We start from the raw sequence: 72,089 nt of genomic DNA, 5'->3' as shown, positions 1-72,089 counted from the left end.
TGGCAACCATCTTTGGTAGCACTTATGTCTGTGAACAGACTTTTTCTAGAATGAAACATTTGAAATCTCCAACCAGATCGACTAACGGCTGTATACTTGCATCACTTCTTACGACTAGCAGTGACAAATATGGAACCAGACATTGACCATCTCATTAGCCAAAAGCAGGCCCATCATTGATTTATTACTTCATTTTAAATATTGTATTTGTTCCCATTTTGTTTCTTCACTTAAAAATAAGATATATGCAGCATGCATAGGAATTTGTTCATAGTTTTTGCTTTTACTATAGTCTGGCCCTCCAACAGTCTGAAGGACAGTGAACTGGCCCCTTATTTAAAAAGTATGAGGACCACTGCTCTATAGCATAAGTAGGAACTACAGAAACAAGAAGTGGAGTAAAGGTTACATTTCTAAATGCTAGATGAAGACAAAAGGATAGGGTTTGAGTGGATATATGAAATTCAATGTAATGTTTGAATGTTCCCAAAGCTAAAGAGCAGGTGAAAAAATACCAAATATTCCAGGAAATAGCATTTTCATAACCTCAAAAGTTACAAAGGGCCCCCAAAGTTTCAAGTATTCCAGCCTTGAGATATTACAAGGGGCCATACAGAGTTCAGTACTTCATGGCTTTTCTTGAAGTTTTGTCAGTCTATCTTGAGCTGGTGAGTGGTCTCATTCTGTTAGACTCTGTTCAGAGACTTGGTTTCATATGGTTTTCATCATTTCTTATACAACAATAATATTCCATTTCATTCATATACCATAACTTACTCATCTGTTCCCTAACTGATGGGCATCCACTCAATTTACAATTTTTAAAAAACATTTTCTTTTCTTTTTTTTTCTTTTTTCTTTTTTTATTAATTTTATAATTATAACTTTTTTTTGACAGTACATATGCATAGGTAGTTTTTTACAACATTATCCATTGCACTCACATCTATTCCAAATTTTCCCTCCTTCCCTCTATCCCCTCCCCTAGAAATGTGTTACAGTATATCCTAGATACAATATGTGTATGTAGAACCGAATTTCTTGTTGCACAGGAAGAAATGGATTCAGAAGGTAAAAAGAACCTGGGAAGAAAAACAAAAGTGCAAATAGTTTACACTCATTTCCCAGTTTCCTTCTCTGGGTATAGCTGAGTCTGTCCATCAGTTGGAACTGAATTAGATCTTCTCTTTGTTGAAGATATCCATTTCCACCAGAATACATCCTCATACACTCTTTGTTGAAGTGTATAATGATCTCCTGGTTCTGCTCATTTCACTCAGCATCAGTTCATGTAAGTCTCTCCAAGCCTCCCTCTAGTCATCCTGATGGTCATTTCTTACAGAACAATAATATTCCATAACATTCATATACCATAACTTACCCAACCATTCTTCAATTGATGGACATGCATTCATTTTCCAGTTCTAGCCACTACAAAAAAGGGCTGCCACAAACATTTTGGCACATACAGGTCCCTTTCTTTTCTTTAGTATTTCCTAGGGATATAAGCCTCTCCTACATTCATGTCTTAAGACAACTCTGAGATACCACTATACACCTGTCAGATTGGCTAAGATGACAGGAACAAATAATGATGAATGTTAGAAGGGATATTGGAAAACTGGGACACTGATGCATTGTTGATGGAGTTGTGAAAGAATCCAACCATTCTGGAGAGCAATCTGGAATTATGTCCAAAAAGTTATCAAACTGTGCACACCCTTTGATTCAGCAGTGCTACTACTGGGTTTATATCCCAAGGAAATACTAAAGAATAGAAAGGGACCTGTATGTGCCAAAATGTTTGTGGCAGCCCTTTTTGTAGTGGCTAGAAACTGGAAAATGAATGGATGACCATCAATTGGAGAATGGTTGGGTAAATTATGGTATATGAATGTTATGGAATATTATTGTTCTGTAAGAAATGACCAACAGAATGAATACAGAGAAGCTTGGAGAGACTTACATCAACTGATGCTGAGTGAAATGAGCAGAACTAGGACATCATTATACATGTCAACAACAGTACTATATGAGGATGTATTCTGATGGAAGTAGATATCTTCAACATAGAGAAGATCTAATCCAATTCCAATTGATCAATGATGGACAGAATCATCTACACCCAGTGAAGGAACACTGGGAAATGAGTGTAAACTGTTAGCATTTTTTTGTTTTTCTCCCCAGGTTATTTTTACCTTCCGAATCCAATTCTTCCTTTGCAACAACAACAACAACAAAAAATTCAGTTCTGCATATTGTACCTAGGATATACTATAACATATTTAATATGTTTGGGAATGCCTGCCATCTAGGAGAGGGGGTGGAGGGGAAAAATTTGGAACAGAAAGGAGTACAAGGGATAATGTTGTAAAAAATTACCTATGCATATGTACTGTAAAAAAATGTTATAATAATAAAATTAATTTAAAATTTTTTTAAAAAAATGTGCATTTCTCTGATCAATAGTGCTTTGGAACACTCTCATATGAGTGGAAATAGTTTCAATTTCATCATCTGAAAATTGTCTGTTCATATCCTTTGACCATTTATCAATTGGAGAATGGCTTGATTTCTTATAAATCAAAATCAGTTCTCTATATATTTTGGAAATGTCAGAACCTTTAACTGTAAAAATATTTTCCCAGTTTGTTACTTCCCTTCTAATCTTATTTGCATTAGTTTTGTTTGTACAAAAGCTTTTCAATTTGATGTAATCAAAATTTTCTATTTTGTGATCAATAATGATCTCTAGTTCTCCTTTGGTCTCAAATTCCTTCCTCTTCCACAAGTCTGAGAGGTAAACTATCCTATGTTCCTCTAATTTATTTATGATCTTGTTCTTTATACCTAAATCATGGACCCACTTTGATCTTATCTTGGTATGTAAGTGTGGGTCTATATCTAATTTCTGCCATACTAATTTCCAGTTTTCCCAGCAGTTTTTGTCAAATAATAAATTCTTATCCCAAAAGTTGGAATCTTTAGGTGTGTCAAACACTAAATTGCTATAGTTATTCCTTATTTTGTCCTGTGAACCTAACTTATTCCACTGATCAATTAGTCTATTTCTTAGCCAATACCAAATGGTTTTGGTGACTGCTGCTCTGTAATATAGTTTTAGATCAGGTACAGCTAGGCCACCTTCATTTTTTTTTTTTTCATTAATTCCATTGAAATTCTCAACCTTTTGTTCTTCTATATGAATTTTGTTGTTATTTTTTCTAGGTCATTAAAATAGTTTCTTGGGAATCTGATTGGTATAACACTAAATAAATAGATTAGTTTAGGGAGTATTGTCATCTTTATTATATTCACTCAGCCTATCCAAGAGCACTTAATGTCTTTGCAATTATTTAAATATGACTTTATTTTTGTGACAAGTGTTTTGTAATTTTGCTCATATACTTTCTGACTTTCCTTTGGTAGATAGATTCCAAAATATTTTATACTCTCGACATTTGTTTTGAATGGAATTTCTCTTTGTATTTCTTGTTGTTGGATTTTGTTGGTAATGTATAAAAATTCTGAGGATTTATGTGGATTTATTTTGTATCCTGCAACTTTGCTAAAGTTGTGGATTATTTCTGATAGCTTTTTGGTAGAATCTCTGGGGTTCTCTTTCTCATTACCTACTCTTATTCCTTTAACCTCTTTCTCGACTCTTATTGCCGAGGCTAGCGTTTCTAATACAATATTGAATAGTAATGGTGATAGTGGGCAACTTTGTTTCACTCCTGATCTTAATGGAAAAGGTTCCAGTTTATCTCTATAACATATTATGCTTACTGATGGTCTTAAATATGTGCTCCTGACTATTTTAAAGAATAGTCCATTTATTCCTACACTCTCAAGTGTTTTTAGTAAGAATGGATATTGGATTTTATCAAATGCTTTTTCTGTATCTATTGAGATGACCATATGTTTTTTGTTAATTTGATTATTAATATGGTCAATTATACTAATAGTTTTCCTAATATTAAACCAGCTCTGCATTCCTGGTATAAATCCTACTTGATCATGGTGTATTATCCTGGGCATGATTTTCTGTAATCTTTTTGCTAATATCATATTTAAGATTTTAGCATCAATATTCATTAAGGAGATTGGTCTATAGTTTTCTTTCTCAGTATAGGAATACCTGGTATAGGAATCAGTACCATGTCTGTGTCATAAAAGGAGTTTGGTAGGACTCCTTGATCCCCTATTTTTTCAAATAGTTTATATAACATTGAGGCTAATTGTTCTTTAAATGTTTGGTAGAATTCACATGTAAATCCATCTGGTCCTGGGGATTTTTTCCTGGGGAGGTGATTAATAGCTTGTTCTATTTCTTTTTTCTGAAATGGGACTATTTAAGCAGTTTACCTTCTCTTCTGTTAATCTAGGAAGCCTATATTTTTGGAGGTAGTCATCCATTTCACTTAGGTTATCAGATTTATTGGCATAAAGTTGGTCAAAGTAACTCATTATTTCTCTGATTTCCTTTTCATTGGTGGAAAGATCCTCCTTTTCATTTTTAAGGCTAACAATTTGATTTTCCTCTTTCCTTTTTCTGATCAGATTTACCAAAGGTTTATCTATTTTATTGGCTTTTTCATAAAACCAACTCTTAGTTTTATTTATTAATTCAATAGTTTTTTATTTTCAATATTATGAATTTCTCCTTTTAATTTTAGAATTTCAAGTTTAGTATTTGATTGGGGGTTTTCTTTTGGTCTTTTTCTAGCTTTTTAAGTTGTAAGCCCAATTCATTTATCTTCTCTTTCTCTATTTTCTTCAAGTAAGCCTCTAAAGATATAAAATTTCTCTTTATTACTGCTTTAGCTGCATCCCACAAATTTGGTATAATGTCTCATTGTTGTCATTACCTTGTGGTGAAATTATTAATTGTCTATAATTTGCTGTTTCACCCAATCATTCTTTAAGATGAGATTATTTAGTTTCCAATTACTTTTTGGTCTATTTACCCCTAACTTTTTGTTGAATGTTATTTTTATTGCATCAGATCTGAAAAGAAATCGTTTACTATTTCTGCCTTCCTACATTTAATTTTGAGATCTTTATGTCCTAATATATGGTCAATTTTTGTAAAGGTTCCATGAACTGCTGAGAAGAAAATATACTCCTTTCTGTCACCATTCAGTTTTCTCCAAAGATCTATCATATCTAATTTTTCTAATATTCTATTTTCCTCTTTAATTTTTTTTTATTTGTTTTGTGGTTTGATTTATGCTATTCTGAGAGTGCAAGGTTGAGATCTCCCACTATTATAGTTTTGCTCTCTATTTCTTCTTGCAACTCTCTTAACTTCTTCTTTTGGAAGTTAGATGCTATACCACTTGGTGCATATATGTTTAGTATTAACATTGCTTCATTGTCTATGCTGCCCTTTAGCAGGATAGAGTTTCCTTCCTTATCTCTTTTAATTAGATCAATTTTTGCTTTTGCTTGATCTGAGATAAGGATGGTTACCCTTGCTTTTTTGGCTTCACCTGAAGCATAATAGTTTCTGCTCCAGCCTTTTACCTTTACTCTGTATGTATCTCCCTGCTTTAAATGTGTTTCCTGTAAACAACATATTGTAGGGTTCTGACTTTTGATCCAGTCTACTATCTGCCTCTGCTTAACAGGAAAGATCATCCCATTCACATTTATAGTTAAAATTACCAATTCTGTATTTCTTGCCTTCATAATATCCCCGGATTATGCTTTTCACCCCTTGCCCCACCTGAATCCCTTCCCAAATATTAAACTTATGGGCCCCACTTGCATCATGCAGCCCTCCCTCTTTAATATCCCTCCCTCCTCCCTTTATATCCCTTCCCCTTTTTTGTACCTTTCCCTTATTACTCTTTTCCTTTTCCCTTTTTCTCTCCCACTTTTTAGTGAGGTGAGAAAGAATTCTCTGTAAAACAAATATGTCAATTATTTTCTCTTTGAGCCAATTCTGTTGAGAGTAAGATTCACACAATGTTCCTCCCCCTCTCTAATTTCCCTCAGATTTGATAGGTTTTTTTTTTTTTTGCTTTTTTGTAAGATGTAGTTTCCCTTTTTTTAATCTTCCTTTTTCCCTTGTTCTGATACTATCCCCCCCTTTTTTTTTTCTATTACCCTTTTTTATGTTATGTCAGTAAAATCAAATTATACATGTGGACTTATGTATATCCACATCAGAAATATAGTTCTCAAGAGATTCTTTTACCTTTTTCTGCTTCTCTTGGTTGGAGATCAAACTTTTTGTTTAGATCTGGTTTTTTCCTTAGAGACAAATGAAATTCAACTGTTTCATTAAATGTCAATCTTCTTCTATGGAAGAAAATGCTCAGTTTAACTGGGTAGTTTATTCCAAATTCTTTTGCCTTTCAGCATATCATATTCCAGGCCCTTCGATCCTTTAGTGAGGATGCAGCCAGATCTTGAGTGACCCTTATTGTGGCACCTCGGTATTTAAATTGTTTTTTCCTGGCTGCTTGTAATATTTTTTCCTTAGTCTGATAGTTCTGAAGTTTGGCCACAATATTCCATGGAATGGTTTTTTTAGGGTCTTTTTCACAAAATGTTTGATGAATTCTTTCGATACCTATTTTCCCTTCTGATTCTGTTACCTTTGGGCAGTTCACTTTGATGATTTCCTGTAAAATAGTATCTAGGCTCTTTTTTTTTAATCATAATTTTCTGGAAGTCCAAATAATCCTCAGATTATCTCTCCTACATCTATTTTCCAAGTCTGTTGTTTTTCCTAGTAGATATGTGATATTTCTTTCTATTTTTTCATTTATTTTGGTTTTGCTTGACTGATTCTTGATGTCTCAGGGAATCATTCATTTCTATTTGTTCAGTTCTGATTTTTAATGAGTTATTTTCTTCATTAGCTTTTTTTAAACTTCTTTTTGTATATTTCCAATTGAGTTTTTAAATGAGTTATTTTGCTCTATGGAATTTTTTCTATTTCACTAAATTTTTTTTGTGTGTGTGTGAGTTATTTTCTTTTTCTAATTCACAAATTCTACTTTCCTGGGAGTTCTTAATCTTTTCCAATTCACAAATTCTGTTTCCTTGCACTTCCCGTGATTTTTTTACCTTTTCCAGTTCACCTTTCAGGAAGTTGTTATTCTCTTGCATAGCTTCTCTTTGCTTTCCCCATTTTTCTTCTAGCTCCTTTTAAAGATTTTTAATAATCTCTTCTAGGAGAGCCTTTTGTTTTGAGGACCAACAATTGCTATTAGTCTCCTCGGGGTTGAAAACCTGCTCTTTTTCCGTATAGAAGCTATCAATCGTCCTTTTAATTTTTTTTTACTCATTTTTTAAAGCCTGTAGTGTCTGCCTTTAGGGCCAGGAGGTTACTTCTTCTGCAGAACAGAGATAGGTGTATGGGTGGCCTATGAACCAGCTACAAGGAGTAGCCAGGTTCGTAGTTCCCCAATGGAAGTGACTCAAGTCTGCCAGCCTTCCTGTGGGGGATGCCTTGCTAAGAACCCCACTGTGCAGATTAACAACTGCCTTGAGGCAAGTGTGTGAGCAGTGAAAGTGTCACTACCTCAATTTGAAGCCACTGTGGGGCTGTGGAGGTTCTGTTGCCCCAGGCTGAGCCCCGCACTGTGCAGATTAGAGGCTGCCCCAGGCAGCACCCTCCTTCTGTGTAGATTTGCTGCTGCCCTGGCTGTGCTTCAGCATGCAGGTGCATAGTTGCACTAGTGCAGGTGCAGGTGCACTAGTCTATGCTGAGTCACTTCTGGTTTTGGGGAGGTGTACAGTTCTGGCGTTTTTAGAGTACGCTGTACCTCCGGCTCTAATCTCTGTGATGGTCCCCTGCTTTACAATCAAGGCAAAGCAGTCAGCCTATGGCAGGGTCATTTCCACTGCTCTTCTAATCACAGAGGCTACCCCTGTCCCTGGTCCTCTCAGGAAGCCAAACTTTCCCATTTCCCTATCTGCCGCTGGTCTATTCTGGCCCCTCAGACAAACCTGTTGTGGCAGTCTTCCAGATTATCTTCAGCTGGTAAGTTGTTGCACCTTTAATCTTTATGAATTTCATCAGTCAAGCACCATTTTTGAGGCTAAATTCAAAGATTGGTAGTGAGGTCAAGAGAGAGGAGCTTAAAGAGCGTGTGCCTTCTCTGCCATCTTGGCTCTGCCTCTCTCCAATTTCTTGCTATTACAAAAAATTTATTTTGTATTTTGTAATATTCTATTACAAATATTTTTGCAATGCATCCTTTCCCCTTTTTTATGATCTCTTTGGGATACAGACAAAGTGGAAGTACTGGTGGCTCAAAGGATATACACATTGCTTTCCAGAATGGTTGAATCAGTTCATAGTTCCACCAACAATGTATTTATGTCACATTTTTCCTATGTTGCCTCCAACATTTGTCATTATCTTTTCTTATTATGTTAGTCAATTGATAGGTATGAATTGTTACCTCAGAGTTGTCTTAATTTGGAAATCTTTCATCAAAAGTGATTAAAAGCATTTTTCATATGACTAAAAATGACTATTTTTTCATTTGAAAATTATATATTCATATCCTTTAACCATTTATTATTGGGGAATGGCTTGTATTCTTATAAATTGAGTCAATTCTCTATATGTTTTAGAAATGAAGCTTTTATAAGAAAAACTGGATATGAAAAATTTCCCCCAGCTTTCTGCTTCCCTTCTAATCTTGTCTGCATTGATTTTGTTTATGCAAACCCTTTTTAATTGAATATAATCAAAATTATCCATTTTGCATTTCATAATGTTTTCTAGTTTTTAACCACAAATTGCTCCCTTCTCCATAGTAAAGATAGTATGTATAAATTATGAATTCATTTTGATTTTATCATGGTATAAGATGTTACATGTTAATCAATGGCCTAGTTTTTGCCATACTATCTTCCAGTTTTCCCAGCAATTTTATCAAAAGTGAGTTCTTATTGCATAAGCTAGAATCATTGGGCTTATTAAACACTACATTATTACAGTTATTGATTATTGTGTCTCATGAACCTAATCTATTGCACTGATCCATTACTCTATTTGGAAAGGTTGCCTATGGACTTCCATTATAAGAGTAATAGGATCCAAAGTTGCTTTAGTCTCAATGTAAATTAATGCAGGTCAGTATTTAGGTTTCTTCTAAGGCTAGGTAAAATTATTACAGGTAGAGTACATTTCCTTAGGAATAAATACAACTGCCCAGACAGCTAAAATATCTTGCAGTTTTTGAGGGCATTTCTTGGACTGATTGGATTCCATTGTCAAAATTCATCAAGATTAATAAGGTTCCAGTAGTTCTTTTTTGTTTGAAATAGGTTTTCTTTTCAGGAGAGATTCTGCCAGAGCAGATCCATTCTGCAAATTTAGGGAAAGAGAAAAGTCTCAAGAGCACCTCTAAGTTCAAGAAAATTCAGTCTCTCACTACTCAGTCCAATGAAAGAAACTAAAGAAAACCATCCTTTCCACACTAATTTTTCTTCTTAGAAAATAGTTCCTCTCATTGAAAAAAAGGTGATTGACATTGATTGGCCTCCTGAAATAGACAATGGAATGAAAGTTCACACTAGTTTGGAACATTAAGTCCTTGTTGATCACTTTCATGGTTATGCACCATTGAATTCAATATCATTTCTTTGATTCTACTTTGAATTTACTTTTCCTTTGAAAGAATATGCTCTTCACCCAAACTTAATAATAGGATTTGCAGGAAAATCCCTTTGTGCAAGAATATTCCAAAGCATTAGAGGCATTCCTTCATCCAAGTAAATGAAATGGGGGGGGGGGTCTGCTTGAAGCAGATTGTTTCCTTATGAATAAATGCAACTGCATAGAAAGGTTGAACTTCTTGTAGTTTTTTTATGACACTTTTTTGACTTCATAAATCCTGACTATCCTGTTTATTGGAACAGATAAGAGTATGTTTTCAATAGATCTTTTTTGTTCCAAATGAGTTTTCTCTTTCTGTGTCTGACACAAGCAAATCCTTTCTGCCAGTGCAAAAGAAAAAAAAAAATCTTAAGTTTAATTAAATAATTAACAGTCAATTAATTAATTTAATAATTAATATAATTCATATTAATATATTTAATATAGCAACATAATTAATAATAATTTAATTAATCTTAATTTTTAATAATCGAAATGTGAGAAACTCCAAAGTCTCTAACTACTTGAAATGCATTGAATCCAATGAAACAAACCAAGTCCTGAAGTAAAAACAACTTTTCCATTTTTCGTTTTTGCTACTGAGAAAATTATTCCTTTTGTAACAATAAGAAATAAACATTTCTTGGCCATCAAAAATAAGAAACAAACTGATATACACTTTGTGCTTTATATCATTTTGCACTAGTTTTGAACATCAACTTTTGTTTCTGAGTTTTATGCCTATGCACTATTGAATTTAATGTCTTTTCCTTGATTTAACTTTGAATATTTTTTTTTTGATAGAATATGTTCCTCATTCAACCTGAACCATGGGGATTACAGCAAAAATATTTTATGAAAAAGCATTCAAAGGTGCTGAACAGGATCAGGAGATCATTATATACTTCAACAACAATACTATATGATGATCAATTCTGAGGGACATGGCCCTCTTCAACAATGAGATGAACCAAATCAGTTCCAATAGAGCAGTAATGAACTGAACCAGTTATACCCGCTCTGGGAGATGACTATGAACCACTACATAGAGTTCCCAATACCCCTATTTTTGTCTGCCTGCATTTTTGATTTCCTTCACAGGCTAATTGTACACTATTTCAAAGTCCGATTCTTTTTTTCTAGCAAAATAACTGTTTGGACATGTATACATATATTGTATTTAATTTATACTTTAACATATGTAACATGTATTGGTCAACTTGCCATCTGGGGGAGAGATTGAGGGGAAGGAGGGGAAAAAATTGGAACAAAAAGCTTGGCAATTGTCAGTGCTGTAAAATTACCCATGCATAGATGTTGTAAATAAAAAGCTATAATTTAAAAAAAAAAAAAAAAAAAAAAAAAGGGCTAAAGACATTGCTTCATTCCCACTGATCAGATAGAGGTTTTGAAAGTTTTCCAGTAGCTGCAAAGCAACTACGGCTCAGCCTTTATGGCTGAGGCATCTAAAATTAGCTTGCTTTATTTCTTGTTATTTATGTGAGCTTTTCTCTTAGTATTTATTATCTCTTCAGCTCTCTTGGAACTGCCAGTTTTTAGTCAGGCTAAGGAACTCCATGAGGGTATTTAGGATTGTTGGATTGCCCTCAGTACCCGCAAAGCAGCCCACATATGGGATCTGAAGCATTATTTGCAAAGGCCCCATTCCCAAATGTTACCATCCTGTCTGCCACTCCATTTGTATTAGCAACCCCCCAGGGGAATAACTTTAACCTGACTATTCTTCATCTTCTTGCCAGAAAGATAAATAATTGTAGGATATCTATTCCAAAATTATTCTGGCAAACTCGCTCATAATGCTTCTACACCACCTTCCTTGAAGCTTCTTTATACTCACTTGAAAAAAAAAAAATTCTCCAATCCTTGTGAAACCTATTTTCATTAGTCTCAAGCTAGAAGAAACAAATAGATTTGTCAATTATGTCCAGTTTGTGAAAGGGCTGCTAAATTCTCCATTTTGAAGCCTGTCTGGAGGAGAGATACATACTTTGGGAAGGACTGGCAGATAGATTCTACACATATGTCCCCTCTCAGGGGCTTCAGACTGCTTTTTTGGTTTTTGTTATCACCTTTACTAATTGGGTAAAAGCCATCTTTGAAGGCTCAGTTTTTGCTAAAGGTCAAATCCATTTAATTATTATCCTCTCTACCCAATGCTTAACACCTTTGTAAACATTATGGTTCTTGTACCCTACATCATCTGAGTGCTCCTTTCACTCTATAAGGCCACTGCTTCAGACATTGACAACACTCCTTGAGGGAGACAAAATCGGGGATTGGAGGGAAAGCATTCTTTGCTATTTATCATAGGAAAAGCTGTCTTGGACAAGAGGCAGCTTTCTAGGGGAAACACAACTATATCATTCTAACAATTTTTCTGTCAATGATTTTAAAGTCTTCTGGTTTTAGGATAGTTCCACAAACATTCCTGACTGTCAGATAGATAATCTGCTGATCAGGGTTTACCAAGTTCCTGAGAACAATAGTGAATAGACCACCCCTCAAACCTTAAGCCATAAAATTAGCAAATAAGTAACATGAACCATTGATCTCTCTAACTTTTCCCCCAAATTTGTCTTCTTTGCTAAATTCTTTTTGAACTTAGCCCGTTTCAATTGATATTAAAATTACAATAAACTTTGCCCCTTGATGGGTTTAAGCCTGCAAATTCTTTTGAGATAACTTGCAACACCAGTCTATGACCCCAACCTCTTGGAATCTCCTTTTGAACTTCAACACACCTTGTTTTGTTGTTTAGTTTATTCTGTTTCCAAGAGGTTGCAGTTTTGGAAGATCTCAGGCAGGGTTTCTTTTCGCTTAAATGTTTCCCCTTTTGTTTTAGCTAATTAAAATTATAGAATTGTGAAAATAGCATCCTAACAGATTCTCAAAAGTTTTGAGAACAATGATTAAGGAGTTTGGCAATTAGCCATTTTAAAATTGTAAGAAAAAAATCCCTGAGACATTGGGGATAATATCAGGAATTTATCCCATTCTGAAAGAAGGGAATGGCAAAAAACAAAAACAAACAAACAAACAAACAAAAACCCTAGGTAAATAGCAATTTTTTACTAATCCTTTCTTAACTCTATCTTGTCCAGAGTTTCCTTCAGATTGGTTTTTGCATGCATCTTTTCTCTTTGATAAATGCCTGTCTGATTATGGACTGTGGGGTTTATTTTCTTCATGTGGCAAATCTTATTTATGTAAGAATTACTTACATGGTTGGTTTTGTGTGAGATTGGAACTGGTTGAAATTAATAGTTTAATTGTGCATTTAGAGTTGTGAAATATTTATTCTTGTAGTTTAAATGATTTCCTCGCACAGTATGGATTATTTGTATTTGGGTATTTATATTGTCATATTCCTTTACAATGTGCTTGCATTTTTGTATTGTGTGTGCTTGTTAGTTAAGTAGTGTTATTATCTTTTGAGTGATAACCTTTGGTACAGATGTGTGGTAAAGGCAAAAGGGACCTTGAAGCAGTTCCCATCAATTCACCCTCATTCTTATTGCTAACCCTAGTTTCCAGCAAGAACTTCTTGTTAATGCCTATACACCATTCAAATTAATGTCTTTTTCTTGATTTGGCTTTGAATATGCTTTTCCTTTTTTTTTTTTTTTTTTTTTTTTTTGCTGCTACAATTGGGGTTAAGTGACTTACCCAAGGTCACACATCTAAGAAGTTTTAAATGTCTGAGACCAGATTTGAACTCAGGTCCTCCTGATTTTAGGGTTGGTGCTTTAGGGTTGGATACACTATGCCACCTAACTGACCCTATGCCACTTAGCTGCCCCAATATGCTTTTCCTTTTGAAAGAATGTCTTTTTCATTCAACTTAAACCATGGGCATTACGCAAAAGTCCCTTTGTGAAAGAATAAAGTGGGTTATGGTCCTTGTTCCTTTCTGATTCCCAACCCCTCCTAGCTGATGCATTATCAATTCAGGAATCCTGGTCAAAAGCATCCCTTTGAATTCCAATAAGAGATTGGGGCTTGTTCCTAGCCCCCAACAGATCTGAGCCAACTTGGGCTGTCCCAGCCCCTATTTTAATGATCTGCTCAGGTTTCCCAACCCCCACCAAGCAAATTCTAGCCCTTGATGAAACCCAATGAGGAGCCAACTTGGGACTCCACCCATGGGCCCCTTTAGCTAAATCTCTCATTATAAAAGGAGCCAGACTAAAATCCTCTCTTTGCAGAGGTTCCAAACATGCCAGCTATGATATGCTTGGCATCGCAAGGAGCATCTGCCCACTAGAACACTGTTTCCGGTGCCCTCTTCTCTTTACCTAACACCTTTTACTAACTAGACTTGAACCTTACTTCCAATCCCTATAATAAACCTCTTTTATCAATCTAGGTTTTCAGGTCTGTAAATTCCTTTACAGGGGACTCTTGCACTGCCACTAGATCTCATTTAACTCCCTACCGTGGCGCCAAATCTTGAGGGGTTGCATGGGTCTCCATTTGACTCCTATTACCCCAATCCTGCCATTAGACCTCAATTTCATTTGGGTACCCCAAATCTAAACCTCATCATTTTGGTTCCCTCTATACCTCGTCAAGAATATTCCAAAATGTTGAAAACATTGCTTCATTAAAATAGATTATATAAGGGTCTTTTGGAAAACTTTCCACTACTATTTATAAATGTGCCTTCTTGACATCCAGTGTAATATCTTACACTGATGCAAAGTTCCTTTGGTCTTAGTGTAAACCAATGAAGTTCTGGATCTTACTTTCCTTTTATACTAGGCAAAAGCTTTACAAGAAGAGAATGTTTCCTTTTAAATAAACACAAATGCAGAGAAAGCTAGAACCTTTTTTGCAGTCTTTTAAAAATAGTATTTCCCTCCCAGTTAAATGTCAGGAAAAAAAATTAACTCTATTTTTTACTAAATTAAATTACTAACTAACCTCCTGGGATAAAAATGCCATTCTTCATATAACTTCTTTCATTACTAAGGGGGAAGGCCTAACAAATTGTTGTATTTACCACCCTCACTCCCAAACTCACCAACCTAAGCCTATAGTTGTCCCTCACCTCAACATTTCTTAGTCCAACTAGCTTCTCATGGAATCTTATTTTATTGCTACTTCTCTTTTCTTGGCCAGAATGGGAGGAGTCTTTTTAGATCCCCTCCCTTTGGCCAAAAGGGGGATATCTCAACTATTTGCATCTCTGTCTAATTATCCAAGATCTGGGGTTTAATCATTTACATCTCAGTAGATCTTGTTTGTTAGAGAAAACTATAGGAACTTCAAAGAGTGTACTTTGTATCAAGTCTATATATGTGTGTGTGTGTGTGTGTGTGTGTGTGTGTGTGTGTGTGTGTGTGTGTGTGTGTGTTTCTCTGATCAATAAACTTTGAAGAGGCCATAATCCTGACTTCTCCACCTGGCCCCAGTATGTTTCCACCTTTAATTCACTAAAGGAGCTGGACTCCAACATGTCAGGATCCCCATTTCAAAACTGCTCTTCTCTTTTCACTTCTCTGTTTTTGCTATTAGGAAAGACTTAATTTTCCAGAGTTTAGGCCCAGCAAGCAAGCTGTGCTTTGAGCTTGGTGTAACAACAATACTTTGCACTTACCCTCTGGATGAACTCTGTTGCAATAAAATCACAGAATTGGTTCACATTAGCCCCAAGTAGTCCCTGATCTTGGATAAGTTTATGCAAGAACTATGTTCATGAAGCCCCTTTATGAATCAGATTTGCTTCATTGTCACTATAACTCCCATTCCCTACTCTCCTTGAAATAACCATGGCTTCAGCTCAATGTATGTTTCCTATGCATCAAGATTTAGCTTCTCTGTTGTGCATCTCCTAGAGGAGATATATGCATGTCTAGTTTCCCTCTTCCAAACAAAGAATGTTTTTTGCCTATATCCTCTGTAAGTTTTTTGAGTTTAACAGGTTCTAATTGTTGCTTCTTGACTCACATGACTTCACAAGTCAAGTAAGATGATTTGGTATTCCTGTATCTTTGAGGACTTCCTACATTTTGTTTTGAATAGTAAATGAGGCAGTAGATATTTTTCTGGAACTCACTTGCTTTCTCCATAATCCAAGAGAATGATAGCGTGTTCTCTGTGACCAAATTGCTTCCTCTGTGTCTTCAAAAAAACATCCTGCTCTTCTTAGTTTACATATTGCTAAACCTAATTTGCAGAATCCTAATCATGACCTTGCTGGCGTGTGAAATGAGTGTCATTTTTTGAATAATTTGTACATTCCTTGACATTGCCTTACTTTTAGGGATGGAACATAAACTGGTATTTTCCAATCTAATGTGCATTGTTGAACTATCCAAATTTGCTGGTATTTTTAATGTGGCACTTTAAAAAACATAATTTTTTAAGCTCGATGTAATTCCATCCCTTTCATTAACCTTGTTATTAACAAGGCTTCCTAAGGCATTAAAGGTATGCTTTTTACTTGCATGCTATGTATACTTATTCTTTCCATTGACATTTTTTGTATTTATGTGAGGATATGCCCATGCATATAGGAAATGAGTATTTTCTTTATGATATAGTTCAAGCTGTTCCATGCCAGTAAATGTAATTGCTTTGAGCTAATTATTTCCTCTGGCAAAGGTTATCAGAGAGGATTGATGAGCCAGTGCAGTAGAGTATTCATAGAGTACCTTGAACTTGAAGTAGTTTTTCCTCATTAAGGGGCAGTTTAGTGACACAGTGGATAGAGCACAGAGTCTGGAGTCAGGAGTTAAAATTTGACCTCAGACAAATTAGTTGTATGACCTTAGGCAAGTCATTTAACCTCCTTTTGCCCCAGCTTCCTGGTGTGAAGTGGAGATAACAATACCACCTGCCTCTCAGAATTGTTGTCTTAAATGAGACTAAGTTAACAAAGTAATAAAGAAGAGGCTGAGATTTTTCGCCTGGAGTAGAACAATAAACTACAATCGGTCTTTCTCACATTTTAATCCCTACAACCACTTTTTCTCTTCTCTTCATAGTACATTTGCAGAAAGCTATTAAGATTCAGTACAACAGTGGCTATATCCCGCCAGTAAACAGACTCTATGTGAGGGAGAATCACCACGCAGGCGCCCCAGTCTTGCGCATAGATACGAGGCTGGTCGCTTCCCTTGAGTATTTGGTGAAGTCATGCGCAGTGAGCGGCGGGTCCTACGGGTGGAGGCGTGGACACTAACTGTTGCTCTTGGTGGGGTGCACATTAGCGAAAATGGCGCCGTCCAGGAGTTCCTTGCTAACGTTAATAGTATTGCTGCTGTTGTTATGTGGGACTCCGAGAATCCAGGGACTGTGGAGACAAGTGAGAATCATCACGGACAAGAACTGGAAGGATCTACTGGAAGGAGAATGGATGATTGAGTTGTAAGTGTCGGAGTAGTAAACCCCAGACTCCTCTGCCCACTGGGACAGTTCTTTATCCTCGCTCTCTTTGACTTCCTGGAGCTCCCCCTCTCCCACCTCCATCCCCATTCCCGCGAGACTTCTGAGGATAGTCTTTGACTCGCTACCTTGCCTACAGATTCTCCCTACCCCTAATGCTCAAAACTTCTTTCGACTGGGGAGCCTGCTTTGTTTTCGATTTCCCATCACTTTGTATTAGAGGAATCTCACATTTCTCTGGAGCCATGTCCTTACGCTTCTCTCCGCTATTGCTCTCCCGTTTCTTAGTTTTGTTTCAAGTGCTGTACTGTTTCTGATGCACATTTGGGCATCTTGAGTTTTGATGAAGTTTTTTAAAAAATAATTTCCTCACATGTATCTTTATGAGGTATTTTATTAGGTACATAGCCACACTTTCCAACAGAGGTGAACCTGAGGTATATTGTTCCACCCTGATAACAGTTGCTGCCAGTTCCCTCCACTTTCCTTCTATTTTTTTTCTTCCATACAACCCATTTTTAACTATGGATAAAAAGTGTTGTTATTTGTCACTGTAAAAATTGATATTTTCAGCATATTTTATTTTGTGTTCGTTATTGTAATGAGCAAATTCAACAATGTCCACAATATTTAATAAAATAAGAATATTTCTCTCTATTAATCTTTGCACAGAAGAATAGATTGTAGTAGGTGGAAGAGGCCTTAGAGATGTCTAGTTCATTTTACAGTTGAGAAACTGAGGTTCACTTAGGTGAGCTCTCTAATTCAGGGAAATGTACCTAGTTGTGTTTTCTGGACTTGAAGTACTATTAGAAAGTCAAGTTGAATACAATATTTTTGTAAATTCCTAAAAGAGGTTATGGACCTATTTTCTAAAAACCCTAAAATATCCATAATGTTTCTGGAAACCCCAATAATATAGACATATGCGTTTTGAGCTACAAGTCTTCAAACTCCCCTCCCTTTCTTTATTCATGTAGAAGCATATAATAAAGTCTTAGATTTTATGAAATTAATTTAACTATCGAATTAGAGTTAAAAGTTATTAGTGACTATTTATCCAGCTCTTTGTAACCCAATATAGGGCTTGGTTTTCTTGGAAAAGATTCTGAAGGATTTCTTTGGAAATGAAGGTGACAGAAAAATAAGTTCTTTTCTTCTATCATCCCCAGAGTGCCATTTATCCTATAACCAAAAAAATCAGAAAACAAACCCAACAACAACAAATAGGTGGGGGAAAAAACAAACACAAAACAGCAAATCTAACCAGCACATCAACTGAAACTGGAAGTATATTCATTGTCACTCATAGGCCTTTCTTTTGAGTCCAGTCTTGTTTATTATACAAAATGTTCTTTGGGGGTTTTTATTGTTATTTTTCTTTCCATCTATATTGTTGTATAGTTAGATATATTGTTTTCCTGAATAGTTTAAGTTGTTAGTTTTTGGTTTTATTTTTACTAATATCAACCCTAAATTTGCCTCTACATATTACCTATATTGTTCGTAGCTCTGGTTCTGGAATAAAATTTAGCTTTTAGTGAAATATGAAATTCAGTATTTTGAATGTCCTTGAACATGATCAAATAATACTATATATGCAAAATATTAATTTTAAAGCTTTTATTTATAGTACTTTTTTTTAAACTGATGAGACTTATTGTCTTACAAGCATACTAATTCTTATGTATTCAGACTACTCTGATACTTTTAAAAGAAATCAATGTGGGAAACTACATTCTCATTCCATCAAGGCTGCCAATAGTTAAAATGTTTTGGATCTTTTACTTTAGAATTTTACAGATTTGAGCCTGGCATCCCTCCATTGATAAACTCCAGTTATTCCTAATATGTCTAGGATAAACTAGCTTTTTTTAAATATTAAAGTATATGTTAAACACAATATATGTATACATATCCATACAGTTATTTTGCGGCACAAAAAAAATCGGACTTAGAAATAAGGTAAAAATAACCTGAGAAAGAAATAAAAATGCAAGTGGACAAACCAGAAGGAATGGAAATGCTCTATTGTGGTCCACACTCATTTCCCATAGTTCTTTCATTGGGTATAGCTGATTCTCTTCATTATTGAACAGTTAGAACTGATTTGGTTCATCTCATTGTTGAAGAGAGCCAAGCCCATTAGAATTGATCATCATATAGTTGTTGAAGTGTATAATAACTCCTGGTTCTGCTCATTTCACTCACATCAGTTCATGTAAGTCTCTCCAGGCCTTTCTGAAATCATCCTGCTTTTCTTACAGAACAACAATATTCCATAACATTCATGTACCACAACTTATTCAGCCATTCTCCAGTTGATGGGCATCCATTCAATTTCCAGTTTCTAGCCACTACAAAAAGAGCTGCTACAAACATTTTTGCACATAGAGGTCCCTTTCCCTTCTTTAAGATCTCTTTGGGATATAAGCCCAATAGTAACATTGCTGGATCAAAGGGTATGCCCATTCCAAATTACTTTCCAGAATGGTTGGATGCATTCACAATTCCACCAGCAATGTATCAATGTCCCAGTTTTCCCACATCCCCTCCAACATTCATCATTATCTTTTCCTGTCATCCTAGACAATCTGAGAGGTGTGTAGACCACAACTCTCAACTCTCAAAGTTGTCTTAATTTTCATTTCTCTGATCAATAATGATTTGGAGCATCTTTTCATATGGCTAGAAATAATAAACTAGCTTTTTAAAAAACATTTTATTAAAGCTTTTTATTTTCAAAACATGGATGGATAATTTTTCAATATTGACCCTTGCATAGCCTTTTGTTCCAAATTTCTCCCTCCTTCCCACCCCCTCCCCTAAATGGCAAGCAATCCAATATGTTAAAATCTATGTTAAATCCAATATATGTAAACATATTTATACAATTATATTACTACATAAGAAAAATCAGATCAAAAAGGAAAGAAAATGAGTAAGAAAACAAAATGCAAGTGAACAACTACAACAAAAGGAGTGAGAATGTTGTGACACACATTCAGTTCCCACAGTCCTCTCTCTGGATGTAAATGGCTCTCTTCCTCACAAGATCATTGGAACTGGCCTCAGTCATTTCATTGTTAGAGTCACATCCATCAGAAGTGATCATCATATAATATTGTTGTTACCATTTCACTTAGGGATAAACTAGGTTTTAATTATTTTTGCAACCTCAACTCAATCTCTTGTCTTTCCAGCCTCATTACACTTATTTCATTCTACTATCTTTTCAACACAGTCTCTATTTCTTGTTTCCAACCTTCTGCAGTGGCTGTATCTCATACTTAGAATATATTTTCTCCTCACTTAGGGTATATTGAAGCCTTCACTATTTTCAAAGTACAGCTGTAGCACCACATTATAAGTCCCAGTTCTAGTATTCTCCCTCCTTGAATGCACTGAATTTAAGTAACTTTTGTTTTTATAGCTAGAGCTATTTTGCTTTTTGTCCTCACATTCCCAGCAAAATTACCTAGCTCATTGCCTGGAATATAGTAGTGAATAATAAATACTTGTTGAAATTTATTATCACAAAAACAGAATAAAAGGAGAGTTAATATAGAGTCCACTATAACACTGTAACAAGAGCTAGGAGGGTAAAAGTCAGCAAAGTATACTAGAAATGTGTTTGGTTCTTTTGGAATTTCACAATCCAATGGGGACAAGAATCAGCCATGGGCCAGAGTCAGGAGACTATCCAGAATACCAAATAGCCCAAACGTTTTGAATTATTCCAAAAAGTATACTTCCCAAATTAAGTCACGTAGCTAATTTTAAGGTATCCAATTGAATCTGTCTGTCATAGTTGACCATCACATAGTTTTGCCATCATTGTGTATCATATTCTCTTGGTTCTGCTTACTTCACTTAGATGCATGTAAGTCTTTCCTGAAATCAGCAAGCTCATCACTTCTTTATTTATTTATTTATTTTTATTAAAACTGTTTATTTTCAAAACATATGCATGAATCATTTTTCAACATTTAACCCTTACAAAACTTTGTGTTCCAATTTTCCCTCCCCTAGATGACAAGTAGTCCAACATATGTTAAACATGGTAGAAATATATGTTAAATCCAATATATACATACATATTTATACAATTATCTTTCTGTACAGGAAAAATCAAATCAAATAGGAAAAAAATTCTGCTCATCACTTCTTGTAGAACAGCAATATTCCATTACATTCATATGACATAAATTATTCAGCCATTTTCCAGTTCAGTCCATTCAATATCTAATTTCTTTGCCACTAAAAAAAGCTACAAACATTTTTGCACAAATGGATCCTTTTCCCTCTTTTATGATCTCTTTGGGATATAGAGCCAATGATGATACTGCTGTATCAAAGGGAATGCACAATTTTATAGCCCTTTGGGCAGTTCTAAATTGTTCTCCAGAATGATTGGATAATTTTGTAACTCCAACAATTTATTAGTGTCCTGGTTTTTCCACATCTCTTCCAAGATTTATCATTATCTTTTTCTGTCATCTTAGCCAATTTTAAATAGGTATGAAGTAAGTACTTTAAAATTGTCTTAATTTAGCACTTTATGTATTTAAGACATGAGAGTTCATGAAACAGGGAATACTATAATCCTTTATCTTTTCTTTGTGGTGCCACTTCTTTGTTAGTTTTATTTTTTTCCTTAGTTTATTTATTTTTAATACACATTGTTTTATGCGTTGGGAGAGAAAAATCAGAGCAAACAAGAAAAAAGCCTGGAGATATAGAAAAAAGAAATGAACGTCTTGATTTACATTCAATTTCCTTAGTTCTTTCTCTGGTTACAGATAGCATTTTCTGTCCAGGCTGTTGGGATTAGAATGAAACCTTTCATAGTTGATCATCACTTATTCTTGCTGTTATTATGTACAATATATTCCTGGTTTTGCTTGTTTTGCTCAGCATCAATTCATGTAAATCTTCCCAGGCCTTTCTATAATCAGCTTGTTCGTCATTTTTTTATAGAACAGTAATATTCCATTACTTTCATGTATCACAGCATGTTCAGTCAATTGATGGGCATCTACCAATCTTTTGCCACCACAAAAAGAGCTGCTACAACAGTTTTGCACATGTGGGTCCTTTTCCCTCCTTTATGATTTCCTTGGTATACAGACCTATATGCACAGTTTTATAGTCCTTTGGGCATAGTTCTACATTGCTCTTCAGAATGATTGGATTATTTTACAATTCTATCAACAATGCATTAGCATCCCAATTTTCTCACATCCCTTCCAACATTTATTTTCCATCTTAGGGGTGTGAGGTGGTACCTCAGAGTTGTTTTTAATTTGTTTCTTTAATCAGCTGTTAGTTTGATTTTTAAATTCATTTGATTTCGCTCAGTACTCTTTTGTACTATTTGTTGAGCATGCCTATGAACAGAATTTTTAATATAAGGAAAAAGATAATATTTTAACTCAAGATTAGAGGGATCATGTAAATATAACTGATAAAAGTTATACTGTGATACACTGTGAATCAGATACATTGATGTGAAAAGCAAGAAAAAAAATAATAAACAGATGCTTGGTTACTCTTTTATAAAAGAGTGGTAAGCCTTTTATGATACTCTGCATAAGAATAAGGAAAACATTGTACACAGCAACAGCAATATTGTGCAGTGATCAACTAAAATAGACTTGGTTCATAGCAAGACAAGGCCAATAAATTTTGGATGGAAATTGCCATCTGCATCCAAAGAGAGAACTATGGAGACTGAATGCAAATCTGCAAATCAACACATTCTATGTTCACTTTTTTTCTCATTTTTTTTCTTGTGTTTTTTGACTTTTTTTCTGATTTTTTTCTTCCCAATATGGCTCATATGTAAAAAAGAATGTACATGTGTAACCAAATTTTTTTTTTGTTTTAAATGTAACTGGGGAAAATAAAAATGAAAAAAAAATCCAATTCTTAAAAAAAATACTGCATGAATAATTTTTGTATTTCATATTTAGTGGTTTTGGTTTTGACTTTTGCCCAAAGATACCTTATAAACTGTGTCCTGATCTCAAGTTTTGTTTTTTTTTTCTCTTTATCACATTGCCTCACTTAATGTCTGCATATAGATATGAGAGCAGTTAAACTGTGTATATACATATATGTGCTTATATGTATGTGTGAGTGTATGTATTTCTGTCTCATCTGTTGATCTGGATACATACAATATAAATCATATGTTATTGTGGCCATACCTTACTACTCGTCTCATGGTAAGGTGTACTTAGAGATCTAGCAAAAGACATTGGTCTTCTTGATATTCTTCATATAAGAAGAACTAACTCTGGATATTTTTGCTGGCTTTCTTTCATTACTTTGCCAAAAAAGGGGTGATTGTACGTGTATAAACTATATCAGATTGCTTGTTGTCTTGAAGTAGGGAGACATAAGCTAGGAAGGAAGAAAAATTTGATAACTTTTAATCCTGTTCCTCTTTTAATATTGTTTTGCTTCTTACTGCTGCTTTCTTTTATCTGCCTTTCTTTTGTCACCTCCCATCTGCCTTCCTTTATTTTCTTTCCCTTCAGTATCTTTATCTGTATTTATTTTCCTTTTTGTTAAATGTGAGTGAGATTCAAGTGTTGCTTGCCTTCCCTTTTGCCCCTGTCATTTTCCCCTCCAGTATAAAAATTCCTCCTTGGGTAGATCTTTTCAATGGAATATTTTTTCTTTCAGAGCATCTCTTTTTCTTACCTGTCTTTTTGTTGTTGTGATGGTTTGTTTGTTTTTTACATCATCCCAACATAAGGAATTCATTCCTTCTTTCCCTGTATATTCCCTTTAACTTCTATAATAATTCTATAGTTCTTAGAAGATTAACATATCAATCTTCTCATATAGATAGGTAATCATTTTAACATTATTGACCTTTTTATGAATCCCTGTTGTTAGGTTCTTACTAAGTGCTAATGAGATAATGATATATTAGGTTCTTACTAAGTGCTAAGTCAGTACTTGACAATTCTCTAGTTCCGACCTTTACTGAGAGTTTTACGTGTGAATTCCTGGGGAAGAGCTTGCATGCTTAGGAGAAGCAAGTTCATTGGTTGAAGTAATTTTTCCCAGAAGCCCTTGCATTATCCCATCCCCATTCTCTGGGAGGATAAAAGAGGGCAGCTCTGGAGGAAAGAAAGAGTTTTGTTTGGACGAGACTTGAGGCTGCTCTCTGCAGGAAGGGAAGTCGGCTCTCTACAGGAAGAAGAATCTGTCCGAGAGATTTGAGTTGACACAGCAGATCTCCTCCCAGAGAGGGATCTGCAGTCTCTGGAGACCACAGCACTTTACACCTGTTATCAGGGTTTTGTTTTGTTTTGTTGACTTATGTTTTTATGTTAAATTTTCTATTCATCCCTGCTCTTTTCATTAAGGAAAGCTTTAAGTTCTATTTCATTAAATATGTTTTTTTTTCCCCCTTGAGGGTTATACTCAGTTTTGCTGCTTATGTTATTCTTGGTTGTGATCCCAGTTCTTTTGCTTTTTGGAATATCATACCCCTGCTCCTTTAAAGTGATAGTTGCTAAATCTTGTGTGACTATGAGTTACTCTGCTGTATTTGAATTTAAGTTTTATTTCTGCCTGCTTGAAGTAATTTCTCTTTGACTTAAGAGTTCTGGATTTAGCTATAATATTCCTGGGAGTTTATTTTGGGGATTCATTCTTTCAATTTCTATTTTATCCTCTGGTTCAAGAATATCAGAGCAGTTTTCTTTCTTGAAAGATGATGTTTAGGATCATGTTCCAATAATTCTTAAATAATCTCTCCTTGATCTATTTCTTTGTCTGTTTTTTGGGGTTGTTTTTGGTAGAATTATTGTTTAGGAGGGCTTTTTTGCTTGTTTTTATTGTTTATTGTTTGTTTATTTATTTGACCTTGAAGCTCTAAATTTTGTCTCTGCTATTTCCAAGAGTTTTTTTGAAGACATGACCATTGGATTTTTTTTTTCCCTTAAATTTTCACTTTGCCCTGAGAGCTCTTTCTGAGACATTTGTACAGTTTTATTTAGTGATTTCTTGAGATGTAGTATGTTGGTTGTTTTTTTTTTTTTTTTCTTTCTCTTTTGGGCTTTTTTTTTTTTTTTTTTCTTTTTTCTTTTTCTCTTGTCATGGCATTCAGTGATTCTAAATCATTTCTCTCTTTTGGGTTTTCAAGTCATTTGTTTTTACTACTTCACATTTCTTTTTTTTTTTCCTTACTTTGTTTTGGAATAGCTTCTCTCATGGAGTCATTTAGTCTATTCTACCTCTTCTGTCATACTGTTAATTCTCCGGTAATAATCTGGTAAGATCATTTTTTTTCCCCTGATTATCCCTGCTCTTTCATTCAAAAGTCATTTTAAGCTTTTTTTTTTAAGCTTTTGCTTCATTTCTTCCAGGAATTGTAGTTGAATGTGGGCCTAAGGGTGATGGGATATGCATAGGTGTGTTTTTTAAAGGTTTGTTTTGAAGATAATTTGGAGTCATTGTTTTCTGAATTTGTGCCTTTAGTAAGTCCTTTTCTCCATAATAGCTCTTTACTGTGGGATTTTTTTTCTAACTCATTTTTTTCAGCCTACTTTTTTTTAAAAATAGTTTTTATTTACCAGATATATGCATGGGTAATTTTACAACATTGACAATTGCCAAACCTTTTGTTCTAATTTTTCCTCTCTCCCCCCCCCCCCCAGATGGCAGGTTGACCAATACATGTTAAATATGTTAAAGTATAAATTAAATACAATATATGTATACATGACCAAACAGTTGATATGCTGTCCAAAAAGAATCAGACTTTGAAATAGTGTACAATTAGCCTGTGAAGGAAATCCAAAATGCAGGCAGACAAAATTAGAGGGATTGGGAATTCTATGTAGTGGTTCATAGATAACCCAGAGTTCTTTTGCTGGGTGTAGCTGGTTCAGTTCATTACTGCTCTATTGGAACTGATTTGGTTCATCTCATTGTTGAAAATGGCCACATCCATCAGAATTGATCATCATATAGTATTGTTGTTGAAGTATACAATGATCTCCTGGTCCTACTCATTTCACTCAACATCAGTTCATGTAAGTCTCTCCAGGCCTTTCTGAAATCATCTGTTGGTCATTTCTTACAGAACAATAAAATTCCATAATATTCATATACCACAATTTATTCAGCCATTCTCCAATTGATGGGCATCCACGTAGTTGTCAGTTTCTGGCCACTACAAAGAGGGCTGCCACAAACATTCTTGCACATACAGGTTCCTTTCCCTTCTTTAAAATCTCTTTGGGATATAAGCCCAGTAGCAACACTGCTGGGTCAAAGGGTATGTATGCACAGTTTGATAACTTTTTGAGCATAGTTCCAAATTGCTCTTCAGAATGTCAGCCTACTTTTAAATTTTAGATTTTGTATTAGGACTGAGCTCTGTGCATTTCTCAGAGAACTTCAAGGCTTAGCTTGTGTTTGATTGAGTCCTGCTGTTTCTTTCTTGAGATGTTGACTATTAGTACTAAGATCTCAGGAACAGCTCAGACTGGGAATTTATCTGTAACCTTTCAATCCTCCCCAAGTGGATCCATGATGAAGTCTGAGTTCCATTTTGAGCAACACACCTAGATACTTACTTGCCTCTCCTTGAAGTTTTAGTTCTCTACTGCTGGACTCTGCCCACTATCAGCTAACTTAAAAGGTATGTGGGTTCAGAATGACAAAATTAAAGATTCTTTTTCATATCTTACTCCTGTCCTGATTTTTTTCACTCTGCAGTATTTTATGCTGTCAGTCACCCTCTTTTTAATATTCTATTTTTCTACATCTCTTTGACACCATTCTGTATGTACATTTTCCTCTCTGGAAGACCACTTCTCGGTTTCTTTTGATGGACTTTTCAATAATAACTTGATATTGAAAGTCCATGTGACATTTCACATTTGTAGTACTTCTCTTTTTTTACATGAACAAAAATTTGTTTTCCTTAACCTTGCATCCCAGGGGAAAAAGAGGAAAAATTTCTTGTAACAAATACAAAGCAAAGAAAATTCAAAGCTCAACACAAATTTATCTATCTTATTTTTTTGCCTTAAATCTTTTCTACCTTTGGAGTTATGAATGGTCTTTGTATTGATTTTTAGTTTTTATAAGTGAGAATCATCAGGTGAGACTGAAACCATGGAAAGAGATGAGATCATCAAGTGAAATAGAATAGAAAAAGATGATGACTGAGAACAGAGCCCTGGGGACCACCTGTGGTCCACTTGAATTTCCAGCAAAAGAAACTGAGAAGTGACCATTCATGGAGAAAAATGTAGCTATAGAATGGTGTCAAAGAGATGTAAAGAGAATGTCAAAGAGAATATTAAAAAGAGGGTGATTGACAGCATAAAATACTGCAGAGAGTGAAAAAAAATCATATAGATTGAGAAAAGGGCTGTTAGATTGGCACTTGAGGAATTATTGGTAATTTTGGAGAGAGTAGTTCCGGGTGAATGATTAGGTCAGAGGGTGGATTATATTATATAAACATCCTTCCAGTGTTTAAAAGAAAAGAGGAGGGTATTAATTGGGGACAGATGGATCAAAATGAGATTTTTTTGAGGATACGGAAAACATGAATGAGCATGTTTGTAGTCAGTAAAGAAAGTAAGTGATAGAATAGGCAAAGGGCCAGTCTCTTAGATAAAAAGGAATGTAGAGGGCTTTGTGAAGAGAGCTCTCAGTAAATGGCCTCATTTTTTTTTGTAAAATACAGGGCAAGATACTCAGCTGGGAGGGTGAAGGGAGGGAAAACCAGACAGGTTTGTTGAAGGATTGAGAAGGTTTAGAAGAGCAAGGAGGCTGGTGAGTTAATTAAGAAACATGTAAAAGTGTTATAGTGAGGGCACAATTGAGGTGACATATAAAGTAACAGTATAATATTTAACATAAACTTATAGTGGTTGCAGTTGGTACAATTTCATCATTTTCTCCAGTTTCATTCAGTAGCACTTTATCAAAGACATCAGATGATGGTAGTGATCCAACATCTTGGCAGTCACTGTACACCAGTTCATTCAAATCTTGATATGTCTCTTTGAAACCATTTTCTCTTTTCTTAACAGTACAATTATATTTTATTACATTTATAAATATAATTTGGTGAAGCCATTTGTCAATTTTATGGGCATCTCTTTAGTTTCCAGGGTTTTTGTTTTTGGGTTTTTTTTTTTTTTTTTGGCCACCATAAAAACATTTTTTATACCTATAATATCTTTTTCTCTTTCATTTGAAGTATAGGCTATTTTGAACTCTTCCAAGTATCTCTTTTCACATTCCATAGTTTTTGCTTTAAGGAAGAGAACTATAGAAGATATTAAGAAAATTCCTTCTTATTCTTTTTATTAAAGTTGCCATGAGTAGTCGCCATGACTTCTGTAAAAGGTTTTTCTATGTCTGTTTATACTTTTCTGTTTACTTTATTAAATTTGTAATTTCTTGTAGAGAGCCAGAACCCTGGAGAAGTTTACATGAAAGAAATAAAATTGAAACAAGTATATTGATGAGACAATGGTTATCTAGTCATGGAGATGTAATGGTTCTTTTAAGTTCACACATGCATAGTGTGCTGTAATGATATAATTGTAATAGAGTATATAAGAACCAACAAGGACTGGAAGAGAGACATTCCATCTCCCACCATCCTAGTGGCTCTCCTGCCTTCTGCATTCCTCCACTAAGACCAAGGCCCCCAGAAAGCTAGTCTAGCCCCAGGCGAAGGAGACAGACTGTGGAGGAGATAATAAAGACTTTGAATTTTATTCCTGACTATTCTTGTGATTAATCTTTTTTTTAAATTAATTTTATAATTATAAAATTATAAAAAAAATTTTGACAGTACATATGCATGAGTAATTTTTTTTTAAATAACATTATCCCTTGTATTCATTTTTCCAAATTTTCCCCTCCTTCCCTCTACTCCCTCCCCTAGATGACAGGCAATCTCATACATATTACATGTGTTACAGTATAACCTAGATACAATATATGTGTATAAATCTAATTTTCTTGTTGCACGTTAAGAATTGGATTTCGAAGGTATAAGTAACCTGGGTAGAGAGACAGTAGGGCTAACAGTTTACATTCACTTCCCAGTGTTCCTTCTCTGGGTGTAATTGTTTCTGTCCATCATTGATCAACTCGAAGTGAGTTGGATCTTCTTTATGTTGAAGATATTTGTGGTGATTATTCTGCTGAAACCAAGGCCCATTCAGAGCACCTCCAGAAAGCCAGCCAGAACATTACATTTCCAGAAAGCTAACCAGAACATTACAGTTTCTCAGATATTGAACCTAGAATGAATTCTACTTAGCTGTGATAAACAATTTTTAAAAAAGCATTATTAGTTGTTTAACATATGTTGGATTATTTACCATCTAGGGGAGGGAGTCGGGGAAGGGTGAGAAAATTTGAAACAAAAGTTTTTGCAAGGGTCAGTTTTGTATGTAGTGTTCCAGTTGGTTTTCTGGAGGTCTCTGGACCAGCTTCAGTAGATTAGTCACCACAAGAATAATAGCCAGGTGTTAAAGTCCAAATCCTTTATTACTCCTTCACAATCTAGTTTCCTTGCCTAGAGCCGGGACTAGCTTTCTTGGCATCCTTATGGAGTCTTGGTTTCAGTGGGAGAAACAGGAGGACAGCTTGTGTGAGATGGTTGTGTGAGATGGAATGAATCTCTCTGAGTTTGAGGGCTTGTGCTCCAGCCTTCAGCCACCACAAAGGTGGACAATGGAATGAATGTGTCTTTGAGACCAACCCTGGTTGAGTTTGTCCCAGCTTATATGCTCTATTCTAATTACATTAGCATAGATGTTAATGTTGTAGAACTATGTTAAGTACTAAGTTCATGTACTGAACTAGAGAACTATTAATTACCATGCTAAACCAGATAACCATTCCACTGAGTTAGCACTTTGTAAGAATCCTTGTTTTAAGTACAGAGTTCTGGCTCATAACACAAATGTTGAAAAATTATCTATGCATATTTTTTGAAAATAAAAAGCTTTAATTAAAGAAAAAAAAAGCATCATTAGCTAATATTTTGTCACTTTCATTTAGTTTCTAATTCATTTATAGAAACTATTAGCATGATCAGTCCAAAGATATCTCCTTTAGAGATTTGTATGCTATAATTACATTTGTTAACACTTAGCTATTTTTGTCATGAACTTTATTAAAAGAATTTCTTTATATAGATAAGTTGAATTTTCCCCAGAGTTTAGATTTTTAAATCTTAGATTATGTAGTTTCAAAATCTGCAAAATTTGAAGGAATTAGCAAGTTTGTCATCATTTTCAAAATAACCTTTATTGTGTGTCTTTTAGAAGAGAAATGGAAAATTATTGCTGTGAATCAGATTTTTTTAAAATAACCACATAAGATCTAAATAGCATTTTCTGAATCAAGAAAAATGCCCAACTTAAAAAAAATGTTGTTTCCTTTTTTCTTGGCCATCTGTATTTTTAGTGTTTTACCTTTTTTTTTTTTCTTTTAGTTATGCTCCATGGTGTCCTGCTTGTCAGAACCTTCAGCCAGAGTGGGAAGATTTTGCAAAATGGGGGAAAGATCTTGGGGTTAATATTGCAAAAGTGGATGTCACAGAACAGCCAGGTATGATTATTCCATTTTTATTTGTAAAGAGTTTTTCAACATTATAAACATTTTACTGAACTGCTACATGGTTGAATGGTTTAATGAAATACTATTTGTTACATTATTAAAGTATTCATACATTATAGTTTGTCCACATTTATTAAATAGTATTTGGAATGATAAAATTCAGAATTGGAAGGTACCTCAGAAATCATCCAGTCAAATAATTAATTTTTTAAAACTGAAGTTCTACTTTATTAATAAATAATTGAAAAATAAGGCCCATAGGCAACTAAATGATGAAAGCATTTATTATAATAACTAACTTTCCCCCCAAAAGGAATAATGTAGAATAATTACAACTAAATCTGAAGGAGAAAGAAAATCCCACAAGGTTCCTCATGATTATATTAATACCAGAGGACTCTAGTCCTTAACAGATTCAGCATTTTTTACCCACCAGCTTCCATGTGGTGTAGCAGGAGGATAAAATAATATCCACTTTTATGCAGAAATCCATCTTTGAATCTTTCTCTGAATGTATAGAGACTTTTCCAAAACATACTCCTCTCCCTACATCCTTAAAAAAGACACATATTCAGCTACATGGAGCTGAAATGGAAAGGAGTAGGGAGACTGCAAATTTTCTGTCTTTTGACCAGAGATTTGGGACTCTGTCTGAAACACTGTCCCTCTCTGCTCCCAAAGTATCAAATGCCATATCAAGAAGAATGGGAATTGAAGGAGTATTCAGGGCAGAGTACCAGCTGGGTCTTATCCTCTTTCCTCAGCAGATTCTCTACATAGGGACCATACCTGCAGACCAGATGTCCTTTAATACAAGGAGACTGAGCCAGTCTTGCAACCTAGGCTTGGAATGGTACCCACCAGCAAAGGGAAAGGGATCATAATGTGAGTTGTTAAAAAAAAGTGTCAGAAAGAAAAAACTGAAACAGTAAAGATTTCAAGAGCATAAGTAGATTGATAAATCAACAGTTGGAATTCTAAAGAGTAGGTAGAATAATTAGGTAACTTTATTGTTTATTTTAAATTTTTTATTTAATTTAATTTTTTTCATTTTTTAATTAATTTTATAATTATAACTTTTTTTTTTTTGACAGTACATATGCATGGGTAATTTTCTACAACATTATCCCTTGCACTCACTTCTATTCTGAATTTTCTCTCCACCCCCTTCCCTACATGGCAGGCAGTCCCATATATGTTAAATGTGTTATAGTATATGCTAGATATAATATATGTGTGCAGAACCAAATTTCTTGTTGCACAGGAAGAATTGGATTCAGAAGGTAAAAATAACCAGGGAAGAAAAACAAAAATGCAAACAGTTTACACTCATTTCCCAGTGTTCCTTCTCTGTGTGTAGCTGATTCTGTCCATCAATTGGAAATGAATTAGATCTTCTCTTTGTTGAAGATATCCACTAATTAGGTAACTTTAGAAAATACAAAATGTTCTTAGAGATATACAAAGAGAAGTGAACTAAATATCTGATGAAATATAGAATCTTGTGGTTTCTTAGCAGAATATGCAAGAAGAAACATTCCAGTGGTTAAAAAGAGAAATGAAATACATAAAAGAAGAATGAATGTTGGGAATGAATATTGTGTGAACTTAGAGCTCTCAATTGAAAATGAAAAAGATAAAAAACAATTCCACCCATGTTATAGAAATAAGCAAGGAAAGAAAGATTAACAAATTTGAAACACAAAAATATTGAAATGGAAAATATATCAAAAGAGAAGCAAAAGGCAAAAATGTTCAAAGAATACTTGAATTCCATGCAAGTCATGGATACATATTTTTGAAAGCAATAAGTACAGAGATAATGTAGAGATCTCATATCTCCAAGAAGAATGTGACCAACAAATCATTCTGAATACTACAGTTCAGGAAAAAATACAAAAAAACAAAACAAACAAACAAAAAAAAAAACTGCTTGTGACTTCTCCATACAGACAGCAAAGCATCGTTCTAGAGCAGGGGTTCTCAAACTACGGCCCGCGGGCCATATGCAGCCAGCTGAGGACGTTTATGCAGCCCACCAGGTTATGGCAAATGGGCTGGGAGCAGAGACAAGAGTGTGAGCTTTTGTTTTTACTATAGTCCAGCCCTCCAACAGTGAACTGGCCCCCTATTTAAAAAGTTTGAGGACCACTGATCTAGAGAATCCACAGGTTGCTTTGAGAAAGCACACACACACACAGATACCACATACACTTCAAAACCCAAGCTATAAGTCATTAAATCTAATCGTTTTGATGTTAACACTTTTTAAAAATCATCAGGACAAAAATTTTCAGATAGGAAAGTAAGGAGTTTTTAATTCAAGATCATTTTGTAGTCATGACAAGCTGCAAGAAAATAGGACAATACATTCTCCATAAAAAGAATTCAAGCTTGCAACTCAGAATGTCATATGCCTTGCAAATATGAGTCTAATGATTAATGAGGGTTGGGGGGAAAGGATATTTACAAGGGAAGAATTTGAAGCCTTCTTAGAAAAAAAAAAGGGGACAGCTAGGTAGCACAGTGGATAGAGCACAAGCCCTGAAATCAGGAGGAGAAAGAAAAAATAAGTAAGCAGAATATTAGATTTGTAAGTACTCTAAACAATAGAAACCTTTAATAGGTAAATAAAAGTGTTTAAACAGTAAATAATAAAAATACAATCACCCCATGTTTAGAAGTATGTTTTTCTTTTAGTTAAAAGGAAGAGACTGTTCAAGGAATAAAAATATGAGTATGAGAATTCAAGGTATCCGTGAAATAGATGAAGATGGAAGAGCAGAATTGAAGCACTATGCTGATTTTATTTTTTCTTTGTGCTTGGCACATAATAAACATTTTGTATATTTTTATTGATTGATTGGGGTCCCTTCAGTAACCAGTGTGTTTTGAGGTATAGAATCACAAAATAGGAGGATGCATAAAGGGGGAGAGAGAGAGAGTATGGAATTGTGTAGTACATCCCTACTGAATTCATAGGAGAATATTGAAGGAATGATGATTTCCTCTAGGAAAAGAGGAGGAATTCAAGAAGTATGTAGTAGAAGGGTCCCAGGGTGTATGTGTGTCTTACATTGGAAGTTCTGCTTTAAAAAAAAAAATTCATGGAATAAAAGTTATATAACTATTATAGAAGAAGTATATATACTTCATGATTGGTTTAATTTGAAGAAAGCTAGTACATTGAGAGATTATCGACATGCTAGCATCCTGATTGAGAAGTAGGAATGTATGATCTCCTAGGACATATAGCACCAATCATGATTTTGGTAACAGAGGGAGTATGCATGAAACCCAGAGATAAGATCATATTAGCCTTTGTGAAGACCTTATAGTAAAGTGTGCCAATAAAAAAGATTCAAGAAGCAAAAGTTTCTGGGTACTTTAATCACTTTATTAATAAAACTAGCAATTACTATTAAAAGGATGGTCATTTAGCAATTATGGCCATTTATATAATTTTCAGAAAGTAGGTATACCTAAGGGATGGTAGTCAACTCTGATTGGATAGCCCAATAGGAAGTAAATGTACGCATGATGTATAATAAATTTTGTTCCAGCTTCTTATTTTGATTCTGCATGGTTCTTAAATATTTATACAGAAAACTGAATGTATTTTTTTCCATTTATATAAAGGGTTAGGCTTAATATTTTCCTTAATTTCTTTCTGTTTTAAATATGTTAAAAATTGAATATTTCTAAATTATATGTAATAATCATAAAATACACTGTGCATGATAGTATGTTCTAAGTATAGTAGTTTAATATGACACATAAATATACATACATGTATACATACATGCATGTGCACACACACAATATATATTCCCTAAAGAAAGAAATTGAGAAAATAACTAAGGCAAACATTAAGATATTTCTTTTATTACTTGAGTGTAGCCTTCCCCTCCCTCAATCTGCTATATAAACTAAATGTCCAAAAAATATGCAAAATCAAAATGAAAAGCTGGAATAAAATATATCATGTAAAATTTCTTAAAAAGCAAGAGTAATCATATGTATGTTGTCAGACAAAATTAGAAATTCATAATATTTATAGAAAAAGGAAAATCACATTATGTTTAAAAAAAAACCATAGATAATTTACCATTAGCTTTATTCATCTAATTATATAGCTGTGGATATAAATTTAAGTTTTAATAGTTTAAAACTACAGGTAAGATTTTTGAAACATTTGTATATTTTAAATGACATTTTAAATGAAATGACAGATTTCAGAATTTAAATTCATAAAGATAAATTAACTGAATTGCAAAAAATTTGATAGTAACACTAGTAGGGTACTATAATTTTCTTTTCTTTTTTTTTTTTTAAACTGTACAGATTCAGCAGAAATATAAACAAAAGAGAAATAACTGAATAATGTGTTAGAATTTAGAGCTGAAAGACTTTGGTGTCCTAGGAATATGGATATAAAATAATAATATTTCACATACACATGTACATATGTTCATTTATCCTCAGTACCATATAACAGTATATTATGGCAGAGAGATATTTTAAAACATAAATATTAACCGTATTCTTTATAAAGATCATAATTAAATGAAAAAGTATAATACAGGTAAGGAAAAACAAAAGACAAAAAAATTTTTCATTTTTGATGACCTTATTGTGAACAAGAAATAGGTCAAAGAAAGGAATCATAAAATAACACCTATGTGAATGACAATCATAATGAAAAAGTGTACGAAATTTCTGTAATTTAACTAAAGTAGCTCTCAAAATAAAAAGTTTATTCCTCAGAACATATATTAACAAAACAGAAAGTGTTTAATTAATTGAATGTGCAATTAAAAATTGGAAAAACAGTAGATATATCCAAAATAATCATAAAAGAAGAAATCTTGGAAATTAGGGAAAAGATTATAAAACTAATAAACAAGAAAGCAGTTTCTTTGCCAACCAGCTTAAAGAGAGAGGAAAATTAACAGAATTTAAAATGAGCAGAGTGAAATTCAGTAATTAGAGAATTAATAGAATCTGCTATATAGATACTAGATAATACTAATAGAACTCATAAAGAATTTTTTGAAGAAATATAAAATATACATTAGGAAGAGGGGAGGGTTTTTGGGGAAAATATTGGCTTCTATTGTTTAGACATGTTGAATTTGAGATCTGTAGGGTGATTGGTGAAGATGTTTGAAGCTGACTGTTGAAAAAACAAGACCTGAAGTCACAAGAGAGATTAGCTAGACAAGTAGATCTGACAGTTTCTGCATTTTGGAAACTTGGGAACAGATCTTAGAATGATAAAGTATAGAGGAAGAATATTGCAGGATTGAACTTTGTGGGACCTCCATGCAAGTGTGACATGAATTAATATCCATAATAGAAAACTGAGAAGTAATAGTTATAAAGAAGAATCCAGGTAAAATAGTATTATGCAAACTTAGATAATGAGAGTATTAAATAAGGATCAGAGGGTAATTGACAAAGGCTGTAGAGATATAATAAAAAATAAGGATTGAGAAAAGGTCCATTTTGGTTGGATGATGAGTTCAGGAGCCAGATTTAATGAGCAAGTGAAGGGAAAGGAAGTGGAGGCACTTATTATAGATTGTCTTCTAAAGAAATTTAGATGAAAGAGAAGAAAGATATTATTAGCTAGGTGGGGATGTATGAATGAAGTGAGGTTTTTTTTTATTTTTGTTTTGGATTTTCTTGGTGTTAGAGATATGAGTGATTTCAGGCAGTAAGGAAGCAGACAGTAAATGGTGAGTGATTGAAAATTAGTGAGAGTAGGGAATATAGAAGAGGTAATCTTCTGTAGAAAAAAGGATGGCATGTAATGACTTGTATTTGGTAAGATTTGCTTTCATATCCATCAATTTCATAAAAAAAATAAAATAAAATTACAGATGGGAGTAGTCAATGTTAGGGTAATGTGAAGCAGTGAATAGAATGCTGGGCCTGGAGTCAGGAGTTAGGATTGATGAGTTTTAGAATTGGGGTGCCTAAATGAAATTAGGGTTTAATTGAGGTCTAGTGGCAGGTTCGGGGTACAGGGAGTCAAATAGAATTTGGATTCGGTACAAGGATAGAGAGTTAAATGAGGTCTAATGGCAGCACAGAGTCCCCTGTAAAGGAATTTACAGACCTGACAACCTAGATTGAAAAAAGAGGTTTATTATGGGGTTTGGAAGTAAAGTTAAAGTCTAATTAGTAAAAGGTGATGGTAGAGATAAAAGGGCACCGGAAGCAGGGTTGCAGTGGATAGGAGTCTTTGGTGCCAGGCATGGTGATAGCATGTTTAGACCCTCTGCAAAGAGAGTGCTCCAGTCTGGCTCTTTTGGGTTTTGGCTACAAGCTGAAGGGGCTTGTGGGTGGAGGCCCAGATTGGCTCCTGGTTGGGTTTCAGCCAGGGTTAGAATTTGAATTGAATTCCATGGGTTTTGGTTCTGAGCAGACCCACTCAGATAACAAAGATGAAACTGTGCTTGGGTTGGAGTCCCTTCCCTGAAGCAGAGTAAAAGGAGATTTTCTCCTTTAAAGAGTTTTCAGAGTTTTGGGGTTTCCTCGTCAGCATGACTCATCTTCCTGAGTTCAAATATGGACTCAGACATTTACTAGCTAATGTGACTCTGAGCAAGTTATTTCACTCTTTGCCTTAGTTTTCTCATCTGTAAAATGAATTAGAGAAGAAATGGTTAACTTCAGTGGAAATACTCCAGTATCTTTTTCAAGAAAACCCCAAATTGGGTATATATGAACAAGTCAGTTTTGGAAGGCCTGTGGAAATAGAGAACATTAATGCACTCCTAATAGAACTATGTTTCGGTTCAAATCTTCTGGAAAGGAATTTGGAATTAAGCTAAGAAAGTGTCTTAAATCACCAATATCCAGTGATCCTATTGCTAGCCATATAAGCCTCAAGAAGGCTGAGTAATAAAAAAGGTCTCATATATAGCAGAATATTTTAGCTTTAACTTTTTGTAGTGGCAAAGAATTGGAAACAAAACTGATACCCATCATTTGGGGACTGGATAAACTCATTGTGGTACATGAATATAATGGAGTATTGTTTTGCTTTAAAAAACAATAAATAGGATGAATAAAGATAAGCTCTAAAAGACTTAGATAAATTAATTCAAAGTGTGGAGTAAGCAGAATCACAAAAACAGTTACAACATAAATGGAAAGAACCAAAAAAAATCAAAATTTAATACATAGAAATTGTGCCAAACTTGGGTGCAAAGAAGAGCTATGAGAAGATATCTCATTTTTTGCAAAAGTGAAGAACTATGGGAGTGGAACACTGCATCTACTATAAGACTTTATTAGCTAAGCCTTGTTAAATAAATAAATAATAACAAATAATATATTAAATAATATAAAAAATAATTAATAAATAATAAATAAATTTTTTAAAAAATTGTTTGATTTTTTTTCCCCTAAAGGAAGGGAAACAACATAATTGGAAATGTAGATAATATAACAGGTATAAGAATTATTTAAAATTTAAGAAAAGCACTTGCAAATAAAAATGTTATATATTTAGCCTGAGAAAGTCTATTGATGTATCTCTGACAGAATTTTTTATTACATTTTTCAAGCCTAAGTATTTATTTACAGGTCTCAGTGGTCGATTTATCATAACTGCACTTCCTACTATTTACCAGTAAGTACTTGAAGATGGTTTTTTGCTTTTTTTGTTTTGTTTTGATTATATTGGTGGGATAAACTCCAAGTATAGAATCTCATTATCAAAACATGTGAACATTTATTTTACTTCCACTATAGTCTTAGTTTCCTGGAACACTGAAAGCTTCAATTATCTTATCATGTCTATAGAACATGCCTAGAACAAATATAAGAGGCTTGAATAAAATTCTTCCTGCTTCTAGAGCTGACTATCTACTAGATCACATTGAAATTTAGACCTTCAAATTTAGTTTTTGATTCATGTAATAATAGAGAAAATCTAGGAATCTAAATTAAGTAAAGCACGGTTTTATCTTGGGACCTACTGGTAATTTGGTTTTCTCGTAAAAAAAGTCAAATTAAAAAGTGATTTTTTTTTCCATAAAACTAAGCTCCTAGTTTTGTTTATTGTTTTAATTTTACTTTCAATTTTATTAATCTCCTGTTTGATTTTCAGAAATTCTTTTTTGGTGTTTAATTGGGGATTTTTAATTTCTTTTATTTTAGGTTTTTATTTTTAATATGCTCAGTTCATTAGTCTGTTCTTTTCTCTCTTTTATTGATGTATGTGTTTAGAGGTATAAATTTTCCCCTAAGTACTGATTTGGCTGTAACCCACAAATTGGTATGGTTTCTCATTTTTGTCATTATCTATATTTATAATCTTACCAACTATTGTGGTTTCATCTATCACCTGTGTGTAGATGACTCCCATATTTATAAAACTATCTTTGGGGTTGTTGTTTGTTTGTTTGTTTGTTTGTTTGTTTTTATTTGTTTTTTGAGCGTTAGTCCTACATCATAAACTGTCTAGTGAATATTTCCAACTGGATGTCTTGTAAGCATCCCGACTCGTTATGTTCTTTTTCTTTCTAGTAAATTTGTTTTTAATACACATTACTTTATGAATCACATTGGGAGAGAAAATTCAGAACAAAAGGGAATAACCATGGGAAAGATTTAAAAACAAATCAAAACAGAAAAAATAAGTGAACATAGCATGTGTTGGTTTACATTCAGTCTCCTTAATTCTTTTTCTGGATCAGATGACATTTTCTGTTCAAAGTCTATGTTACTGCCTTGGATCACTGAACCACTAAGAACCAAATCTTTTATAAGTTGATCATTGCACATTTTTGCTGTAATTGTGTACAATCTATTTCTGGTTCTGTTTTGTTTCGTTCAGCATCAGTTCATGTAAATCTTTCCAGGTCTTTTCTAAAATCAGCTTGTTCATCTTTTTTTATAGCACAATAATATTCCATTATCTTCATATACCATGGCTTGTTCAGCCATTCCCAATTGATGAGCACCTATTTATTTTCCAATTCTTTGCAACCATGTTTTTGCACATGTGGGTCCTTTCCTTCCTTTAAGCTTTCCTTAGGATACACCCAGTAATGGCACTGCTGGGTCAAAGAATATGCACAGTTTTATAACCAATCTGCAGGCCCAGTACATTCAAAGCAGGACTCATATTTTCCCAGAAATCCATTTCTCTTCATACTTTTCCTATTTCTGGAGAGGGTTTCATTATCCAGTCATCCTTGACTCCTCACATCTCATATCCAGTTAGTTGTCAAGTTTTGTTATATTTTTTCTCCATCTTTTCCCCTTTGCTCACTCATGGCACTATCAGAATTCAGGTCTTTATCACTATTAGCTGATTTGTTGCAAAAACTGCCTAATTTGTATCCCACTTCTAGTCTCTCCCCAATAATCCATTTTTAATATAGCTGCTGGTTTGTCACAGCCATGCTTAAGAATCTTTAATAGCTAGCTCTTTGTTGTTTTAGAAAAAATGTAGACCTCTCTGTTTTGTAGTTAAAACCCTTCTTGATATAATCTTTTTTCCAGGCTTATTGTATATTATTTCCCTTCATTCTAGGCTAGTCTGCTTGCTGTTCCCATACATGATGTGTTCTGTCTTCTGTCTCTATAATTTTGTATAGGATATTCTCTCTTTCTGGAATATACTTCCTTTTCACTATCGCAGAATTTCTAGCTTCCCTCATTTAAAAATCTACTCAAATGCCACTTCTTTTTTTTCTTCAATAATATTTTATTTTCCCAAAACATGTAAAAATAGATTTCAACATTCATTTTTTGTAAGAGTTTGAATTCCAGATGTTTTCTCCTCCTTTCCCAAGACAGTAAACAATCTGATATAGAGTAGATAGTCATTTTAAACATGTTTCTGTATTTGTCATGTGAAAGAAAACAGAAACAAAAAGTGAAAATAATATCACATTCAGTTTCCATATTTCTCTCTCTGAATTGTCTTAGGTCACTGCATTGCTGAGAAGAGCTAAATCTATCATAGTTCATCACATAACTTGCTGTTCCTGTGTACAGTATTCTGGTTCTGCTCACTTCACTCAGCAACACTTCAGTGTCTTTCCAGGCTTTTCTGAAATCAGCCTGCTTATCATCAAATGCCACACCTTAAAACCTATCCTAATTGATCTTGAAATGATTACTTGATAAAATAAGTGATATAATAAATCCAATGGATATTTTATGAGAAGGAAGAGATCATTATGAGCTAGAGTGATTTATGAAACTCAAAAGGTTGAAGTGTTGGTTGGTATGACAAACATGCTAGATTAGTTTGAGCAATGGCACTGTTGACATATATATATATATATGTTTTTTTTTTTTTTTTTTTTTTTTTTTTTTTTTTTTTTTTAGTGAGGCAATTGGGATTAAGTGACTTGCCCAGGTACACAGCTAGGAAGTGTTAAGTGTCTGAGGCCACATTTGAACTCAGGTCCTCCTGACTTAAGGGCTGGTGCTGTATCCACTGCACCGCCTAGCTGCCCTCTGATGTCATTGTTTTGAGCTCAATATATATCTGGCATTAGTAGGAATTTATGTAGGAAAGGAGTGAAAAAGATATTGAATAGGGCATCAGGCCTTGAACATCAGAATGAGTTTAGACTTTGCCCTGTAGGCCATAACCAGCCTTGAATCAGTAGATCTGATCTGGTTCCTCTAACTTAATTTCAATTTATCAGCCAGGTATGTATTATCTTTTTGTGATTGTAATTGTGAAAACATAATAAACTATTCTTTAGTGACATCATTGTAAAATATTTATGTTTTTTCATGAAAATGTCTATTTGTCACACTCATGTATATTCTCTTTGTATTCTTATCTGTTCCTTTTACTGTGTTTCCTAACCCTTTTCCCCACTTTGAATTTATTTCAGTCTCTTGTGTATATTATGACAAATCTTTCCCAAAATCTATCTTGGATGGAACTTCACAGATCATTTACTGCAATATGTACCTAAATAGGAATCTCCTATATCCCTTTTAGATCAGAAAATAAAGTTAGTCTGGCATAGCCTGTATTTGTTGAAAGTTTACATTCTTTATGATCCCCAAATTTTTTTAATGTTAGTAACTTTGTTATTTTGCCATGTTTGCTAATATTAAAGAGACTTTTTAAAAGATTATTTTCTTGGAACAAAAGAAGCATTTCCATAATAAGTACAATAAAAAAGATGATTGCATATGATACTGTAAATCTGCCATGTACAACTTGCTATTCCCACAAATTTACAACAAAGTTATTATGCAAATTTTTCCCCTTTTTTCTTTCTCAGCTACTCACTTCTCCTTTCCCCCATCTCCCCAAGATGACTACTATTAGATACAAATAGATAAGTATATGTATAAAATTATGCTATATATACTAATATTTATCAGTTCTTACTATGGACGCAGATAATATCTTTCTTCATGTTTCCTTTATTTTTAATTTGTATATTTATAATTTTCAAAATGACTTAGTTGTTTTGTTCAAAGTTGTTTTTAAAACAGTATTGCTGTTTTACCAGTGCTTCAATTTTTTCTACCTAGGGCCCCTTTTCATCCAAGATTACTTGATCCTGGGTATATAGATATATAAAATAGATATACAAGTCAAACATTTACTGATAACAAATCATGAAGAAATTTTTTTATAATTTATTAATTTTATTATTATAATTTTTTTGACAGTACATATGCATGAGTAATTTTTTTATAACATTATCCCTTGTATTCACTTTTCCAAATTTTCCCCTCCCTCCCTCTACTCCCTCTCCTAGATGACAAGCAATCCCATATACATTAAATGTGTTACAGTATAACCTAGACACAATATATGTATGTAAAACCAAATTTCTTGTTGCATGGTAAGAATTGGACCCGAAAGTATAAGTAACCTGGGTAGAAAGACAATAGTGCAAACATTTTACACTCCTTTCCCAGTGTTCCTTCTCTGGGTGTAGCTGTTTCTGTCCATCATTAATCAACTGCAACTGAATTAGATCTTTATGTTGAAGATATCCACTTCAATCAGAATATATCTTCATACAGTATCATTGTTGAAGTGTATATTGACCTCCTGGTTCTGTTCATTTCACTCAGCATCACTTCATGTAAGTCTCTCCAGGCCTCTCTGTATTCATCCTGCTGGTCATTTCTTACTGAGCAATAATATTCCATAACATTCATATATCATAATTTACCCAATCATTCTCCAATTGATGGGTATCCATTCATTTTCTAGTTTCTAGTCACTACAAAAAGAGCTGCCACAAACATTTTGGCACATACAGGCCCCTTTCCCATCTTTAGTATTTCTTTGGGATATAAGCCCGGTACTAGCACTGTTGGATCAAAGGGTATGCACAGTTTGATAACTTTTTGGGCATAGTTTCAAATTGCTCTCCAGAATGGCTGGATTCTTTCACAACTCCACCAACAATGCATCAGTGTCCCAGTTTTCCCACATCCCCTCCAACATTCATCATTATCTTTTCCTGTCATCTTAGCCAATCTGACAGGTGTGTAGTGGTATCTCAGAGTTGTCTTAATTTGCATTTCTCTGATCAGTAGTGATTTGGAACACTCTTTCATATGAGTGGATATAGTTTCAATTTCATCATCTGAAAATTGTCTGTTCATATCCTTTGACCATTTATCAATTGGAGAATGGTTTGATGTCTTATAAATTAAAGTCAGTTCTCTATATATTTTGGAAATGAGGCCTTTATCAGAACCTTTAACTGTAAAAATATTTTCCCAATTTGTTACTTCCCTTCTAATCTTGTTTGCATTAGTTTTGTTCGTACAAAAGCTTTTTAATTTGATGTAATCAAAATCTTCTATTTTGTGATCAATAATGATCTCTAGTTCTCTTTTGGTCATAAATTCTTTCCTCCTCCACAGGTCTGAGAGGTAGACTATTCTCTTTTCCTCTAATCTATTTATGATCTCATTCTTTATGCCTAAATCATGGACCCACTTTGATCTTATCTTGGTATATGGTGTTAAGTGTGGGTCCATATCTAATTTCTGCCATACTAATTTCCAGTTTTCCCAACAGTTTTTTTAAATAATGAATTCTTTTCCCTAAAGTTGGTATCTTTGGGTTTGTCAAACACTAGATTGCTATAGTTGCACCCTATTTTGTCCTGTGTACCTAATCTGTTCCACTGATCAACTAATCTATTTCTTAGCCAATACCAAATGGTTTTGGTGACTGCTGCTTTATAATATAGCTTTACATCAGGTACAGCTAGACTACCTTCATCTCACTTTTTTTTTTTTCATTAATTCTCTTGAAATTCTCGACCTTTTGTTCTTCCATATGAATTTTGTTGTTATTTTTTCTAGGTCATTAAAATAGTTTCTTGGGAGTCTGATTGGTATAGCACTAAATAAATAGATTAGTTTGGGGAGTATTGTCATCTTTATTATATTTGCTCAGCCTATCCAAGAGCACTTAATGTCTTTCCAAATATCTAAATCTGACTTTATTTTTGTGGCAAGTGTTTTGTAATTTTGCTCATATAATTCCTGACTTTTCTTTGGTAGATGGATTCCAAAATATTTTATACTCTCGACATTTGTTTTGAATGGAATTTCTCTTTGTATCTCTTGATGTTGCATTTTGTTGGTGATGTGTAAAAATGCTGAGGATTTATGTGGATTTATTTTGTATCCAGCAACTTTGCTAAAGTTGTGAATTATTTCTAATAACTTTTTATTAGAATCTCTGGGGTTCTCTAAGTACACCATCATATCATCTGCAAAGAGTGATAATTTGATTTCCTCATTTCCTACTCTAATTCCTTGAATCTCTTTCTTGGCTCCTATTGCCGAGGCTAGCGTTTCTAATACAATACTGAATAGTAATGGTGATAGTGGGCAACCTTGTTTCACTCCTGATCTTAATGGAAAAGGTTCCAGTTTATCTCTATAACATATTATGCTTACTGATGGTCTTAAATATGTGCTCCTGACTATTTTAAGGAATAGTTCATTTATTCCTGTACTCTCAAGTGTTTTGAGTAGGAATGGATGTTGGATTTTATCAAATGCTTTTTCTGCATGTATTGAGGTGATCATATGGTTTTTATTAATTTGATTATTAATATGGTCAATTATACTAATAGTTTTCCTAATATTAAACCAGCTCTGCATTCCTGGTATAAATCCTACTTGATCATGGTGTATTATCCTGGGCATGATTTTCTGTAATCTTTTTGCTAATATCATATTTAAGATTTTAGCATCAATATTCATTAAGGAGATTGGTCTATAGTTTTCTTTCTCAGTATAGGAATACCTGGTATAGGAATCAGTACCATGTCTGTGTCATAAAAGGAGTTTGGTAGGACTCCTTGATCCCCTATTTTTTCAAATAGTTTATATAACATTGAGGCTAATTGTTCTTTAAATGTTTGGTAGAATTCACATGTAAATTCTTCTGGTCCTGGGGATTTTTTCCTGGGGAGGTGATTAATAGCTTGTTCTATTTCTTTTTCTGAAATGGGACTATTTAAGCAGTTTACCTTCTCCTCTGTTAATCTAGGAAGCCTATATTTTTGGAGGTAGTCATCCATTTCACTTAGGTTATCAAATTTATTGGCATAAAGTTGGTCAAAGTAACTCATTATTTCTCTGATTTCCTCTTTATTGGTGGAAAGATCCTCCTTTTCATTTTTAAGGATAACAATTTGATTTTCCTCTTTCCTTTTTCTGATCAGATTTACCAAAGGTTTATCTATTTTATTGGCTTTTTCATAAAACCAACTCTTAGTTTTATTTATTAATTCAATACTTTTTTTACTTTCAATATTATTGATTTCTCCTTTTAATTTTAGAATTTCAAGTTTAGTTTTTGGTTGGGAGTTTTTAATTTGGTCTTTTTGCTAGCTTTTTAAGTTGCAGGCCCAATTCATTGATCTTCTTTTTCTCTATTTTATTCAAATAAGCTTCTAAAGATAGAAAATTTCCCCTTATTAGTGCTTTAGCTGCATCCCACAAGTTTTGGTATGATGTTTCATCGTTGTCATTATCTTGGGTGAAATTATTAATTGTTTCTATAATTTGCTGTTTCACCCAGTCATTCTTTAAGATGAGATTACTTAGTTTCCAATTACTTTTTGGTCTATTTACCCCTAACTTCTTGTTGAATGTAGTTTTTATCGCATTGTGATCTGAGAAGAAAGCATTTACTCTTTCTGCCTTCCTGCATTTAATTTTGAGATCTTTATGTCCTAATATATGGTCAATTTTTGTATAGGTTCCATGAACTGCTGAGAAGAAAGTATACTCCTTTCTATCACCATTCAGTTTTCTCCAAAGATCTATCATACCTAACTTTTCTAATGTTCTATTTACCTCTTTAATTTCTTTCTTATTTGTTTTGTGGTTTGATTTATCTAATTCTGAGAGTACAAGGTTGCGATCTGCCTCTATTATAGTTTTGTTGTCTATTTCTTCTTGCAACTCTCTTAACTTCTCCTTTAGGAAGTTTGATGCTATATCGCTTGGTGCATATATGTTTAGTATTGATATGACTTCATTGTCTATGCTACCTTTTTAGCAGGATATAGTTTCCTTCTTTATCTTTTAATTAGATCATGTTTTGCTTTTGCTTGATCTTAGATAAGGATGGCTACCCCTGCTTTTTTGGCTTCACCTGAAGCATAATAGATTCTGCTCCAGCCTTTTACCTTTACTCTGTATGTATCTCCCTGCTTTAAATGTGTTTCCTGTAAACAACATATTGTAGGATTCTGACTTTTGATCCAGTTTGCTATCTGCCTCCGCTTAATGGGAGAGTTCATCCCATTCACATTTACAGTTAAAATTACTAATTCTGTATTTCCTGCCATCATATTATCCCCTGATTATGCTTTTTTCCCCCCTTATCCCCCCTGAACCCTTTCCCCAGTATTGAATTTATAGGCCCCACTTGTGACATGCAGCCCTCCCTTTTTAGTATCCCTCTCTCCTCATTTTAAGTCCCTTCCCCTTTCTTGTACCCTTCCCTTATTCCTCTTTTCCTTTTCCCTTTTCCTCTCCCTCCTTTTAATGAGGTGAGAGAATTCTCTGAAAAACAAATATGTCAATTATTTCCTCTTTGAGCCTACTCTGAGGAGAGTAAGATTCACACAATGTTTCTCCCCCTCACTAAATTCCCTCAGATGTGGTAAATTTTCTTTGCCTCTTTCTAGGATGTAGTTTCCCTCTTTTTATCTCTCCTTTCCCGTTCTGATACTATCCCCTTCCCTTTACTACCTCCCTTTTTTTATGTTATATCAGTAAAATCAAATTATCCATGTGGACTTTCTGTACATCTACAACAGAAATACAGTTCTCAAGAGTTCTTTTACCTTTTTCTGCTTCTCTTGAGTCTTATGGATGTAGATCAAATTTATTGTTTGAGTCTGTTTTTTTTCTTAGAAACAAATGGAATTACTCTCTTTCATTAAATGTCCATCTTCTTCCATGGAAGAAAATGCTAAACTTAGCTGGGTACTTTATTCTTGGTTGCATTCCTAGTTCTTTTGCCTTTTGGAATATCAGGTTCCAGGCCCTTCGATCCTTTAATGTGGAGGCAGCCAGATCTTGAGTGACCCTTATTATGGCACCTTGATATTTGAATTGTTTTTTCCTAGCTGCTTGCAATATTTTCCTTAGTTTGGTAGTTCTGCAGCTTAGCTACAATGTTCCGTGGAGTTCTTTTTTTAGGGTCTTTTTCAGAAGGTGTTCAATGAATTCTTTCAATGCCTATTTTCCCTTCTGTTTCTATTATCTCTGGATAGTTCTCTTTGATGATTTCCTGTAAAATAGAATCTAGGCTCTTTTTTTGGTCATAGTTTTTGGGAAGTCCAATGATCCTCAGATTATCTCTCCTAGATCTATTTTCCAGGTCTATAGATTTTCCCAGTAAATATTTGACGTCATCCTGCAGCTTTTCATATTTTTTTGTTTTGTTTGATTCTTGGTTTCTCAGTGAATCATTCATTTCTATTTGTTCCGTCCTGATTTTTAATGAATTATTTTCTTCATTCACATTTTTTAGTTCTTTTTGTATATGTCCAATTGAGTTTTTAAATGAATTATTTTGTTCTGTTGAATTTTTTTCCATTTCACTTATTTTTTTAAGTGAGTTATTTTCTTTTTCCAAATCACAAATCCTACTTTTTCTTGAGAATTTTTTATCTTTTCCAATTCAGAAATCCTACTTTCCCGTAATTTTTTAACCTTTTTTAATTCACAAATGTTGTTTCCCTGCACCTCCTGTGAATTCTTTATTTTTTCCAACTCAAATTTCAGGACATTATTATTCTCTATCATAGCTTCTCTTTCCTTTCCCCATTTTTCTTCATACTCTCTTAACTTTTTAATAGTCTCTTCTAGGAGAGAGTTATGTGATGGCGGGCAGGTATTATTCCCCTTTAGGGTATTATCTGGAGACTTTCTGCTGTTAGTCTCCTCGGGGTTGTTTACCCGGTCTTTCTCTGTATAAAAGGTTCAATCATTCTCTTCAGTTTCTTACTCATTGTTAAAACTCAGTGGAGGTCTGCCCTTGGATAGGAAATTTACCAGCTTCCTCCCAGATAGGATGGAAAAGAGCAAAAATTGTGACTCAGCTATGCGAGAGCTCTGGGAGAGAGTTCCCCTAGTCCCTCCCCCCCCAGTGTCTCGAAGGTGGTTAGCATGGCTGCATTTCTTGGAGTGCCCAGTGAAGGACCCCGCTGTGTGGCCTAGGGATTGCCTTGAAGCTAGGGGCTGAACAGTAAAAGCATCACAAACCCCAGCCAAAGTCTCCCGTGAGGCCGTGGATATTAGCAGCTGACCAGCGAAAAGCCCTTGCACTTAAACCGGAAGTCTCTGCCTGGGAAGCACAGTCTCTGCTGTGGGGGTTCTGCTGTTGCTGGAGTTTCGCTACTGGGAGAATTCCATGCCTCAGGCTGAGCACTGCACTAAGTGGATTAGAGGATGCCCCAGGCTGTCTCCTTTTCCCTCCCTCTGCCCCACACTGTTCAGGTTCTTAACTGTCCCAAGGAAAAGCCTGGGACAGCAGAAGGCGACTGCATAGACATGCTGAGATTGGTGTTGGGTCACTTCTGGTTTAGGGTGATTATATTTTCTGGCTTTTTATTTTAAAGTGGCTTTGATTTCTCTTCTGATCTGCTGTTTTACAAGCAGAGTAGAGCTATTAGCCTATGCCAGATTCCTCTACCTCAGTGGCTTCTCTGAACCCAGAGTTCTCCCCAGCCCATTTGACACAATGTGCTAGCCCCTAGTCCAACCCTGTCTGTGCCGGTCTTTTTTTTCCTCCCCACGGAACCTACCTTTTCTGTCGAAATTCCAGATTCTCTTCGGCTGGTAAGTTGTGGTTTTTATCAGTCCAGCATTATTTTTGAGGCTGATTTAACTAATTGGTATTGAGGGTAGAAGGGAGCTTAGAAATTTGCCTGTATCTTCTCTGCCATCTTGGCTCCATCCCTGAAGAAGTTTTTTTTAAAAAAACAATTCTTTAATGTACATATAATTTTATCATTATTAAAGATGAAAGCTAATTTGTATACTAATGGGATGGATATGCTTGTTTATTTTTACATAAAGAATTAAATCTTGGTAGAATATTCAGTTATGTAATCCCATATGGAGTCGGGATCTTCAATTTAAGAAGCTTTGCTGTATACAGTGTCTTCTTGGTTTTATTCATTTTACTCTTCATCATTTTGTGCAGATCTTTACCTGTCTTTCTAATAACATCAGTAAGCTCATTTCTCATGGCATAGTAGTCTTCCATCATAACCATACACCACAACTTATTCAGCCATTTCCCAATTGATGGGGATTTCTGCAGTTCTTTGCCACCACAAAGAGAGTTGCTATCCCAGTCACATTCAATCTTATAATTACTATTTGTGATTTTCCCCCCCATCTAATTTTTAGTCATTATTTTCACTCAGCCTTTTTAAGCTTTCTTTATCTCATCCTCCCACTCTCCACTTCATCCAGTACTCTGAGAATCTCTTCACTCCCTAATCTTAATCCACAAACTTTCTAAAAGTCCTTCTCCTTCCCCTCCTTGTTTTCTCTATTGCACATGTTCAGTAGACTTCTACAATCTTCCAGATATACACTTTCCTTTTCAACCCAGATGAGACTAAGGTTCCAACATTTCCAAGACTTACAAATCAACCTGTTTGCTCTATGTTAGTCCTTCCTTTTTTATGCCCAGTTTTTAATAATTTCTCCTTTTTCTTTCTACCCAATTTTGTTTTTTAGTCACCCCATGATATATAACTCAGCCCCATTTTTTCTTTCAAATTAGTTTAATAATGATGACAGTTTTAAGAATACTGATGACATATATGTGTATATATGTACATGTATGTGTGTACATATATACACATATATGTTATCAGCATATATATTAACTAAACAATTTAACCTTGATGAGTGCCTTATAATTTCTTGTGGATCTTTTATATGTAATTTTTTTATTGACTTTTGGTTTTTTTGTTACAAATAACTGTGAAAATCTTTCAGTTTATCAAATCTCCATTTTTTTTCCATTCAGAATTACATTCATCTTTACTGGGTAAATTATTCTTAGAGATGACTCCAGTTCTTTTGCTATTTAAGATATAATGTTCCAAGGAACAGCCAAGTGGTGTAGTAGATAGAGCATCATCCCTGAAGTCAGGAGAACTTGAGTTCAAATTTGACCTCAGACATTTAACACTTCCTAGCTGTGGGACCCTAGGCAAGTCATTTAACCCCAATTGCCTCAGGGAAAAAAAAAAGATAAAATGTTCCAAGATCTGTATTCTTTTAGAATAGAAGCTACTAGAGATCTTGTGAAATCCTGACTGTATTTCCACAATATTTAAATTGTTTTTGTTGTTGTTGTTTACTATATATTCTCCTTACCCTGGAAGTTTTTGAAACTTGACGGTTACATTTCTGTGATTTTTTTCCCCCTCCTGGGATCTCTTTTAGGTGGTGAATGGTAGATTTTTTTTTAATATTATTATTCCTATTTTATTCTCTTGTTCTATAACTTCAGGGCAGTTTCCCTTAATAAGTCTTGTAATATTGTATCCAGATTCTTTTTTTTTTTTTTTAATCATAATTTTCTGGTAATCTAGTAATTTCTTGTCTCTCCTATAATTGTGTTCCAGATAAGTTGTTTTTCAACTGAGATGTTTTAGATTCTGTTCTATTTTTTTTCTTTATTATTATTATTATTTTTTTTTTTGGTTTCTTATGATGCCATTCTATTTCTCTTTCCCAATTTTAGTTTTTAAGGAGTTATTTTCTTCTTAAGATTTTGTACCATTTTTTTTTTCAGTTGGTTGACTTTCTTTTCATAATTTTCTTGAATTGATTTTATTATTTTACCTAATTTTTCCTTGGTCTCTTTTACTTGATTTTAAAATTTTCTTTTTGAGTTCTTTCAAGAGCTCTTTTTGAGGCTATGACCTTTTGATGTTACTTTTTGGTGTAGGAGTGCTATTTTTTTTTTTTTCCCATCAAACTATCTTCCTCTGAATATGAACCCAGTACTTTTCCAAAAAAGTATGTGTCTTTGGTCAGGTTTTTTTTTTTTTTTTCTTTTGCTTATTCATTTTTATTTTTTTTTAAAGAACCTTATTATTATAATCAGGTTTTAATCTTGAAGTGTATATAATATTGCCTTAGGCCTTAGGTCTTCCTTACTGTTATTTCTTGAATTTCTGTCCAGGGGCTCAACTTCAGGGACTCTTTTTTCCTAAGTCATGGCTTTAGGGTCATGCTGTCCCAAAAATGTTATTGCTTCCTGTGGTACCATGCTCACTGGGCATGTGTTTTTGCTTTTTCTTGCTCACAGCCACCACCAGGAATCACTTCTTGTCAGTATTGCCAGGCCTGACCTTTGGAAACAGTAGGGAGTCCTTCAGTCTTAACCTCATTCAGTCATGCTGATCCTTAGATGAAAGTTTGTAAGGTAAAAGTTCATGGAGTGCAAGTTCCAGAGGCTGTCAGGTAAAAGTTTGTGAGGTGAAATTTTTTGAGAGCTAGAATAAAGTGAAATTTGAGGTGAAATTTCTTGAGCCCTAGTCTGCTTCTATAGCCTGCCTACCGCTGTCTACACTCAAGCCAAACCTCAGCCCTTGGAGGCCTTATCTTTTCTGAGTTCCTTTCTAGTTATCTTAGGAGAACAACCGCTTTATCCCTTTATTTTTGCTGCTGCACATTCATTTCATAGTGATTTTCTGTTTGTGGAGAAAATCTGGAAGGCTTGGAAATTTCTGATTTATTCTGCCATCTTTTCAGAATATCCCATACCTCTACCTTTGTTATTTTGATTACCAACTAGTATCTTATTTATATAGAGACTTACTAATTTTTAAAAATTTTCTTCTTATTTAATTTTGATTTTCTATAAGTTTGATACTCCAATATTTTGTTCCCATGATGTATGTAATACTAATACATTGGAGCATAGGAAAACTTCATGATTTTTTTCCTTGTGGCAGATGTTCATAATTTTACTGACTTTGATTAGTTGGATAAGGTTAATAATAATAATGGTATTATTGAAATCTGACTTAAGAAGTTATATTGCTTCTTATTTATATTTTCAACTAAAATATTGAGTGAAAATGATCAAAGGGATATATTTATGTACTACTAATAACTCTGAATGTTTTAATTCAGTGAAAAAATATAAATATGGAAACAAGCATCATTTTGGCTTTTTACTTGAGACATTACTACAGAGCAGCTGCACTTCTATGATTGGAGTCTGATGTCCTTTTTCTTTTTTACATAGCTGTAGAAATGGAGAATTTAGAAGATATCAAGGCCCCAGGACTAAAGAGGACTTCATAAATTTCATAAGTGATAAAGAATGGAAAAGTATTGAACCTGTTTCTTCATGGTTTGGGCCAGGTTCTTTTCTGTAAGCATTTTAAAATTTGTATCCCTTCATTTTAGATTTTAAAATATTTGTGACATTCTGAGTATTGTAAACTTGGAGGGGGATTTGCTGTGTATATGAAGAAAAACATTAAATTTTAGTTTAAAATTTAGGCTTCTAAAGTTTTTTCAGCTTCCTCTTATAGTACAATAGGACTTGGACAAATCAGTTGATAAAACAAAAAGAAAATTGACATTCTCTAAAAGTGACTTTACTTTGTTTTCAGAAACAGCAAAAGAAAAGTGCCTGTAAGGACTAGTTCATAATAAGTGGGGTGGTATAGATGGAGTGATATAATTTTAAAAGAAGTTGTAAAGTATATTTTCATTATGATATAAAGCAGTCATATTTCTTTTCACTAAAGAAGCAAAATTTTTTGGTAGGAGAATGTAAAGTGAGGACTGGCATAAAGTCATTTTTAAACATGGACTGTTCTGGGAATAGAATTTAGTCTGAATGTAGAGGCTAATTGTATGTTTTATGAATCTGTTGCTGATGTTATTGTGATTTGACAGTGAAAATGAGGAATATTATTAACAAAATAGAGAAAGCATTTAAAACTACATTTGTCAAATTTTCTGTCCTCTGGTGTTGGAGGGAAAGGAAAAATGTATAATTTTCGATAGACTGTTACTTAAAATACACATACCCACAATATGTAAATATGTATATTCACATATAATATGTATATATGTGTATGCACACATATATTTGTTTTGAATTTTAAAATATGCAAAAACTGACTCCACAGAAACAAAGAAATTTTTCTATTTAGGATAAGTGAGATATGGTCAAAGAAAACAAATTTCTTCAATATATGGAGAAATTGGATACCAGTCATTTGCCAATAATTGCATGTTCATCTGTAGACAATTCTGTTTCAGCATAAATTCAGTAGACTTGCCAACTTTGAATAAAATTCTCTAACTTGCATTTTGAACTGAGCAGAAATGAGCAGAACCAGGAGATCATTATATGTGGCAATAGCAAGATTATATGATGAGAGTGGCTTTCTTCAATAATGACATACTTCAGGCCAGTTCCAATGGTCTTGTGATGAAGAGAGCCATCTGCACCCAGAGAGAGGACTGTGGGAACTGAGTGTGGATTACAACATAGTATTTTTACTCTTTTTTTTTTTGTTGTTGTTTGCTTGCATTTTGTTTTCTTTGTCATTTTTCCTTTCTGATCTGATTTTTCTTGTGCAGCATGATATTTGTGAAAATATGTATAAAAGAATTGTACATGTTTAACATATACTGGATTACTTGCCATGTAGGGAGGGCATAGGGAGAAGAGAGGGAAAAAATTTGGAACATAAGGTTTTGCAAAGATGAGTACTGAATATTATACTTGCATATATTTTGAAAATAAAAAGCATTAATTTAAAAAATATATTTAATTTGTCATATTGGACAAATTCATGTTTTTTAATTATATTATATCTCTTATTTTCAGGATGAGCAGTATGTCGGCTCTTTTTCAACTATCTATGTGGATTAGGGTAGGGGCTTAAGTCTTGTTTCAGCTTTAAACATTTTGTTATTTTGTTGAAATAACCAGTTTCTTAGTTTACTCTTTTTATTCTTTTTGAAATTTAGACTTGCCATAACTATTTTACAGAAGACCTTAAAATGCCAATTTGGGGATCCTATGCAATTTTTGCCTTAGCAACTCTCTTCTTAGGCCTAATATTAGGACTTGTGAGTATACCTTTTTTCGGATTAATAGGGAAATGAATTTATAGAACTTACGAAGTAAAGTTTGAGTTCTCTGTGACTAGATGCTCTGATTTCTCTCTCTCTCTTTTTTTGTTTTTTTGTTTACAGATTATGGTATTTGTGGCAGACTTCATTTGTCCTTCAAAAAAAAATAAATCACAGCAATATTCCTATTCAAGTAAGTACATTTTTTAATTAATTTAAACTCTTTGAGAGTTTTGTTCTATCCTGTTAATTTACTGACATACTAAAGTATTGTAAAATCCTAGGGTGGAAATATTTGGTCTGAATCTCCTCTTCAGCCATTTTTTAAAGCCTATTTTTTTTTATTATTTAGCTTTTTTAGAAGTAGGTCAGAAGCTAAAGAACTAGATGGGCTCAAACATCTTTTAAATAGTATACTGTTTGTCTCCAAATTCCATGATTGAAAATATCCAAGGTGACTCATCCCCTCAAAAGCCTGAAAAACCTATTTATAAGGCTGAATCTTTAGTTCCAAGAGATCCAAATTTCACTCCTTTCCTCCTTCACTATTTCCCTGTCTTTCCAGACAATAAGTAATTTTTCCCCTAAGACTATTATAATTATTCACAATCATTTTCACTTTCTTGGAAAATGAGATGGAAGGACAAATAAGTTTAATAAATAGGAATATTTACTAGGTAAGGGCCATGCCTGGGAGAAACGTCATATTTCCATTAAACATTGTTGGCTCTCTATTTAGAGGGTATCTCTTGTCAAGACTTTATTAGGGACCTCGTAAAAGAATTCATCCTTCAACTGATTGATATATCTTTGTTCTCAAGAGAGAATGCCTTGGAATTAGGGTTGTTGCTGTTTTAGGTTATTTAATAGTTCTGGGTTCAGCATTTTTTGATGAGTTACTGACGAGCTACACTGTTTTCAGAAGGTATATAAATCAACATGTCATAATTAGGATTGGGTAAAGAATCTGAAATTAATTAATTTGAAATAAATAAATGTGATACAGTAGTTAAGAATATATGAAGGATTGTCATGTGAAAAAAGTACTTAATTGGACTACCTGCCACTAGGGGAGGGAGTGCAGGGAAGAAGGAAAAAATTTGAAACAGAAGGGTTTGCAAGTGTCAAAATTACCCATATATATGTTTTGTAAATTAAAATGCTTTAATTTAAATAATAATAATAATTTAATTTAAAAAGAAAAAGAAAGGTACTTAAAATTTCCCAGGGCCGTATCCACTGTGTCATCTAGCTGCCTCTGCCTTTTTTGGTACACAAATGTTTATTTTTCAAATAAATTCCCCTTTGAACACAAGAAATGAAATCTAAATCTTCATTAAAAAAAAATTCCAAATGAAACCCCTCCATTAATCACTGTGTAATCACTGTATCCTTGGTCACTACTGGTATTTACTGTTATTTAGCACCTGTTATTTAAAAATCATAGTACTGGATTTCTAATTCTTCTTCTGTGACCAGCTCTACATTGATCTGCAGTGTTTAAAATTTTACATCACCAAATTGAAACAAATTTAAGGTGTGGAACAGTTCATTAAACACAAAAGCAAATAAAATGATCAGATATAGTCAATTTCATAACAAATACTACAGGTGTTTTTTCCCATTATTCCAGATTCTTGGATAATATGCTATGAGTGCATCCTGGGAACTTGGAATAGTATTCTAGAATGCACCAGTCCTTTCAGAAAATGAGAATCTTATTTTCCTTCTTATATTATTTCTGGTTCTATCTCATTCTATGCATTGAAAACACTCATTTTGTGCATTGAAAACATCCAAAGAGTTTATAATTTGTCATTGTTGGAAGTCTAAATTCTTGATAAATAGGAATTAAAGCAATGTAATTGCTTATAAATTTTTATTTTACTTTGAAAATCTTTAAATTATTCAATAAACTTTCTTACATTTCATTATGTTTCTTAAACTGTGTGTGATATATATATATATATATATATATATTTTTTTTTTTTTTTTTTTTTTTTTTTTTTTAGAAAAAGCCCTGCCAGAATCTGCCCATCTTTTTAAAAAATTGGAACAAGAACAAGAGGTAGATGAAGAAAATCATTCAGATGATGAATTGGAGAACCATTCATCAAGAAAAGACTTTTCACAGACTGCAATGAGACAGCGCATTGTCAACCCTCTTTCAGTAGTGGATAAATTTTAGTTTGTTCTTAGTTAATTTAAAAGTTATTGTTTTGACAAAACTATGAAGAATGATAATTAACCTTTTGGTTTGAAATAACTGACATGTATATTTGTAGCAATTAGATATCTTTAAACAGTTTACCTTTTAAAAAAATAATATTGACAGCTGGAATGGAAAGCTAAAATAGACTTTGAAAATAGTTTGGTGGCTCACCCAGTTCCTCAAAATAGAAAAACCTGATTTCAAACAATTTGATAGATGTCTCTTTTTCTTTAATTATAATTTATTTTCTAAGTATAAATTGAAAATTATAGGTCCACTATATTACTCTTTGAGGTTATTTAAAGAGTTTATGCTAATTAGTTTCATTTTAAGAGAAAACATTCATTATTTATGTAAAAGTCAGTTTCATTCTTGGAAAAAAAATTAAGCAAAACTCTTTACCTTAAGTGAGAATTTTTCTTGGTGTCTTTGTAAGAAAATATATTTCACAATAAACTTTTATCTTTTATAGTGATGTAGCCCTAATTTTGCTTATATCTATGTTAATGTTAATAAAAGTGATTGCTTTTAATTATATTACTTTCTGTACATGATAGCAATTAACAGTAGAAACTTAGCAATCATAAATTCCATTTTTATAATGTCTTAATTTCACCCAAGGCCAACAATCATGGCCTTTTTTTGTTTTGTTTTGTTATTTTATGTAAAGTTAAAATACTCCCTTCTGCACAAGATCTATTTATTTGCATATTTTCTTACATCCAAAATTTTATTTTAACTCCATTACTTTACTCAGAATTGAATCAGTTCATTTCCTGTGACTTTAAAGATCGATTTTCTTAGTCTGTGATCCTGTGATCTTTTAGAAGTGAAGATAAACAGTTTTCATATTGTTTGGGATTTGAACAATTATTGTTGTAGAAAAACAGTATTTTGAATTTCAGATGATTCAAGAATTAACATAGAAAAATCTTTTTATAAATGTATTTTTAAAAAAGGAAATTTGCTTTTGTGCAAATGAAAATATTGAAATATGCATAAAATTTTAGCATTGTCTATTGATAATTGCTCAAGTAGTACTATGTTCAATTAAATTTCTTTTGATGAAAAAATAAAAATTACTGATAATTTGATATCTGAACTACTTCAGAGCAAACAACTTTTAAAATTTTAAACTATTCAAAAAATATTTTGTAACATTTAGCTATTTAAAAATTAATTAGTGGTAGCTAGCCAAAAAATCTCCCAAATCCAACGTTCTCTACTCAGATTGGAAAAAAAACATTTTACATCTAGTAACTATGATATATTTTTTATCTTCATTAAAGAAAATTTTTAATTCATTTTTGCCAAATTTAATATATTTTGTCACAGAGTTTTTAAAATAACATTTCCAAGTTTTTCAAAAAAAGAGCTATACTCATACTTTAGAGAGTTGGAACCTAGAAAATGTGACTTGGAAAATAAAGATACAGGGAAGACCAAAACTTGTGACAAGTCACCAGAGAAAAATACCTTAAAGTTCTTTCAAAAACAATCTTTCTTTTTCATATGCTTACAGTATCTCCTTTATGTAGTCCTAACATGAACTCACTAATTTTTAATATTGCTTAAAAGGATTTTCTTCTAAAATAATGAATATTCACAAACTAAAGCCTTCTGAATTTCAAGAATGACCTAATATTTGATGCAACACTATGTTTAAAAATGTTTAAAAAAAAAAAAAAAAAAAACCTGTCTACAAATTTTTCTAAACAAATGAAATTTTTTTATTTGTATACTAACAAAATAAAGCTAATGGATTTGTATTTGTATGAAATGTTCAAAGTAATACTTGAATGCATTTATATTTGTTGGGAAGGGTTATTTTGTTTTTTAATTACATCCTATTTTTAGATGGTAGTGTTTTTTTTTCTTTCTAAACTATTTTATTCTTAATGATGCCTGGTGAAAGGATACAAGATAGTTGGTTATAGTTAAATCTTTATTTATAATGATTATTGTGGAATATTTTCCAAATAATTTTATGCTAACTACATCATCTTAATATTTTTAAATTAAATTTTATTTCATTTTTTACAAAGATTTGCTTTCTCTTCTTCCCACCTTTCATTGACAAAACAGTGAAAAACAAAACACATTTTATAAGAATGTATAGTCAGATAAAACAAATCCCCAAATTGACTATGTCAAAAAAAAATTTGAATCTGGACTTCTTTATCTACAAGTATATTGCATGTTTCATCATGATTGCTTTGGAATTGTGGAATTTGTGTTCCCTAAATTTTTCAAAGTTGTTTATTTTGACAATGTTGTTATTGTATAAGTAATTTTCGTAGTGCTTTTCACTTCACTTTGTATTCATATAGGTTCCTCAGATTTCTCTCAAGCTGTTTCCTTAATCACTTCTTAAAGTATAATAATATTCCTTCATATTCATATACCTGCTCAGTCATTTCCCCAATTGGTGGGCATCCCCAACTCCCAATTCTTTTTAACCACAAAAAAAACTCATAATTTTTTTTGTACTTATGTCTTTTTTCTTTCTTTGATCTTGTGATTTCCTAGTTTTTGCCATTTTATTCAGCAACTTTTGTCCAATAGTGAATTTTTACTTCAGTAGCTAGGATCTTTGATTTATCAAACATCTACACGTTTGCTTTTGGATATTGTTTACTTACTTGGTTACCACTAGCCAAATTCTGTTTCTTAACTTGTAATAGATTGTTTTAAATGAATATTTAAAGTACCTTTATGTCCTAATACATGATCAATTTTTTGAAAAAAATAGTTTCATCTATAGTGCTTTAAATCATTATATAGTTTTCCTGCTTATCTCATTATTATGTCACTTTTCCTATTGCCTTGTCTGATATAATTGCTATTGTTTTTATCTTTATTTATTTATTTTGGTTATTTAAAAAAAGTTTTAATAATAGTTTTTTAATTTTCAAAAAACATGCAAAGATAGTCTTCAACATTCACTCCTTTAAAACCCTGTGTTCCAAATCTTTCTCCCTTCCTTCCATCCCTCTCCCTAGAGAGCAAGCAATCCAATATATATTAAACATATGCGATTCTTCTTCACATACTTTAACATTTATCATGCTGCAGAAGAAAAGTCAGATCAAAAAGGAAAAAAAAAGAAAAAACAAGCAAACAACAAAAAAAGGTGTAAATGATGTGATCTACACTTAGTTCCCACAGTGCTCCCTCTGGATAGAGATGACTCTTCATTACAAGTTCATTAGAATTGACCTGAATCACTTCATTTTTGAAAAGAGTCAAATCCATCAGAGGGGATCATCACACTGTGTGCAGTGTTCTCTTGGTTCTATTTCATTTAATTGTTATCCTTTAAAAAGAAAATTAATTTGGAATAATTATGCCCATGTTGATCACCTTTTCTCCCTTGATATTCTCTAGATTTTTAAGACCCTCCTACCTATATGACTGTTATTCAAGCTCCTTTAGGTCACTCCCGCTTACCATAGATGGACACATAGGGCTCTTCTGGGCTCACTTCACCCTCTTAATTTCCCTTGGTGATCTCTTCTACTCCCATAGATTCAGTTATTTCTATTCTAATAATTCTCAAATCACATTCAGCACTATCAAATTCAGCACTAAAATCTGTTAACCTCCAGTCTTATATTTCCAACTGTCCTTTGAAGATCTCAAATTGGATCACTTGTATTATCACCCTTTCACCAAACTTTTCCCCTTCCAAATTTCACAATAATATATGTTGAGAATGTCAACATCATAATTCCCTATGATTCAAATGTGGGTTTCATTCCTGTCTTCTCATTTCCATAGATAATCTATTGCCAAGTCTGTCCATGTATCTTTTTTTTTTTTTTTTGGCGGCAATTGGGGTTAAATGACTTGCCCAGGATCATGCAGCTAGGAAATGTTAAGGGTCTGAGATTGATCTCAGGTCCTCCTGACTTCAGGGTTGATGCTCTCTGTATGTGCCTTTTGCAACAATTCCTGTGCATACTCCCTTCACAGCCACAATACAATCATTACCCTGGAGTGGAAGGTGGAGGTCTTCATATCCTCACACCTGAACTATTAGATATACTTTTTTTTTTTTCCTGAGACAATTGGTGTCAAGCGACTTCCCCAGGGTCTCACAGCTAGGAAGTGTTAAGTGTCTGAGACCAGCTTTGAGCTCAGGTCCTCCTGACTTCAGGGCTGGTGTTCTAGCCACTGCACCATGTAGCTGCCCCTCACACACCTGAACTATTGAAATAACTTGTAGTAATTTGGTTTTTCTGCCACAATTTTTCCCACTAACAAATTGATTTTTTTCTTTTGAATACTTAAATTTTGAATTCCAAATTCTCTCACTTCTGCCTTTCCACTATTCATTGAGAAGGTAAGCAATGTGATATTAATTGTACAAATAAAATGTAAAACATTTCCATTATTAACCATGTTATAAAAATTAAGCAAGAAAAGTAAAGTGAAAAAATTCAATTTGCATTCAGTTCAATCTCTGGTAGTGGATACCATTTTTCAAAATGTGTTCTTTGGAAATGTTTTGGATGATTGATCAGTTGTGAAGTCTTTCACAGTTGATCATTTTTACAGCATTGCTATTACTATGTACAGTGTTCTGGTTCTATTCACTTCATTTTGCATCAGTTAAAAGAAGTCTTTCCAGATTTTCCAAAGCCATTCCCCTCATTATTTTTTATAATAGAGTTGTACTCCATTAAATTATAGACTACAACTTATTCAGCCATTCCTGAATTGAACCTCCACTCAATTGCTAATTCTTTGCCACCTCACTAAAAAAAAAAAAAAAAAAAAAAAAAAAAAAAAAAAAAAAAAAAAAAAAAAAAAGTTATAAATACCTGTGAACACACTGGTCCTTTTTCTTTTGATCTCTTAGAACCATAGTAGGTAGTGCTGTGTATATGTACAGTTTTATAGCCCTTTGGACATAAGTCTAAATTGCTCTTAATTTTTACACCACTTCTCTACTCCAATAATTTTTTTTCGTAATCTTATTTATTTTTTCCTCAATATTTCATTTGATTTTAAAATTGTTTTTTGAGTTCTTCTGTTAATTCTCTCTGGACAGGGAACCATTTCACATTACTCTTTGGAGTAGAAGCTTTTTTTTTTTTTTTTTTAACTTCAGTGTCCTCTGGAGATGAACCCTGGTCTTCCCTGTTTCCATAGTAAGTTTAAATGGTTGGTTTCTTTGCTGGTTTATTTTTTTTTAAATAAGAGGTATTAGTGTAAGCACCTCTAATCATGGGGCAGGAGGATAGTGCATTTCAGTTCTCCCCTCTGACCTGGAACCCCAAACCAAGAACTCCACCCTCCTGCAAGTATCTGCAACTAGCAGTGTACCTGCCCTACTGCTTCTGCACTCACCAGGTGTGCTGGTTTCATCTCACCTTGAATCGTGTGGCTCTGGCTCTGGCTCTTGTCTTTCAGGACTCAGACTCCAGACTCCTTAAGCTGTCCAGGAGGTGAAAGTTTCTGTGATTCCTACTGAGCTTCAGCCAAACCCAGGTAGCTCCAGGGGTCCCCACTTGATTTTTCTGTGGAGCTAGTTCAGAGGTGTTTGCACTTCACAGGAATTAATCCCTTATCTAGGGATGGTCTTCAGATATTCTTGGATTGTTCTGGGGGATCCCTGTTCTGCCCCAAGTCTTTAATTTTTCACCAGTCTATGATTTCCCTGAGGCACAAATTTATTCTATTTATGGGGGCTATCTGGAGAGCTTGAAATTTACTAACATACTCTGTCATCTTCTCAAAATCCTCTCAACAAGTCACTCTTTCATAAAACTCCAATGGTTCCTTATTGACCTCAGGATCAATTATAAAATCCTCTGATAATTGTTGCTAATCAAACTTTTACTTTCCTTTTGCTCTTTTCTACTTTCTCACTGCAGTGATACTAACCTTTTAAAAAAAATTTTTGATGAATTATCAGATTTGGTGAACTTTTTTTTCACTTAATGTTTTTTGTTTCTTTTGGGTTTTTTTTTGGCAGTTACATTTTTTCAACATCCATTTTTATAAGATTCTGAGTTCTAATTTTTTCCTTTCTTTCTTTCACTTTCCCCTCCCCAAGACAGCAGACAATCCAATATAGGCTATACACATGTGCAATCATATTAAATATTTTCATATCAGTAATGTTTTGAAAGAAGAAAATAAAAGGAAAAAACCATGGGACAGGAAAAAACAAACCTAACATTTAAAAAATTAAAATAGCATGCTTTGATTCAGACTCCATAGATCTTCTCTGAATGTGAGTGGCATCTTCCATCTCAAGTGTTTTGAAATTGTCTTGCTGAGACACTGTTGCTGAGAATTAAGTTTTTTGTGGTTGATTATCATACAGCATTGCTGTTATTTTGTGTACAATGTTCTTTCTGGTTCTGCTTATTTCACTCAGCATCAGTGTCTTTACAGGTTTTCCTGAAATCTGCTCAATTGAGGAACAATTTGTATTATAAATTCTCTATATATTTGAGAAATGAGGCCTTCTTCAAAAACATTTGCTATAAATATTGGTTCCCAGATTTCTGCTTTCCTTCTAATCTTGGTTGCATTGTTTTTGTTTGTGCAAAACATTTAAAATTTAATGTAATAAAAATCCGTTTAGCATTTCGTAATGTTTACCATCTCTTGTTTGGTAATAAATCCATCCCTTCTCCAAAGATCAGAGAGTTAACTATTCCTTCTTCTCCAAATTTGCTTCTGATATAATCCTTTATGTCTAAATCATGTACCCATTTTGACCTTCTCTTGGTACAGGGTGTTAGATATTGGTCTATGCCTAGTTTCTTACATACTACTTTCAGTTTTCCCAGAAGTTTTTGTCAAGTATCAAGTTATTATCCTAGAAGCTATCACAGCTGATTATGGTAGGAATTGAATTAATAAACTTTATGGGTGAAAAGTGTAATCCCTAGCTCCAGAGGTTTCACTTGGAAATATAAATCTTACTTAAAGAGCAGAAGTGAAATGGGATCAGAAATGAAAAAAAAAAACAACTGAGAATCTGACTCAGTACTGATACTTTCTGTTGTCCCCATAGGAGAGAAGGAGGGTAGTCCAGCATTGATTACCAAGAATACAGATAAGACTGCAGAATAATTTAGGTAGCAGTATTACATTATTTGAATGGTTGTTAATAAGGGTGTATGGTCTCCTAGTACCAATTTAGAGATTTCTGTGAAATAATTTTTTTTTAAAATTAGCTTTGTGTAGATTACAGAAGACTTAATTTCTCAAAGCTACTTAAATCAGCTGGTAGCCCCAGATGAAGAATGCTCTTTGTGGCTAAGATGGTTAAGATATACATATTTAGCCTTATAAAGAGAAGTTTCCTTTTCAAATAAGTTGCTGTTGGAGATTTATAAAGGAGAAGATGGCATTCCAGTAAGAGATAGTATTGGTATAAAAGGACTCGCCAATGTCTATGCATCAGGAGCAATTGGAGTCTAAATTCTAGTTGGAATCATAACCAAATGCTGTCATGTTTTAACTTGAGTTTCACCGACCGTTTCACCATGCAGGATTGGGCAGATTAACTGGAGAAATTTATGTAAGAACCACATTGGCCTTTGGGTTAGAATAGTGGAGAACAAATAGGAACCAGTATTATTTAATGATATCTTGATGGACAAATAATATAGATATCCCCATACCACTTAGTGGCCTAAGGATAGGGTAAAGCATGTACTGTGGAAACAACTACTTGTCCTTAGAAAATAGACCCTGCAATTTTGTGTAAAAGGATTTTAACAATTATAAAAGTATTTGGTCACTTTTCCTTGTCTCCTGCCCTTGAATAGATAATATTTTCTTAAAATAAATCCTTCCAGTTGCTTTCAAATACTGCTCTTCCATTTTTGCCTGATCCTTCTCTTTCTGTACTCTTCTCTTTTCTGTAAAATGCTCTACTTATCTATTGTCAGGACCCCCAGACCAACTTTCTTTTCACTCTTTTCTTACTACTGGGAGACACCTTGTTTTCCTGATTTAAGGCTTAGCAAGCAAATTGTGCCTTGAGTGTGGCATAACAACAATCCTTTGCCCTTTCTTCTGGATGAAGTCTTTTGTATCTAAATCAAAATTGGCTCAAACCAACTCCAGGTGCTCCAGGAACCTTGTTAGGATCATGAGGCCCTGCTATATATACGTAGACTTTTTGCCACTAGACAAACCTCACTCATCAGTTCTTTGCCTAACCACATATAATATGTATCAAGACTTAGCCTTGTTATGATGGGTCTCCTTGATTTACACCCTGGCATTTGTGTCTAGCTAGTATGCCTTCTCCATTGGAAAAAAGCTTTTTGCTCATAACTTCTATGAGCAGTTTTATTTTTATTTGTTTTTCAAAGTTAACAGTTGGTATATAACCTCTATAGCTTTTTGGTCAGAATTGACAGATGGTGTAATAACCTCTGGGGCTCTTCCGTTTATTTTTATTTTTTCAGAGTTAATATTGGTGTTCAACCTCTGTAAGCAATTTGCTTACTTTCAGGTAACAGTTGATGAATAATCTCTGGCTTTTTGTTCCTTTATTTTCAGGTTTGAAACTATGCTAAGTGGTCATATAATGCTCCTTATTGACTTTGTATTTATTCTAAGTGAGCCTGCAGAGTTTAAAAATATAACCTATACCTTAACAAGCTGAAGCAACTCTACATCCTAATGACATTAATGGTCCGATCAAATGCAGTCAGCCTTATTACAATGATGATGTCATGTTGACTGCATTTATGGGACCATGGTAGCAGAGGCCCAAGATCATGATATGAGTAATATGCGAGATAAAGGGGAAGTTCAACCCAAAGGAAATTCAGAGTCTTAGTCTACTTAGCCAAATTGTAGGGAATACAAAGTATAGAACCCAAATGATTATGGATAATATCAGAACACGATGAGTGTGGCTTTTGCCAGGCACCAAGTGATAACTAAATCAAATGACTGCTAGCCTTCTAGGAGTTACAAAATCTTTTGGGTCTAAGACATGGAGGAAATATGCCAAAAGCTCTCATTATATAGAGTTTTTTGTGCAGTATGTCAGTATATATCAGACATTATGTCCTCTGTTGAATTAAGCAGTGAGATTGAAATATTTTCATAAGGTTTTGCAAGTTCCCAAATTCTCATATCATTTCTCGTCTTTTTAAAAAATAGTATCTTGCTTTGTTCTTCTTGCCAGTCTTGTAGTCTTTGCAACCAAAGCCATGTTTGGTTTTTTTTCCCCCTCTTGGAAGCTCATATTTATTATGAATTACTCTTTTTCTGAATTAACTTTTGTGTTTCATAGTTACTTCATTTTTTTAAACTTCATTTTCAACCTTAGTATTTAAATAGTTTGGGATTCTTTTTCTCTTTGCATGATTTTCAATCTGGAGTTAGGTTTGTTTGATACTGTAGTTCTAACAGGTTCCAGTAGAATGTCAGAAATCTTGCTAAGCCTTTTGCAGAGCCTTCCTAGAGCTGGTGTTAGTTCTGAATACTCCCAGTGCTTCAAAGAGAATGCTGAATACATAATGAGCTACTAGGAGCTTGTCTTCCTAGACATTAATCTATCAGGGTTGGTTCTGACACATCATCTATTCTGACAAATCTGTCTTAAGGTACTTTATTATTAGAGCTAGTTAAGGTTTCTTTGGTGGGAGTTCATACTACTTGTTTTTCCTAGCTTCCTGCCATTTACCTTTAGGGGTCATCTTTAGTCATTTTGATCTATATCTTGCCACTGGAAGCAGATTGTACAAAGGTAAAAATGAGGGTACTCTGCATAGCCCTCCTTTAAATTCAGGTCGCTTGCATGTTATGACATCATCTCCCTGATGCTGTGCTCCTCTCTGAGAATGAAGGACAAACAACAACAACAATAGGACATGGGAACTGAACTATATCATTGTAACTATCAGAATCTCAGCTTCTTCACTTTAACATGGGATAGTACTGAACTCCTTATTGAGGGACATACATGCTGATTCATATTTGCATGCTTTCCCTCCCTTCCTTCCTTCATGTTAAAGGGTATGTGAATTTTCTCATATAATTTTAATTTTCTCTCTTTAAAAGGATTGGAACAATTAAAAACTCCACCAAAAGTGTGCTAGTATGCCTCTTTTTCTCACAATGCCACCAAAATTTATTAGCTCTATCTTTGATCCTCTGCTAATATATCAAATGTGTAATAAAGCCTCCTTTATTGTATTCTTGTAATTATTATTTATTTATTTATTTTTAAAATAGTTTTTATTTACAAGTCATATGCATGGGTAATTTTACAACATTGACAATTGCCAAACCTTTTGTTCTAATTTTTCCCCTCTTTCCTCCCACTCCAGATAGCAGGTTGACCAATACATGTTAAATATGTTAAAGTATAAGTTAAATACAATATATGTATACATGTCCAAATAGTTGTTTTGCTGTACAAAAAGAATCAGACTTTGAAATAGTGTACAAGTAGCCTGTGAAGGAAAATGTTGATAATTTGTTGATAATTTTTCAACATCTCCTGTTCCTACTCATCTCACTCAGCATCAGTTCATGTATTCCTGTAATTATTAATGAACCAAGATGATCTTCCATGTACTTGATAATTTCTTTTTCCTTACCAAGTAGTATTTCATTTTTCCAATTACATGTAAAGATGATTTTTAACATTCATCTTCGTAAGATTTTAAATTCCAAATTTTTTCCTGTCTCTCTCTTACCTCCTCCCCAAGACAGCAAGCAATCTGATGTTATACATATACAATCATTTTAAACATTTTCATATGTGAAAGAAAAATTTAAAAAACAAAAAGAAAAAAACTATGAAAAAGAAAAAACAAAAAAAGTGAAAATAGTATGCTTTAAATTACAACAAAAGATAGTTTGCCTCTCAGATCTGTGAAGGAAGGAATTTGTGGCCAAAGAAGAATTTGAGTACATTATTGAATATAATTTTGATTATATTAAGTTAAAAAGTTTTTGTACAAACAAAACTGATGCAGACAAATTTAGGAGGAAAGCAATAAACTGAAAAAATTTTTACATTCAAGGATTCTGATAAAGGCCTCATTTCTAAAATATAGAGAGAATGGATTCAAATTTATATTAATTCAAACCATTCTCCAATTGATAAAGGGTCAAAGGATATGAATAGGCAATTTTCAGATGAAGGAATTAAAACCATTTGTAGTCATATGAAAAGGTGCTCTAAACAAACCTATTGAACAGAGAAATGCAAATTAAGACAACTTTGAGGTATCACTACACACTTCTCAGATTGGCTAAAATAACAGGAGAAGATAATGACCAATGTTGGAGGAGTTGTGGGAAAACTGGGACACTAATACATTGTTGGTGGAGTTCTGAACTGATTGAACCATTCTGGAGAGCAGTTTGGAACTATGCCCAAAGCTCTATCAAACTGTGCATATCCTTTGATCCAGCAGCATTTCTACTGGGCTTGTATCCTAAAGAGATTATAAAGGAGGGAAAGGGACCCATATGTACAAAAATGTGTGTGGCATTCCTTTTTGTAGTAGCAAGAAACTGGAAACTGAATGGATGCCCATCAATTGGAGAATGGTTGAATAAGTTATGGTATTATTATGGGCCAGAACTTGAAACAAGGTGCTAAGTCAGTGGAATTGATAGAGACAATGGTTATTTAGCATGGTGCTTAACAGTTCTCTAGTTTAGTACATGTACTTGGTACTTACTATAGTTCTACAAGATTCACACCATATAAGCTCAGACAAGCTCAACCAGAATCAGAATGAGGGAAGACCAGAGAAGTGGTGTCAGGCTGTCCTCCTTCGCTTTTCCACTGAAACCAAGATCCAGAAGTCAAGCCCCAAGTAAAGGAAACAATAAAGGATTTGGACTTTAACTCCTGGCTGCACTTATGGTGATTACTGAACTGAAATGAAGGCTGCCTCCAGAGACCTCCAAGAAAACTCCAACAAGAGAACATAACTTTTTAGGGATAATATTACATGGTATATGAATATTATGGAATATTTTTGTTCTATAAGAAATGATCAGTAGAATGATTTCAGAGAGGCCTGGAGAGACTTACACTCCTCCATAACTGATGCTAAGTGAAATGAGCAGAGCCAGGAGATGGCAATACATGGAGATACATGACAATAGCAAAATTATACAATGATCAATTCTGATGGACATGTCTCTCGTCAACAATGAGATTGATTCAGACTAGTTCCAATGGTCTTGTAATGAAGAAAGCCATCTGCATCCAAAGAGAGGAGAGTGGGAACTGAATGTGTACCACAACATAGTACTTTCAGTATTTTTGTTATTGTTTGCTTGCATTTTGTTTTTTTTCTCATTTTTCCTTTTGTTTTGATTTTTCTTGTGCAGCATGATATTTGTGGAAATATGTATGGGAGATTGTACATGTTTAACATATATTGGATCACTTGCTAACTGAAGGGAATGGGGGGAAAGAATGGAAAAAAAATAGAACACAGGTTTTTGTAGGGGTAAATATCGAAAATTATCCATGCATATATTTTGAAAATAAAATGATATAATTAAAACACTTTTAAGTTTAAAAAAAAAGACTACAAAAAGAAAGAACATAGTATGTATGCTTCAATCTGTATTGTCTCCAAAGTTCTTTCTCAGGATGCAGATGAGATTTTCCATCTCAAATCTTTTGAAATTGTCTTGCATCATTATATTGCTGAGAATAGTTAAGTTTATCACTTTTGATTATCACATAATCTTGTTGCTGTGTACAATGCTCTCCTGATTCTGCTTATTTCACTTGGCATCACTTCATGCAAATCTTTCCAAGCTTTTCTGAAATTAACCTGCTCATCATTTCTTATAGAATTTGTGGTAGGAGCTGATACTACAAAGTAATGGTAGGTATAATCAGCGAGAAGCAAGTGCAGAACCAACTAGAAGCAGTGTGGCTCTGATCCTAGGAGCAGAGTGGAGTCTCAGGTCACATTTTAGCCCAGCCTGAAGCTTATAGAGGAATTCATAGGATTCCCAGATCAAAAAGGGAGATTGCTCTCTGAACCAAGAGAGCTTTACCAGTTAGTTCATTGGAACACTAAAAATTTGTAAGTCAGATTATACAATCAATTCTGATTGATGTGGCTCACTTCAACAATGAGATGATTCAAACTAGTTCCAATTGTTTAGTGATGAAGAGAGCTATCTACACCCAGAGAGAGGACTGTGTGAACTGAGTGTGGTTCACAACATAGCATTTTCACTTTTTTGTTGTTTGTATTTTTTGTTGTTTTTTTTGGGGGGGGTTAATTTGATTTTTCTTGTGAGGCAAGATAATTGTATAAATATGTATGCACATATTGGATTTAACATATTTCTACCATGTTTAACATATCCAGAGGAGTGGGTGAGGGATGTGGAGAGAAAATGGAAACACAAGGTTTTGCAAGGGCTAATGTTAAAGAATTGTCCATGCATATGTCTTGAAAAATAAAAAGCTTTAATAAAAAATTAAAAAAAAGGAGAAAACTTGTAAATCTTCAGTCTGAGCAGAATTCTCATTGCCACAAGAAAATAGCAACAGGACCATAGGTGTTCTCTCCAAAAGTTCACAGATCCCAAATCCAATATCAAATCTGAAGCTAGAAAGTAGATTGAAAGAATAAGCAAACAAACAAAAAAATCAGTATAAATATAAGCTATTATTGTGACAGGGAAATTCAAGACATGAATCTATAAAAGGGAAATTCCCCCAAAATATCTACAGGTACAGTCTCAAAGAAATACACACTGTAGGCATAAATTCATATAGAATTTCTGGAAGAGAAATGAAGGATGACTCAAAAGAGTTTAAAATGTTTTTATAAAGTCCAACAAGAGCCCTAGGGAAATTAAAATTGGAAAAAAAATTAAATTTTTATGGAAGAAAAAATTGGAAAGGGCAAAGAAAGTTTGTCACAAAAGAAAATTTCCTAAAAAGCATAATGGACCAAATTTTTCAGTCTCCTTGTCTGGAAAGAAAAACAACAGAAAAATAATAATGAATGTTGCAAAATTATAAAGAACAAATATAGTCCAAAAGAAAGAATAGGAGAAGACATTTCCCCCAATTCCTTTGCAGAACAAAGAAGTCCCTGAGTTTGGAAAATTTTGTATATTTTAAGCTTTTTCAGAATGTTATTCAGTTTTGCTGATTGCCTTTTCTCATCTTCATCTTTTAAAAAATGTTTTAGAATATGATATAGCTATCTGGAAGGGGAAGGAAGAAAAACAGAAAAATTAGCTAATGTAAAAACAAAAGATATTAGTAAAAATTATTTTTAAAAAGTATTAGAGGAGATTAAGAAAAAATATGGATTAGAGAGTAGAACCTGAAAAAATATACATAAGAGGGATAAGGTGAAGGTAGTTGGCAAAACAAGTCAATAATAATAAACTAATACAAAAACCTAATATTTAAAAGCTTAAGCAAATTGAGAGTATATTGATGGAATAAGGCAAATGATAAAACAAATAACGATTGGTCCAAAGCTGATGGACATTGCAAATGGGGTGTAGCTATGTAGTTATTGAGATAAAAGAATTTGCATAGGGTTGTCAATTTACTATGGAATAATAACTAGAAAAAGTTTTTATTAGCTGCTTCAGTTAGAAATGCAAACACTTAAAAGAAACAATGCTGAAAAATTTAACAGTTATCAAGATAGGAGAAACTTCAATGACTGATTTTTTAAGTGTTTATTAGTCGAGTGATTATTATCTGTGATTATGTCCCTTCATTTTAGGTATTTAAGAACCTTGAATAGTTCTTTTTTCTTTTAACATTTTATTCTCTCCTAATTACATATAAAATAATTTAAATGTATTTTTAAAAAAAATTAATAAGGGACATACATGTGTGGTCATGCAAAACATATTTCCATATTATTCACATTATACAAACCAAAAAGAAAAAAAAAAAACTCTCCAAGAAAAAAAAAATCAGATCAAAAGGAAAAAAAAAAAAAGAAAGAAGAAACAAATAAAGAACAGCAACAAAAAGGTGAAAATACTATGCTTTGTTCTACATTTAATCTCCATAGTTTTTTCTCTGGATGTGGATGGCATTTTCCATCATATGTCTATTGAAATTGTCTTGAATCACCTCATTGTTGAAAACAACCAAGTCCATCACAATTTACCATTACAAAATCTTATTATTGTGTACAATGTTCTCTTGATTCTGTTCACTTCACTTAACATCAATACTTGTAATTCTTTTTTGAAATCAACCTCATCATTTCTTATAAAACAATAATATTCCATTACATTCATATATCATTATCTTAATCAGGTATTCTCTAACTGAGGCATTCACAAAATTTCCAATTCCTTATCACTACAAAAAGGGCTGCTAAAAACATTTTTGCACATGTGGATCCTTTTCCCTTTTTTAGGACCTTTTTGGGATATAGACCCAGTAGTGAGACTACTGGATCAAAGGATATGCACAGTTTGATAGCTCTTTGAGCATAGTTCCAAATTTCTCTCCAGAATGGTTGGATCATTTTACAACTCCACTAAAAAATGCATTAGTGTACTAGTTTTCCAACATCTTCA

The 72,089-nt window shown here is 33.6% G+C and overlaps 1 protein-coding gene across 1 annotated transcript; it reads left to right on the top strand.

Annotated features, from left to right (window-relative positions):
* Positions 1-16,792: 16,792 nt before the first annotated feature.
* TMX1 (thioredoxin related transmembrane protein 1) lies at positions 16,793-58,578 on the top strand. The gene is made up of 8 exons (XM_074290671.1): positions 16,793-17,023; positions 30,549-30,664; positions 38,273-38,318; positions 52,470-52,598; positions 54,075-54,120; positions 54,218-54,319; positions 54,446-54,515; positions 56,335-58,578. Exons 1-8 carry the CDS (start codon positions 16,872-16,874, stop codon positions 56,508-56,510), a joined length of 837 nt encoding a protein of 278 aa, XP_074146772.1. The 5' UTR covers positions 16,793-16,871; the 3' UTR covers positions 56,511-58,578.
* The last annotated feature ends 13,511 nt before the right edge of the window (positions 58,579-72,089 follow it).

The sequence above is a fragment of the Sminthopsis crassicaudata genome, chromosome 2 (assembly GCF_048593235.1).
Source record: "Sminthopsis crassicaudata isolate SCR6 chromosome 2, ASM4859323v1, whole genome shotgun sequence".
Lineage (NCBI taxonomy): Eukaryota > Metazoa > Chordata > Mammalia > Dasyuromorphia > Dasyuridae > Sminthopsis > Sminthopsis crassicaudata.
The sequence above is the reverse complement of the archived record's forward strand: the minus strand, read 5'-3'. Positions and strand labels throughout refer to the sequence as shown.

Coding starts and splice junctions, on each gene's coding strand:
- TMX1 (XM_074290671.1), top strand. CDS start 16,872: ATGGCGCCGTCCAGGAGTTCCTTGCTAACGTTAATAGTATTGCTGCTG. Junction 30,665..38,272: donor GGATGTCACAGAACAGCCAG/GTATGATTATTC, acceptor ATTTATTTACAG/GTCTCAGTGGTCGATTTATC. Junction 38,319..52,469: donor GCACTTCCTACTATTTACCA/GTAAGTACTTGA, acceptor TTTTTTACATAG/CTGTAGAAATGGAGAATTTA.